Here is a 72,089-nt window from a genome sequence, read left to right on the forward strand (position 1 = left end):
ATACCTGTACGCTATCTGAAACTAAGTAGAACTAGAACTTAGACTAAGATGTGATCTAAATCAAATAGAATTTAAGGAATAATTGTGGAATAATTATCTAAAACTTTAAATAATTCAGGAAAGGAAAACTAGGGATTCAGTGGATCCACTTGTAGAGATCAGGGAGATCTTATGCCTACATTAAGAATCATGGAAATTAAACTGAACATCTTTTGATATAATTTTAAAGAGATGAAAGGTATATGAAGTAGAATGGATTCCATCACCAAACCATGCCCAGGAGACAAAGTCAACAAAAGAATTAAACTAATTACCAACCAATTAGATGATTATGAAGATTAGGAATGGTACCGACATCCAACCATGCCCAGGAGACGATGGTGAATAACAGGGCTTCCTGATGTCATAATCAAAATATGGAAAAAGAAATACTCAAAGCCATTACAAACCCATTGTAATTTCAGTCACAACAGGCCATTAAAAACTAAAAGTATTCCCATAATAAAATTAACTCAGAAACCCCTTCAATCTAAACAAAAGGCATAAACAACATCTCTCCCATCAGACTACAAGCTTCACCTCTTAGCCCTAGCTAAGAGGTTTAGCCGATCACAGGCATGATGCGGCTGGATCCTTTAAACAAAGCAAAATAAAATAAAAAGAAAAAGAAATAAATAAAAAAATACTAAACTCCAGCTACTCTCTCTTGTGCAATCGTCCAAGCCAAACCGATCCATCCTTGAATCCCCCTTTTTTCATCTTGAATCCCCTCTCCTTTATAGAAGACCCCATGGCAATGGCTTCTGTCTTTGTATAACTTCAGTCAGGAGTCTTTTTCCCGCAGTAGAATTCGCATGCGAAGCAAAAACACAAAATGTCTTGCGTTTGGAGTGTATTTGCGGCGTGATATCAACTTATCTGTTGATTCTGAAATCTTGGCTAGGTTATTGGCATCCCTGTGGACACATTGGACGGTCTGGATCACTCAAAATATTCATGATCGTGACCCACTACTCCCCGCAAATCCCGGACTCGTCCGGACGTGGAAAACAGGGCCTGCGAAAAGAGGAGTTCGCTGACGAGTTGGTGGGGCCCCACAGAGGTATTTTTGGGGAAATTCACCCCATCCATTGGATTCAGGATGAAATTTCGGTCAAGAATGGGTGGTTTTGAACGTCCATTCACGAGGCCCAGAGAAGAAATCATGCCAAAATTCATTTTGAACGTCGCAGGATAGCCTATTTGTGGCCTTTGTATTACGCACATGTGCACGCATGGGTGTAAAATTTTAGCAAGGTTTTATAGTATTCGAGGCCCTCTACATGATGGATGGCTTGGATCATCCGAAAAATTACACTGTGGGGCCCACTACCATCCGCAAAACGGACGTCGTCCGTCTGTCACACAGCGCGAAACTGCTACTGCCGTTTTTAGAAACAGGCGTAGATCAGCGCCTGCTAACCCGTTGACTCGGTTCGGTGCGCGGCGGGAGCGTGTGTACGTTTTGTACACACGCTGTACATATGGGGCCAATTGTGATGTATATGTAAGATTCGATCCATCCATTTGTTTTGTCAGCTCATTTAATGAGTTGAGCCCAAGATTGAAGCATTTTCAGATACCAGGCGAGCCCCAAATCACTGATTTATGGGCTGATCTATCCGTTGGGCCACTTCCAGAGGGATCCAATAGCTGAAATTTGACGTGTACGGTTAGTTTTTGGTCCTCGAGCCATGTATAAAGTTTCGAGCCAATCGGATGGTGAGAACCCCGTGATCTTGTATTCTGCGCCAGTTTCGGGCCTCTTTAACGTGAACGACTTTATTTCCTCGGATCCCTGGTGTGTAATTCCGTCGATCTTGGTCCCCTAGAGTCCGTTCCTTGCCTTGGTGCATTCTGAACGTTAAATCCATACTTTTAGCATCCTGATCCAGTCCAAGCTCGCAATTACACCTTGCAAAACAAACATGATTAATTCAGGCCATTAAGTAATATCATAATCGTAAATCCATGCAATCAATGGGGTCTAATATGCAATATTTGACCCTCAACACTTGCTTCAACGATGGGTAGTGACTCATCACATGTGGATTGTGTGGCCCACCTAGTGTTTAGATCTACTTCATACTTTGATTTATGGGCTTACATATAACTTAGAAGAGGATGAATGGGATAGATCTCCGAAAATGTCATCAGAAGTGGGCCCCACCTATTTTTTGTATAAAACACTCAAATAGTGCCAAAAACGTCCAGTGACGGACGTGTTTTGGATTGGGTTTTGATAATGGGCCCCATTCATCATCCTTTTTCACGATCCGGACCGTCCATCAAAGTCCTACAGGCCCATTGAATAGGACCTAGGTGGACAATTTCTAAGAAGCAACGAGCATCCGGTTTTCAGCCGTTCAAACATGGAACGAACGGCAGCAAGGAAAGTTATGCGGGCCACACCGAAACGGATCTAAATCACCTATATCCAACTAGTTTTTCGAGGGAAATCCAGTGGACGAACTGGATTTTCTATGTGACACTGACCATGGGTCCCACCAAACATAGCAGAGCATGCTTGTGCAAGCTCTGTTGCGCGAGCCTTGTTTCACAGACCGGATTTGACAATCTAGGTGGGCCACCATCACGGTCCATATGATAAATCTAAACCGTACATTGTGTGGGCCGTCAAAAACTTTCCCATGGGATGTTTGTTCTTTAGAAGGAAAGCATGGGAAAAGGGGTTGTCTGAATTACGTTTCGCTGCGTAAAGAAGTCCCGCATCAACTCAACTGCATAGGTCCTTCACCACTGTGAAGACTCTCTACCTTTCGCACTCCTAGCCGACTTGCTGCGGTGATAAAAGGGATTCAATCTGGAGAGCTTGGGGGGCGGACGTGGAGAACAGGTGGCCTAAATGATGTATATGATCAGACTTGATGAGGAGTTGTGCAGGTGCCATGGACGCACGACCATGTTACTAAGAGGAGCTGCGTGGTCATGCGGCTTACATTTATATGCTTTCTGTTAGTTCTTATATATGCAAATCTTGTAATCGTTAATGTTGAGACATTGGGTTGTATAAGTCATTATGGGCTACTTGCATAATTGAATGATAATGAAATTTCTCTTATATTGATTTATTCACTCTACGCTCATTTGCTTACTCTGATAAAGAAAAAAAATATACGTGAATTTGACCATCCTTTAAGGTTAACACTCGTGTTTTTGGGAAACGAGTCATATACTCGGGTCCTGAAAATACGGGGTGTTACAATTCCAGAAATCACGGGAAAGGATTCTCGATCCCGAGGATCTCGGGACCGGGAAGCATCCATAGGAAGGTTACAGCTAAAGTTAAATCAAATCTCCTAGAAATCAGGGAGAAAATCCTCGTATGGCAGAATCATCCCTCTCCTATAAATGAGAAACACTTGAAGGGTGAAAGGTACGCAAAAACTCTCTCCCAAATCCCCTCAATACGATAAGACCCAGATTCTTAGCCTGACTTTGGCATCGGAGGGTCCCCTGCTCTAGCCAGGGTCTCCTTTGTTTTCTTCCTGTGTAGGTACACGAAGGTCTAAAGAGGGTGAACTTGATTTTTGCACCAACAGTTTGGCACCGTCTGTTAGAATCGATACAAAAAGTCGTGTTCCAAGCTCTATTCAGAAGTGTCAAGCGAGCATTAATGGTGAGAACCAGAAAAACTGGTCTTACCGAACTGAATGAAGTTGATGACGCTGGACCATCAGTTCCAGACAGGACCCAAGGAGCTCAGGACCAACCTGACAATCAACAAGGTTCCGCAGCTCGTCCTACAGCGTCTGCCGTAACTAGGAATACCCAGCGGAATCGAGGAAATGGATGGTTGGATCAGGAAGTCCAGGAACTCAGAGCTGATATAAACATTATGAAACAAATGTTGGAGCAGATGCACAGTCAACAGACTCAGTAGCCTCAACGAGAACAGGCGATGAATGTTCCGCAACAAGTTGCCGACCTTCATCCCACTGCCCCGAGGTCACTGGCACAGCCGAGTTAGCCCCATGGGCCGCCCGAGCCAGCGCCCGCTCATTTCACAACTGTAATGCTACATCCACTAATCTTCGAGACAAAACAGATCGAAGAAGACGCAGCCGACATCCAGCCGAAAGGATAACAGAAAGTAACGAGCCTTTGAAAGCTAACCTTCAGGACTTTAAAAAGAAAGTGTTAGAGATGTCGGATATGAAGCATAGTTGGGATGCATATTCAATCAGGACAGAAACAAAAGCGTCCCTGTTAGTCGATGAAGTGATGCAAGCTCGGCTACCGGAAAGGTTTCGCCTCCCGCAGATTACACATTTCACAGGGAAAACCGACCCAACTGAACACATCGAATATTTTCGAACATACATGGAACTGCATGATGGCTCAGATGCCGTAATGTGTCGGGCTTTCTCCCTCACCTTAGCCGACGTGGCCCGACTTTAGTTCAAGCAGCTAAAACCAAAGTCTGTCAGCACGTTCATAGAACTCAGCGATGCCTTTCTCACCAATTTCATTGACGAAAAGAAGAAGTTGAAGCCATCTGCGCATCTGAACAACATAGTTCAGAAAAAGGGAGAGCTACTGAAAGACTACATCAAATGTTTCAACTTTGAATTACTCCAAGTTTGAAAATATTCAGAGGAGACAACACTCAATTTCATCATGCAAGGCGTCAGGGATAAGCCGTTTCTGGCATCCCTGGACAAAAATCTGCCTGAAACTTTGGATATATTCATGACTCAGTCAGATAAATACGTGGATGCCGAGGAAACAAGAATTTGCGTGAGGCTGCCCAGAACGCGAAAATTCAAGCCAAAGAGTCAGCCAAGAAAGAAGTTGACTCGACCGGAGGAAAGAAGCGTAAGGATGACCGAACACGCGATGAATGAAAGTTGGGTAAGCGACTTGACCGAAGGTTTTCTACATACACCCCGCTTAATAAACCTCAAGAGCAAGTGCTGATGGAAATCAAGAGTGAAGGATTTGTCAGCTGGTCGAATAAACTTCGAAGTAATTCGAACCAGCGGGATAAGAATAAATATTGCCACTACCATCGCGATCATGGCCACAGTACAAGTGAATGTTACCACTTGAAGGAAGAGATCGAAAGGCTTATCCGAGAAGGTCGGCTCAGAGAACACGTCGAGAGAACGTGGACAGTGGAAGAATGCCGGGGGATAACCGACCCACGGAGGAGATCCAAAATATCATCGGTGGTCCCCGCGGCGAAGGGGACTCAAATAATGCTCGAAAGAGTTATGCCAGGAGCATTAGTTGACCCGAATCCGAGATCCTGATCATAGCTCGACCTTCAAAGGAAAAGAAGAGAGAAAAATATTACATCTCGTTCATTGATGAAGATGCTCGAGGCATCCATCATCCTCATGATGACGCATTAGTTATCACTCTTACTATCGCAAACCGAAGGGTGTTCCGTATACTCGTCGACACAGGATCATCTGCTGACGTACTATTCACTCAGGCATTCGACAAAATGGGTATTGAACGATTGACCTTGCGGCCGATGCGTACCTCATTGATCGGATTCTCTGGAGGACAAATACTCCCAGAAGGTATCATCTCGCTACCACTAACTGCTGAAAACCCTCCGCATTAGGCGACAGTAATGGTCGACTTTCTGATAGTCGACCAGCTGTCCGTTTATAATGTGATACTTGGCTGACCCTCTCTGAGTCTCCTTCAAGCCGTGGTATTTATATACCATCTCTCTATAAAATTCCCGATTGAGTCGGTAGTAAGAATCGTTAAAGGATATCATCAGGATGTAAGACGCTGCTATGCAATAGCCGTAAAAGTTCCGACCGAAGTATCAGTGATCGAGTCTTTAGATCCCCAAGCCGAAACTCACGAGCGAGGGCAATCGGTCGAAGACCTTGTTTCGGTACCTTTAGTCGAGACCGACGAATCTAAAACGGTATAAATTGGCTCATCTCTGCGGTCGCCGATGAAAAACAATCTGATAGCCCTGCTCCAGCGATACGTCGACGTATTTGTGTGAAACCATGAGGACATGCCAGGAATCGACCCATCTGTTATCACACATCGACTTAACATCGATCCGACCTACGAGCTGATCCGACAGAAGTGACGTTTGCTCGGTCCTGAAAGGTACACAATCATTGAAGAAGATGTTAGCAAGCTCCTCAAGGCCAAATTCATAGAAGAGAATACTGCCCAGAATGGGTAGCTAACGTCGTACTTGTGAAAAAGTCAATGGGAAGTGGCGTGTCTGTATTGACTATACCAACCTGAATAAAGCCTGCCCAAAGGATAGTTTCTCTCTTCCGAGGATCGATTAGTTGGTGGATAGCACTGCGAGGCATGAACTTCTTAGTTTTATAGATGCTTATTCAGGGTACAACTAAATTGTAATGCATCAGTCTGATAAATCTAAGATACCTTTGTCACCGACAAAGAACTTTATTGTTACCGAGTGATGCCATTTGGTTTGAAAAATGTTGGAGCGACTTATCAAAGATTAGTGAACAAAATCTTAGCTCAGTTAATCGGCCGAACCATGGAAGTGTACATTGACGATATGCTCGTCAAAAGTGTACACGCCACCGACCATATAACCAACTTAGAAGAAATATTCCTGATCTTGCGTAAGTTTCAAATGAAGTTGATCCCGAGCAAGTGTGCCTTTGGTGTGAGTTTTGAAAAGTTCCTCAGATTCCTGGTCAGCCAGTGAGGAATCGAGGAAAATCTGGAGAAAATCAAGGCATTGCTTGACATGGAGTCTCCAAAAACTAGAAAAGATATACAAAGATTGACTGGACGAGTAGCGGCACTCAACCGCTTCCTCTCTCGAGTCACCGATAAATGTCTCCTGTTTTTTCAATAATTGAAGGGACGACAAGCGGTGGATTGGATGAAAGAGTGCGAAGCAGTGTTCCAGTAATTAAAGTCTTACCTCTGGTCTTGCCCCTCTTATCGAAACCTGAGCCAGGAGAAGCCTTGTTATTATATCTTGCGATGTCCGAGATAGCGGTTAGCTCGACACTGATACAGGAGCACGAAGGAAAACAACTGCCGATTTATTACGTCAGCAAAGCACTACTACCAACAGAGACGAGATACCCACTCTTGGAAAAAGTGGCCCTAGTGTTGATCATCTCCTTGCGATGACTTCGGCCATATTTTCAAGTTCATACAATTATCATCATGACTGATCTCCCACTACATCAGATCTTACAGAAACCAGAAGCTTCAGGCTGGCTCACTAAGTGGGCAATTAACTCAGCGAATTCAATATCCAATTTAAGCCGAGGATAGCGGTTAAGGGGCAAGCCGTGGCCGATTTCATTGCTGAAGTAACACTACGAGCAGATTCAATAGCTTGGAATACCGAGCCTGTGGAAGAATTGACCACCGCCCCTGCCGAGTCAGCGCCTGACCCAATCCCTTAGAAGCGTATGTCAATGGCTCCTCCAACTCTAAGGCAAGTGGGGCAGGAGTAGTGTTGGAAACCGCTGATAAAACCTACATGCAGTATGCCTTAAGACTTGGATTTCAAGCCTCACACAACACAGCAGAATATGAAGCTTTATTGCTCGGCCTCCAACTCATGGCCAGTTTGGGCGTTACGCATCTCAATATTTTCAACGATTTACAATTGGTTGTCAATCAAGTCGCTGGTGTGTATCAAACACGTAAAAAGCAATTGAAAGCATACGTGGAAAAAGCCAAAGAGTTAATCGATGGATTCCAATAATGTGTGGTTACTTGGATCCCTCGGATAGAGAACGCCAAAGCCGATCTGTTAGCGAGACTTACCTCAGCTGACGAGGACGACATACCGAGGTCCATTCTAATTGAGTACATCGCCAAACCGAGTATCAATGAACCAGTTAGCTTAGCCGTACACACGATCGATTCGGAGCCCACTTGGCTCGACTCGATTATCCGATATCTAGACAATAGAGAGTTACCCGAAGATCACGCCAAGGCTTGATGATTAAAAATTTGAGCTTCTCGCTACACCATACTCAACGGGGTGCTGTACAAGAAAGGTAATTACGCTCCATTACTGCGATGCCTAAACCCCAGTGAAGCCGACTACGTACTGCGAGAAATACATGAAGTAATATGTGAAAATCATTCAGGAGGACGATCACTCGCGCATAAGGTTTTACGTCAGGGGTACTATTAGCCGACCATCCAGCACGACACTCGTAAACTCATCCAAAGATGCGACAAATGTCAACGGTTCGCAGCCATTCCGAGGCAACCCCCGGAGGAACTGTCCCCAATGGTCGATCCTTAGCCCTTCGCGTAGTGGGAAATTGATATTATCAGGTCACTACCCATGGAAAAAGGGCAGACCAAATTTGTCATCGTAGCAGTGGACTACTTCACAAAATGGGTCGAGGCTGAGCCACTGGCAACAATAACCGAGTAGAAGATCACAAACTTCGTATGGAAGAACATTGTCTACCATTTCAGTGTACCCCAGACCATTGTTACCGATAATGGGAAGCAGTTTGACAATAAGAGCTTTCATGAAATGTGTCATAATCTTGGAATCAGAAATGTATACGCATCACCTCGTCATCCTCAGACGAACAGACAAGTTGAGGCGGTCAATAAGATCATCAAACGGCATCTCCGAACTAAGCTTGACCGAGCCAAAGGAGTGTGGGCCGAAGAACTCCCAAAGATACTGTAGGCATACCGAACCATGAATCGAACCGCTACAAGAAAAACCCCATTCTCCCTCGCTTATGGCTCGGAAGTCGTTACCCCGGTCAAAATCGGGCTGCCCTCAGCCTGAATCAGTTCGTTTAATGAAGAGGATAATGAAGAACTCTTGGCCCTCGGACTTGACCTTGTGGACGAACAAAGAGAAAAAGCTTGGTTACGAACTATGGCTCAATAGCAACAAGTAGCTCATTTTTATAATGCCCGAGTTAAAGTCAGGCGATTTCGAGTCGAAGACATGGTTCTACGAAAAACGTTCCTCAACACTAAGGAAGTTGGTGCGGGCACACTGGGACCCAACTGGGAAGGACCTTATGTCATCTCAAGCACCATCCGACCAAGAACATATCGATTGGAAGACTTAACTGGACAATTGCTGACCCATCCATGGAATGCCGAGCATCTAAAAATCTACTATCCCTGGATCAGCCCAGCGAAGCATTTTGAAAGATTCAAAACTAACAAGCATGTAAACTGAATTAAGATGAATAAAAAAAACTGAGTATATTCATTTGTCAGTATGTTTGTTACATTGAGCTACACCTTGTTGCAGCATTATATTGATAAAGCAAAAGGCTTAAAAGCAAAAGGAAAGGTCGACTGTGACACGCAAGCATCTTCCTTGGTCGTGGATACTCTCGAGCCTGCCCCGAAGCTTGGTCTGTTTGAAGAGCTGGTGTGAGTGCCAAAAATGGAGCTGATGATGGTACCAAAAGAAGTGGTTCGGACTCAGCTGCCACCACTGGGAGCAGCCTCACCAACTTCAGGAGCTACCTCGGCCTCGACCTTAACACCAGCCGCAGCATCAATAGACTCAGCGGCCTCGGCCTCCACGCCTTTAGGACCAGAGACATCATCGTCGAATCCCGACAGATCAATGTTAGGAAAAGATTCCTTCATCACCTTGATACAAGCCGTGTATCCGCTTTGATACAAGCGATCCCTGTTGAGGTTCAAATATTGCATATTAGACCCCAGTTATTGCTTGGATTTACGAACATGATACCGTTTAATGGCCCGCTTTAATCATGTTTGTGATGCAGAGTGTATTTACGAGCATGGACGGAAAAGGAAGCTTAAAACATGGATTTAACGCTCTTATGACACTAAAGGCAACGGACAGACTCCAGGGGACCAAGATCGACGGAATTACATGCCAGGGATCCACGAAAATCGAGAAACTGAAGCTCAAGCGGCCCGAAAGACATCCAGAATGCAAGATCACAGGGTTCTCACCATCCGTTCAGATCGAAACTTCATACATGGCCTGAGGACCATAAATTAACCGTACATGCCGAATTTCATCCGTTCGATCCCTGTAGAAATGGCCCAACGGACAGATCAACCCCTAAAACTCTGATTTTGGGCCCACTTGTTATCTGGATATGCTTCAATTTTGGTCTCAATCCTTTAAATTATATGAAAAACAGGTTGGATGGAGCAGATTTTCTGAATACATCTCAGTGGACCCATGCTTGAAGCTCGTGTACACAGTGCACGCAGTCCTGCTGTGCACCAAATTTCATAAAGTCGGTCAGCGCAAGCTGACCGACTCAAATCTTCTTCCTGTGCAAAAACACCAGCGGACGGACCGGGTTTTGATTATGGGCCCCACCCATCATGTATTTTGATAATCTGGACCATCCAGTCGTTCAATAGATGGGGTGTAACCCTCACTTAGGTGTCCTCCTATTCCCACTACGCACACACGTGTAAATCGCGATCAAACGCAAGATGGACGGCGGAAGTAAAACATCAAAGGGCCGCATCAAAAGCAATCCAAAAGCAGTCATTTTTGACGAAATTTTGAGAGGAATCCGGTGGACGGAATGGATTTCTCAAAATAAAATCGAAGTGGGCCCCACCATCTTCAACAGTGAACCCGTCCTTGCACAGGCCCTGTTTTTTGCGTCCGGGAAAACCGGGACTTCCAGGCCGTTCCACGATCAAGATCATGATCGGTTCGTTGATCTGAACCGTTTAAAGTCTTCCTATGGGGCCACCTTCCGTCACCAAGGAGTCTGAACGGCTCAGATCTCGAAATCAGCTACTCCATCGTCCCAAGATTCAGGCTAAACGTAAGTGAGTTGCGTTTCCTTTTGCATGCAAATTCCTCTGCGTAAAAGAGGCCACTGACTCCAGTCTCTTGGGACGCACTCCATTCCACCGCCCCTGGCATGTATAAAATACAAGAGAGAAGAGAGAGGGAGGGGATTCAATTGGCAGGGATTCCAAGGGGAAGCTTGGCTTGGTTGGACGTGAAGCAAAAGAGCAGAGAGAGAGAGTTGTTGAATTTTTATTTGTTTAATTCTTTTTTTTTCCATGATTATTTTTGAGAGATTTAACCCCATCATGTTGGGCTAAACCTCTTAACTAGGGCTAAGAGGTGAAGCTTGTAGCATGATGGGGAGACTTGTTGTTTATGCCTTTTTATTTAAATTAAATTGAACTTGATACTAGTTTAATTAAGGAAATGTTTTCAGTTTTTAATGGTTTGTTGTGACTAAAATTACAATAGGTCTGCGATAGCTTTGAGCATATTCCCTTCCTTCTTTTAATTATGATGTCAGGAAGCCCTATTGTTCACCATCGTCTCCTGGGCATGGTTTGGTGATGGAATCTATTCTAATTCATATACCTTTCATCTCTTGAAAACTATATTAAAGGAATTTCAGTTGATTTTCATGGTTACACCCTTCACTGGATAAAGATGAGACTCTAAGTCCAGTTGAGTTCTTGAAACAGGCATAAGATCCCCCTGATATCTACAAGTGGATCCTCTGAATCCCTAGTTTCCTACCTTTGAATTCTTTAAAGTTTTAGATCAGTATTTCACCATTATTCCTCAAATTACTGTTGATTTAGATTCCATCTTAGTCTAGTTCTAGTTCTACTTAGTTTCAGATTACGTGCAGGTATCAGTCCCTTGAGATTCGACCTCGGTCTCACCGAGTTTATTACTACATCACAACCCTATACTTGGGGAGTGAACAATCCCTATCCTCCTCAAATTCTTAGGATTTGAGAAAGGCTTGCACAGCTTGATCCTTGACTTTCTTGGCCTCCTTAGCCTCGTCGATGGCCTTTTCGATGGTTGCCTTAGCCTCACCCTTGGTCCGAGCCAACTTATCCGCGTAAGAGGTATGACCTTGACGGATTCGCCAACTCTCTTCTTGAGCTTCCGTCAGTAGCGAAGCCAATCGAGCGCACTCGGTTTTGGCGTTAGCAGTGGCCTTCCGAGCAAGTCCCAACTCGCCCTATAGAATTTCAACCCGAGCCAAGGAAGCCTTGACTTTTTCTCCCGCCTCAGCCGCCTACTTTTGAGTGGCAATCAGATTCGAGCAAGCCTTAACCAAACAAAGGGCCAACTGCAGAAGGAAAATGCGAAGCTAGACTGAGTCACCAATAGACGAAATCACAAACAAAAAGAGAGAGAGAGAGAGATTACCGACATTACCTCAAGAAGTATCTTCACCGCATGACCAAGAGTTTACAGCGAAGAGGCATTGTAGAGACTAGCGAAGTCTCTTTCACTCTCATGAGCGATGGCCTAAGGGATCATTCCTGATACTACCTGCTGGAAAGGCGAAGGCTCCTGTTGAGTCATCCCCCTCCTGAAGTCTCCCCTCTCTGCTCCTCTCTTAGTTCTGAGACTCGCTCTGGGACGGGCCTCGGCTCAAAAGCCACTTGAGACTCTGCGGGAGCTCCTATCTCTTCCGCCCTCTCTTTGGGGTCAGAAAGTACGACGACGGTCAGGACGACCGAAACAGAGGCGACTGGGGCGGATAGCTCCGTAGCCTTCGGAGCCATCTTCACCTTCTTTGAAGGCCGAGGCTCTGACAGAAGCACCGATCTCAGAGGTGCCTTCATTTTTTATACCGGTTTGAGAAAGGGTCAAGCCTCAGCCATCTCTATATCAAGGTAAAGAGTTAGATAAAATTCAAGAGAAACGCGTCAGAATAAGTCAAGGATACCTATCACGGCAGAGTCTAAGCCCGAGAGAAGGAGACGCTCTGGTTGAAGAAGAGTCTTCCAAGACCGATCTTCCGGACTTAGTCCCCTCAGATCCTTGATCCGAGCTAAAGCACCGGCTCCTAGCTTTAGCCTTCTCTTGAGGATATCTGCAAAACGCGTTCAGTCAGACTCAAGAATGTCAAGATAAAAAAGATATGGAGAAAGGAAATGTCGAGTCACCTGCTTCAGAAAACGTCTAGGGAATACGAGATTGGAAGAGCCTAGGCTCGGCAGTCTCCCAGCGACCGCATGCCCAAAACCACCTCTCTCTCCAGTATTTGTTGGAGATAGGAGGGTCGGTTATCAAAGGACCGCCCTTGTTCCACCAAGCGCACAAGAAGTACCAGCCGGGTTGTTGAAGGTTTGCCGTATTTGTTATAAATAAAGGAACTCGTCCATAGTCAGTGGGGGTTGCTCTGTCTCGGCCCACAACACTGAACATTCGAACAAGTTCCTCCACCCGTTCGACACTATCTACCCAGGAGCAATTCGGAGTCAAGACAGAAAATCCTGAGTAACGGGTTGGAGGGGCAGACGTAAGCCACATTGCATTGCGACTTGAAAAATTGTGACCATCCCAGCAGGGGGATGGTCAGGCAATTCACTTAGAAGGAGAAGACAGATAATAACCGAGTCAAGGACATGATACCCGACTCAGATTGTCTAAATCCGCTTAGTTAAGACTAATGGGATTAGACCCTTCAGATCGTCTCTAACTTCTCCCTCGGCAGCATCTCTCTCTTCGTCTGCCGACTCAACGGCCTTGGCCAACCTTCTTAGGGGAACCGAGTCAGTGGTTTCCTCTAACTTCTCATCCTCTTCTTCTAAGTCATCCTTAGGAAAACAGGGGTTGGGTCTCCCAGGGGAGGTCACCAGAGACGCCCCTCCTTCAGAAGGACCCGCCGAAGCAGGACGTTCCAATGAAGTTTCAGACGTTCTTTCAAAGAACTGGAAAGCTTCATCGGTGCTAATCGCCATCTTCGCCAGCAATGAGGGCGATTCTGTGACATTCCAAAGATGTCCCGTTTTCTCCTCATCACCGAAAATCCCTTCCCAGGGACTTGAAGAATGCGCTGCCATTAAAGAGCCGAAAAAAGAAAGGAAGAAAAGAAAACTCACTGGAAAGGTGAAAAGCGCACAGTTGGGGAAGTAAAAAGGGAAAGAAAGACGGAAATAATAGAAAAAGTAGAAAAATGCGAAGACAAGCAGGGAGGAGAAGAAAGCAAGAAGAGAAAACGGGAAAGGAAAGCTCGGGCGAAAATGAGAAACAAATTCCGCTCTTCCTTTTTATACCTGAATCATGTGACAACGACATTTAAGGAGGAGTCAAATCGACGCATACTTCGACTACCCCGCCCGACACGTGGCGCGTGCCGACTTACGCAGGTAGCACCCTAGCCACGCATTCGATGCTCATAAGCGGACGAAACATTCTGACGGCTGTCCGCTCGTGCGACCTTGAGGACTGAACTAACGCCAGTTAAGAACGATACATGAAGCATTAATGTCTCATCATAACCTCGGTCTCCAGGGCACACCGACTTAAAAAACTCGTTACTCCTTAGTATTGACCTAACTAACACACGGAGTAGGGGGCTTACTATTGGGGAAAAAACACCAAGTCCGAAGAGCCGGTTATGGAATGGACCAACTCTATCGGCACCGCCCGAGAATCCGAGGCAACGTGTTGGATTGAGACAAGCCTAGAGAAGAGACTTAGCTCAGATTTCTGGAAAAACGGATCCCGGCCGAGACCTTAAGAGTTAGGAGCCATAGGTAAAGTAAGACGCATAAAGTTGGCTCGGTTAACGAAGCAGCAATGTCTAAAGAGACCGATTGAGGCCCTGAAGCTAAAAGCAACCTGACCGACTATAAAACCAACCTATACGAGGCCGGATATAGTGTCAGGTATCGGATTAAAGAAGAACGTCGGCCATAAGCCAATCTTGTTCCGTCCGACAGGGGGCAGAAAGCTTTATCCTTGCAGTCAGCCAAGACTCGTCTGTTACTTGAGTCAGTCAAGGCCGAGCCGAGCGAGGAAGAAATAGTGTAAGCTTAAATACCGTTCTAGAAATCACGGGAAAGGATTCTCGATCATGAGGATCTCGGGATCAGGAAGCATTCATAAGAAGGTTACAGCTAAAGGTAAATCAAATCTCCTAGAAATCAGGGAGAGAATCCTCATATGGCGGGATCATCCCTCTCCTATAAATGAGAGACACTTGAAGGGCGAAAGGTATGCAAAAACTCTCTCCCAAATCCCCTCAATACGATAAGATCCAGATTCCTAGCCTGACTTTGGCATTAGAGGGTCCCCTGCTCTAACCAGGGTCTTCTTTGTTTTCTTCCTGTGTAGGTACACGAAGGTTTAAAGAGGGTGAACCTGATTTTTGCACCAACAGTAGCTATGCATAATATATTTATGGGGTTTTGAATTTAATTACTATATCAATTTTAATATTTCTAATTAGTGACATATGTAATGTTTGACATAATGATTATAATGAGCCCGTTGAAATATATGCTTTGCCTGAAAATGATGAAATTCCAGTCTTGGATGGGCCACAAGCATAAGATGATGTGCGAGTAACTAACTAACAATTTTTAGCTGTTGATTTACATGGACAATGTTTGGACGGTGTTTATCATCATATTAAAGTAAATATAGTGATGCAATTCATAATCTAATTGTTTTTAGATATCATTGGTGGACCATGTGCCCAATAGAATAATAGTATGGTGACATACATGTTACACATGCAACTATTGAAAGAATTTTAGGTGTCATCCAAGCTCTCACCATAGATTTGATACTCCTTTGAGGGGATTTGAAAACCCTTGGATTTGAAACCCCTTTTACTTTATGCTGCCAAACAACCAGGGAATTGAAATCCCCCTAAATCCATGGTGCCAAACAACCTCCTAGACTTCTCCAAACATGGACCAACAATTAGCTAAAATAACTAAAGATTAGAATGAGATGATCTGGCATCCAGCTCAAGAGTCAAAAGCACCTTTCCTTCCCTAGACATAAGACCTAGGATGAGTTCTGTTGATCTTAGGGCCTGTTTGGTTTTAAGAATTACATGTAAATAATTTTAAATGAATGTAAATAAGTCATAATTACTTTTACATCATGTTTGAAAAAGGGGGAAATACCTCTCTTAAATGTGTCTCGAAAATCCTACATATATGCATGAAATCAGACAGAAATGCATGGTGGTAAAATTTTTGAGTCCCACAATCATATATATGTCTAATCCACGCCATCCAAATGTTTTACCATATCATTTTAGGGCATTGACCAAAAATTGAAGCAGATTGTAAGCTTAATTGGACCACACTAGAGGAAGCAAGGGGATAATGACTTGCGTCATTCAAAACCGAAACCTTCCTAAGGCCCATAGGGTTGTGGGACTGTCATCCAACCTGTTCATAACATCACATATATATGAATGAAGGATAAACATAAATATCAGCTTGGTTCAAAATTTTCATGACCCACGATAAGTTTTCAACGGAAACCGTTCAATTCCCTTTGTTTCCTCTGTGTGGTCAACTTTAGCTTCACACTTGCCTCACTCTTGGGGTCATACCATAAAATGAGCAAGTAAAATAGATGGACGGCATGGATTAGACATATACATATCAATTGGCCCCATAATTTTTAATGCATTCATTGTAGCTTTTTTCCTATCTCAGAGTTATACCTTCCAAACATGAACAGCTGTCACTTTAAGGTAAAGTAAACGACGGCAACGGCAACCATCACTTCGAGGGAAAGAAGAAGAGAATTACTGATGTAAATAATAAATGCCAATTTACAGTCTATTTACGTTGTAATCCAAAAACCAAACAGGACCTCATGGTTACATTAGTGAACTTTGGAGAAAAGAAGAAAAAAAGGAAAAGAGAAACCATCGTTCTCATCCTAGTCATGGTAGCCTTGTCCCAGCCATTTGAAACCAGGTAGTATGAACCTGTTTTACTAACAAACACTCTGCCGAAGGCCTCAATGAATAACTAAAATAGGAATGTTCACATACAACCATTTCTTTACTGCCAACCTGTCACATGTGTAGAATATATGAGCTATGCAAATGGTGGGCCACACCATAATGAATACATGGTATGAAATGTGCTAATCAACTTGTTTGGTGGGCCACAACCAACTCATAGTATTGGCTGTCCATTAATATTGGCATCATAGCCCAACCAAAGAATTGATCAGCCTTTTTTCATGTGGGGGTGATCATCATGGGGTGACCCATTTTGGAACTGAACAACCGGATAATCCATGGATGTGACGCGTTAATGGGAAAGAAATGTTGTATGTGAAAGTCTACATACAACTGCTGTAAATGAACGTTTCTCTAACAAAATTCAGGAGCATGTTTGGTAGACCCAATTTTGATTTTGTCAAAAATTAGAAGGTTTTGACTCTCTCTCTCTCTCTCTCTCTCTCTCTCTCTCTCTCTCTCTCTCTCTCTCTCTCTCTCTCTAATTTTACTTCAAAAATGGGTTTTTCTGTCATATGGTCTGATAATTATAGTTCTGATACCATGGTTTTAAATAATTGAGAAACATGTATGGTAAGTATATTGCACTTGGACTAGTGAGCAATCCAATCAATTGACCTAATGGAATCGATCATTTATCACAAGGGGAGAAGTCCACTCATCAATCAAAGCCATTCATTCGGTAGGCTGCATCTTTGATTGCTTATGGTCTTTAGGAATCGCTTACACAAGAAGGTCCTATTCCATTATTGACTTGGAAAATGAATGATTATAAAACAAGGCTGTTAAGATGGTAACACTAAAATCATTATGATTTTAATCACTTTTTAAGTTTATATAAGTCATGTTATACATGAGCAAACAATATCCAAATATTTGTGAACACTCAGATGGGTATTTTTTATATTTTACTTACAAAAAGAGGCTTCTAGATAAGTTATATTGAGAAAGATGTAGCATTACGAATTCGAGAAGATAGAGTTTCAAGAGGGAGTTTTCTTTGTAAATGCAAGATTTAAAGTTTCAAGGCTTTTTCAAGAGGTGTTCAAAAGTCTTCTTCTTAAGGCGTTTAGGGTGATAAGATTTGTTGCTAACATATACAGCAATAAAGAAATTTCATTTTTAAATTTAAATTCAAAGGGTTTTTGTTGTATTTTTAGAGAAAGTATTCTATATCTTGTTCTTTGTGATTTATTTTTACTATAAATGATTATTTATTTGTCGAATTGCCCATAAATGTAGCTAGCTCAAGTGGTAAATCACGTATATATCGTGTTCTTGTGTAGCTTGTGGTTGATTTTTTCTTCATTATCTTCTTTCTATATATTGTACATCATCATTACATGTATCGTTAGAATCAAATAATATCTAATTTTTGTGGCAGATTGACTGAGAGGTGGTTCTAATCGTATCGAAGGAAAACCACGAGGATGATAGGATCTCCAAGCATTATAACTTTTTCACCCTGGCCAGTGAAGGATGTGTAGGAAAACTAACCTGCCTTTCTTAGGCATTGTATTCATCTTAAATAAGAATTATAAGTGTGAGTAACGGTTATGTACAACTAACATCATGGCTGTTTATTGTGCTATACATAGAAATGTAATCACTGCCTATTATGCTATACATGAAAAATAATAACGTATACAAAACAAAGGAAAGAATTAATTATGAGAGGAAGTCATAGGAGAGAAAATCATGATTGATAGGTCGTATCTCTTCAGGATAGACTTAGATGTATGGTCAAGCTTGATTGATTGACTTGTCCACATGTCAATTGTAACTCTATGCACCTTTTTGTCCACGCTGGTAAAATAATGTTACGATTTTGACGCGTTCCTTCAGTCCTGAGGCTTTTGATGTATTAGTTAGGTTATCAACATTGGTATTAGAGACAATACCACGTCATATATTTGAGTCATGGAACGACCTATAGAAATGACAACTTGGATAACCAAAGTGCAATTGTCATGCTTTGAAAAGGGCTACTTGTAAGACTCCTATTAGGTGGGCCACACATGATGATCGATTTTGATTTGACCATTGAATTATTCAGATTAACAATTTAATGAGCCCCACTACAGTTATGATCGATGCATGTAAGTTTGGGGGACGTTTAAACCGTGGTCCCTATGCATGATTATTAAGTTGGATATGAAAACCTATGATATGGAAACTTAAGAAAGAAGAATTGTGATAGATAAGTTTCTCCAGCCCTTTATAAATATGTCTTCGTCCCCTCACTCACACATGAAGAAAATCCTAAGGGGTCATTTCCGTGGATTGGAGGGGATTGGAGAGCATTTGAGGGGGTTTCAAATCCCTTGGTTATTTGGCAGCATAAAGTAACCGGGGGTTTCCAATCCCCTCTTTGAGGGGGTTTATAATCCCCGGTGAGAGCTTGGATTACACCTAAAATCATTTCAATAGTTTTAGGTGTAAAATGTGCGTCACTATACACTATCATTCTATTGGGTACATAGCCCACTAATGATGATCAGCACCGTCCAAACATTGTCAATGTAATTCAGCACTGCCCCAACATTGTCCAGCACCGTCCAAACATTGTCCATGTAAATCAATGATTAAAAATCGCTGGTTAGCCACTCAAACATGATCTTGTGCTTGTGGCCCATCCGAGACTTGGAAATTCATCATTTTCAGGCAAAGCATATATTTCAGCGAGCTTATCACAACCATTGTATCAAAAATTACATATCTGATTAATTAGAGATATTAAAGTTATAGTAATTAAATTCAAACCTTTATAAATATACCATGAATAGGTACTTTTGGATTAAAGTTGATTCACACTCCTAGGTGCCAAACACACTGGGAGGATAGCAAATCCAGGGGGTTTTTAATCCTAGAGGTTTTAAATCTAGGGGGTTCCAAATCCACGCTCCCAAACAGGCCCTAATATCATTAAGAGGTTCTTCTAAAGGTGTAAAGTATGAAAGACCAAGTATCCCTCTCATGAACATCATAGCATCATAAATGTCTTCCCAATCATATACACATTTAAGATTTCAATGTACAATCTTCATTATTGATGCATAAAGATCCATTTACTCCACAATATTAAGATTACACTACTTAGAATGGAAGCCAGACTGAGTGGCACCATAGAATGGGTTGTTATGGACATTCATGGTGGAATGTTACGATCCCAATGATTTAAAAAGCCTAACCTAATGCATTTCATTAGTCCTGTAGCTTTTGGCACATTTTTTAGGTTCATAAGAAATAGAAACGTGACTTACATCGATTGTAAGTGTAATCTTAATAATGAACGAAACCTGCCTAATTCTCTAGACAAAACATTAACATAGTGTGGCCCTCCTAATACAGCGATTAAATATGGGCATCATCATTTGCTGGTGGAAAAGGCAAAACACTAGATGGATATCACACTATGCACTTACCCTTGCTTAAAAATCAGGGCAGTCCAAATGTTTTTGCACATACCATTTTATTTCGTATACCACCTGACCAATGGACTCGGCCCATTTTGGAAGGCCAAGAGCGGCTAACAAATCATTTGATGCATTGGATCTCATACACGTGACACGTTTTATTCAAAAGTTTTACACAGTAACTTCTTCTTCTTTTTTCTTTTTTCTTCTTTCTTCTTCTTCTTCTTCTTTTTTTTTTTTTTTTTTTTTTAAAGTTTTGCACTGTAACTTAATAGAAATGTACAGTTTTACACTGTAACTTTATAGAAATGTTTTCCTTATGAAATAGTATGAGATAGCAATGGTTGGGAGGGCATTTAAGTATTTTTAATGGGAGATCGTTCCCTAAGTAGAAAGAAGATACAGCGTGGAGTGCATTTAAGGATGTTTTGGTAGCAATTGAATTCTATACAAAGCTAGCAAAAACGTTGAGAACACTACTAATTCGAAAATGACAGGTCCTTTGGCAGCAACAACGGCTATTTTTGGCGCGAAAAGTTCTAGTACAGTGACAAACACGCACTTCTGGAGCCTTCTCAGGAAATTAGATACTTCTTTGAATTCCTTTCCTTCGCATCTCTGCTTTAAATTTAAAGGCATGCAAGCTGGCAGATATCTAATCAAGACTAATTAGATCTTAAATGGATACCTTCTTTTTTTTTTTTTTTTCCATTTCTCAGAGATCTGCAGGCTCATTGCATTGAAATTTAAATCACCCCTTTCATAGATGGAGTGGAAACTTTCTGGATCTTTTGATTTTCTTATTGAAGATTTTCCAGCCCCAAAACCCAGCTGGGAATTTGAACAGAGCTGCTGGAATTTGCCGCTTCTGGAAATGGTTTCGACTTATCTGGGGAATTCATTGATTATGGTGACGGCCCATGTCAGAAAATTTTTCAGCAGAAAGGCTGGGATTATGTTGATTTTGTCTGGAAAAAAAAAAGGAATAAAATGAGGTGGGCCATGTGAGAATGACTGAAAAAGGAGTTGGGCTTTACAGATTCTGTTGATTTGAATCAGAAGAAGAGTCAGATTCTGTTGATTTTCTGTGGAAAAATTGGAAGGAATGAGATGAAGAATGAATGTTGGGTCTATTCAAGTAGCGACAATCCATGTCAGGACATCACATCTGATCATCAGATGACTGATATTCTATTGATTATTTATTTATTTATTTTGTGGAGATAAAAAGGGATGAAATGAGGTGGTTTTGTAGCAAGGATTGGAGAAATAGTAGATTTTAGAGATATGGTAATGGCCCATGCGGGTTGGTTTGGCAATGGGTTGGGGACAGCCCAAGCCTACTTTAAACAGGCCACGAACTTTGGCCCAAAAAAGCCAACACATGGCCAATTACTCCGCGCCCAACCCAACCCACTTAAAATTCATCCACCCTGACCCAACCAGACCACATCCATTTACTAATGATCCAGTCGGACTCCACCTAGCTCATGGCCCAACTCATGTTAAATTTCAGTAAGTGTACACAGACATATGTGGATGTACGTTTATTTCGCGTTCTGGGCGGAATTGGTTATCTAACCGAACCTGCTGATGACCTATATGGATGGCAATGGGTGAGTAGCCTGTCTGACCTGACCAGCACAACCCTGCTTTAGGCCGGGCTTGTACCTAATTTATTTTAGCCCAACCTAGCTTGGTTCGACTTTACATGTAAATGTGATATATCCTACAAATATGTCTTTCCAATCCTAAGTTAGGCAACCCATCCATGTTGAATGTAGACCACTGGTTTCATTTCTCTAAAATCTCTATTTCTTTGTGCGTGTACGGCCCACTAGATCAACGGATGGACATTCAAGCGAGGAATATGGATTTTATCAATTTTTGCAGGGCTCCTGGTCGGGCCTGGCATAACCAAATTTTCAGGCTTGGACTTGAGCGTGTTGTGTTAGGCCCATGCCAGGCTCAGGCCTTGGGTCTTAAGTGTCAGGCTGAGCCTGGGCATTACCTGACCCATCCCATTGCCACCCCTACAGAAAAGATCTTGTTGAGAAACAAGATAGAGATGATGAGCAGAAAACAAGGATATCCCATGTATGACTGACTATCTAGATTGTTCATAAATGTAACTGTCTTTTAGAAATATAGTGTTTTCCACCTTTTCAGTTGAACTTTTCCATTTTTAACTAACTATTGATTGATTGATTAATCAAATTTAGGTGGTTACGGTAAATCATAGATGCCCATTAAGAATCTTCAACTGATAAGAAAATATTCAAATGTCTCTATACATTTAGGTAATTAATTACCAACTTACATTGGTCCACTTTTCATAGTGATATATGTATTCATGTGAATCATATCCTTATTCATGAACAGCAAGTGAGGAAAGGCATATCCTCTATAAATTCAACTACCCAATTCATATGTTTTTGCATATAGGCATTAGCGGAGGAGTGGGAAAGTATGTGTTGTCAGATAGGTCTTTACCAAGGGTTGTGGTTGAAAGGCAAGATACCAGGGAATGGTTGATTTTCTTGGGGGTGTTAATACAGTAGCTGGAGAGAACTATGAATGAGAAACATGGATCATGAGATGTATGTGAAGGTTGGTGGAGAAGGGGGGGCTCTATGTGATCATGGGATATATGAATAGAGTAGTAGGGAGCTGTATGTTGTGCCACAGAGAAGAAGGTTGACATGGGGTGAGGGTATTTTGATGTGGGTGTCAGATTTTAAGTGCTTTGGATAATTTTTAATGGATTAAAGCATGGTGGTCATGTCCTACCATTCTTAGATGAAGTAATTTGTGGAGATGTAGAACTGAAATTGACTCTTATCATGTTATCTGACTTGTGTCCATGATCAATGTTGATCTAATCGGCTGTTCTTTTCTGTCTTTGATGACTTGGGCTACATATGGAAAACAAACACTTTTTTGGGTTAAGTCCAAGAACCATGTCGGTGAATCAGGATTTTCAAACAATAGAATTTTGCAGGAACCATGCCTGCCTTATTAGATTGCCATTTTTCAGGAGAGCTCCCGCAAAATAAACTAGTAACAATAAACGACAAACCATTGCTTATGCGGCAGGTGTTCCGCCTGCTAAATTATGGCTATCTCAAGATCTGGATTTCCAAAGGTTTTCTGTCCAAATGTAGCCTTAAGGATTGTCAGTTCAATTACAAGTACTGATAGACTTACCTTTTTCAGCATTTCTTTAGTAATTAAACACTATTGTTTCGAAGGATAAATGATGATAATATTGCCATTATCTACACAAAGAGTTCCTATATGATGACCAGATATTTGGTAGTTGTTGAAATGAGCACCCTCAGGCTTGTATGTTTGTTTCCTGGCAATCATATCCTAATTGATTTTTATTTTTGTTTTTTTACTTTTCCGAAATGTGATAGTTTCTTGTGCAACTTCAAGAGCTTGACAAGATTGATGCAGCCGACCTTAAGAGAACTAACTTCACTGGGAAAACACAGCTTTGGGCTATTTTTATCCAATGATGATAGGTTCGTGATAAAGGCCATGTGCAACTCTCAAACCAAGGTATTGATCTTAAGGGATTAATTAGTCGTAGAACATTCATCAGCTGTCCTCCTTAGTCATTTTGTAGACTAGAAGAACTCAACATTAATCCAAGCGTAGTCTTTGTTTCAAGGAATTTGGGATTTGGGTTTAAGCATTCTCAGTCCACATGGAGTCCTCTACTAATCAATCAGAATGACATTGTCCATCCACTAATCAAAACAAGGCTTTCTACCGCAGTAAGGATGAAGTATTCTCAGATTCTCCTAAGAAAAATAAAGGGTGTGGATCGTCCATTCCACTCTAGCTTATCATATCCATACAGTGGACAGGCCATGGACCTGAACCATACTAATGATGATTATTTAGATATTTTGTTAGTGTATTTGTAAATAATCTCTTACAATTTTTTGTATTTGTAAATAAATCCCTGTATTATGACCATATCTGTGTTGACACCCTTGCGCAAGCCCTCCGTTGTTCTTCATGACAGAATGGCGTAATAACACTGTTTATGTGTTTCAGAAGACGTTTTTTTCTCTCCAAGGAAAAGCCATTTTTGCTCTTTCCATATTTATGAAGAGTGAAAATATGATCTGAACTGGAGATAGGTTAACACTCAGTGCCCACCAGATCATCTTAGTCGTTCATTGGATAATCTCAGATCTCCCATCTAATAGGAGCTAGCAAGTGATTTGAACCTCTCATTCAAAATGAACCATCAGATTATTAGAATCAGCCCATTAATGAGTTAATTTAGTATAATCATTACTTTAATTTGGTGTGTGTGTGTGTGTGTGTGTGTGTGTGTGTGTGTGTGTGTGTGTGTGTGTGTGTATATATATATATATATATATATATTGGTTAGCACATAAGTACGCACACCCCACTGTTAGCCACACCCCACTTGGGAATCCATACCAAGACTTCCATGCTAAAATGAGGTTATCTTCATTCAGTTTACCACTTGAGCTATGGATCGGTGTGTCAATTTAATTTGGCTATGCATGTGTCATCTCATAGTTTATGTGTGCCCATGTATCATCTATCACAACATGCAAGAATATAAAATAGGGCTGAAAGTCAGGTGATTTCAAACCGAGCGACCTGTGATCGGCCCAACATTGGGTTGGATTCGGGCATGATGTATCAGTTCAAGTTGGGCTTGGGCTATGCAAACACCAACCCGATAAAACTAGGGTCAGGCTTAGGTTGAGGCCTTGGGTTGCCTGACCTAACCCGAAACCAATCGATACATAAGTTACTTATAAATTATAATTGAGTGCGGCTCATCTGTGTTGAATGCACAGGGAATTCTAATGTTGTTGGGTTTCTTTAGTCTACATCATTTCCAATGACTCAAGCTAACAAGATATGCTGAATTTCTCTCCCCAAAATAGATTGTTTTACACAATGCACCTTTGAAAGTAGTAATTGTCCTATATTTTAGCTTGTTTGTTTAGGAAAAAATAAAAAATTGAAGTTTTTTATGATTAATAACTACATATATAATTAATAAAATTATAAGTATAAAAAATAAGATATATATTGAAAATATAATAAACTAATATAATTACGAAAATATTAGAATGTATCCACCCGACCAACCCGACCGAGTCTACTTGGGTTAGGTTAGGGTTGAAGTATAGGAACCTTGGGTTGGGCTACAGTTGAGCACCAACCCACTGGACTTTCAGTGTATAAAATCTTTCCTTTAATGTGATGGGAAGTGTTTTACATGAGCTGCAAAATGCATATTTTCACCATATAACAAATGTGATGAAATAGAGGGTTGTGCAGAATTTGGATGGAGGGTGTTATTTACAAATACATAAAAGAAATAGTGTTTTATCCTGTACTGAAAAAGGGTAAGGGACGAAATGGAAAAAGATTCTTTTTTTTTTTTTTTTTTTTTTTTTTTTTTTTTTGTAAATCTAAATTCAATGGTATTAGTTTACCTTTTCCTGGAGCGTTTGTTGGCCTTCCTCGAGAAGTCCGTCAAACTACCAGTCACCTTGGCCAGTCTATTTGATTTTCGGGCTCTGGCCCATCTAATGTAAGGCATGTCAACAGAACGGCTTGGAACTAGTACAAATGCGCCACGCGTGCAAAGTTAGTAACTGAGAAATTACTTAGATATATTCATTGAAAACCGTAGTCCGTCATAGCCACGGTACAAGCGTTCATAACATTCCGACACACATTCCCACCTAACATTTGCACGGGACATCCAAACCATTGTCAGTTGGACCACATGGTTGCAAATGGAAAATCAAGTGGGACCACTCATCAGTTAGGACATAACATATAATCATCAAAGCTTCCAAAATCATTGTCAGTTGGACCACATGGTTGCAAACCAAAATTCAAGTGGGATCACTCATCAGGTGGGACATACATATAAACATCAACACTTTTGTTTTCGTTTCTTTTCTTTTCTCAGTTGTCGATGGATTTCTAATATCTTAATCATGTCTACTTATTAAATGAACCTGATAAAGCCATAAACTGCCGAAAATCCCATTTGGGTTTGATTCGAATGCACGTGCCAGTTGATCTAGATCATTTAACCAGTGGGCCACTAGCTTAAATTTGGTCCAATCAAATGTTGCTATATATGACAGATTTCAGAAGTTATAGCTAGGCATTGCTGTGCTCAAGAATCCGTGATGGGACCATCTAGCAGAGATGTATGGAATGAACGGTCTACATCGGCGTCCACGTACACGTGTTCAGTCACATGACTATGTCGCATTGCACACTGCAATGATTTGGTGGACAGAGGTTTTAGCATTGGATTCACCCAATCCGAAGTGGGAGAAAGAAAAAGAAATCTTGGGACGACCAAAAGCCCACCAAAGGAAGGGCGTAGCAGTGATAGAACCGACTAGTGTGGTCCCCAACGAACGGTCCCTGTACGCTAACCGATGATACCGCCGACTGTCAAACAGGACTTCATTCCTAGCACAACTGTAAGTGGTAAGCGGTCTAGATGAAAGAATGGGATAAGGAAGAGCCATCTATTCATGTACACCCCACAGCGGATGGAAAATGATCCAAGATAGACGTGGATAGAATGATCCTAACCGTGAGATCTTTGGCCTTCAAAAGCAACGGTAGGTAGTTAACTTTCAAATATTCCGAAGGGGAATTGAAGAAAGTGGTGGATGTGATTGTGTCCATGATTAATGAGTCATCCTGTGCCACGTGTAGGGTGGAGAGATAGCTCTACCCTAACCTGGTTGTTTGTCTCACCAATCTTGGATCACAAGCAACAGAGACTTCTCTTGTACCTGAATTGAGTCCAGCGAATTGCTGGACAAAACCAACCGTCATAAGATTCTATAGCGGCCCACTAACATTCACTTCAAAATTGAGTAAGATAAAAAACTAAGAGCAGAAACATTAGGACAAAATGCCTTCCATTGAAATATTAGTGAGACCCGCCTTATTGTTTCTTTTACCATGCAACCCATTTATAAGGTGATATTCTTATTAGGAAAAAGGGAAGACACATGTATAATGTTTGATACAGGGTAACATGAGTTAGAGAAACTGATTTACATATTTGGGAGGGAAACACCCACCCTTGAAACCTTCTTGTGGCCTCCTCTAATGTTTAGATGCCTTGCAAGGTGAGGTGATCTCCCTCATGTGGCTTAATGTTTATTTTTATTTTCTACACACACTATCTAAGTTACATAACAGTAGAATTTCACCACAATGAGTAATCAAACTCACGACCTTGTATTGAAATTCTTATGAGTCTACTAATGAGGCATGAATAATGAACCCTCACGTGTCTTACTTGAGCTTTTCATCTCGCTTATGTTTGGGTTCCAGGGAGCCATGTAACTTTGCGGTGACCGGCAAGTGAATCTACTATGTAGAGTTCTGCCCATCCAGACCCGGGTGGAGCCAGGCGTCCTGGTTTTTACAGGTCAGGCAAATGTTCCTAAAATGAAGACTACTTAGATAAACGCTATCCACCATGCTATCTCAGTTTTCATTTGTTAGTATTTTATTATCCTTCATTCGCAGCCAATTGCATGTGCCCAGGCACATGAGTATACCTGTGCCAGGGCTGTGTAGGTCCACAGAGATATCCGTGATAAATTTATTCTGTCCATGTGTTTTTAAACACCAAAATACAATAGGAATTTAAAAATCAGGTATATAAAAAAATAAGTGGACCATATCACATGAAAAAGTGAGAATTGAATACCCAAAGGTGATAAAAGTTTTATATCAGCATGATATTTGTTATTACAGTTTATCTAAGAGGTAATAATCTTATAACTGGTTTGAATGGCCTATAAACATCAGTCAATTCAAAGAAGGTTTCAATTGAAAACGTTTCTGTTCCCACTGTTTGTTTGCAATAGCTCACATGAATTTTGGGGACCCAAACTGCCCCGGCACGGGAATATCTCTGTGCGCGGGGCACATGTAATCCGCTGTTCTTTTGATGGCAGAGAATTACTTGATACTCTGCAGTATAATGACAGTTGATACTCAGGCAATCCGAAATCGTAGGCGTGGTGCTTTAGCTCAAATTAAGCGGAATAAACTGCGGAATCTACGTTAGTCCAGAGTCTCGAAATCTGAATACATGAGCAATCCTAACCTCTGATTCTTAGATACAAAGACCGATCCATGTTTTTCACTTTTAACCGTCCAATTAATGTCCACCGAACTGATAATTAGACATATGTATAACTTTTGGTGCTTTGTGCATTTAAACTGGAACCCACATTCGCTTGTGTGGCACGCACGCAATTTCCAAGTGAATTAAAATTGCCTGTGTATCATTAATCACATTCGGCGAAAGTACCATAGTTTTTACCTCTGCCCATGAGGTGAGAAAAACAGGTGAACTCGAGCGAGTACATTTTTATGGAACTAGCCTTCATCTACAAGATCTGAGCCGTTCATTAAATGAATCCACCAATTATATGCCTTTTCTCTTAAGACTGAGGCCGATTTAATCACTAGCTGAGTCATACATTTACGTCGGATTTGAACCGTTAATCATCCATATAATCCATACAGTCCAATACCACCTGATGATCATATTGATTTGATTCTTTTCTCAACGTACCTAGATGTGGATCCCTTCTAATGAGCGGCTAAATCTCCCACACCTGTGTGATTGTCCAGAATGGTGTGTACCCGACACGTGTGTAACAGGGTACGGGAGAGAGCCGTCGGGCACTCCCACATAGCATCGGGACGAATATCACCGAGATTTTGAAATTAGACGATGTTATCGCGATATTAACAAAATCTCGGTGCCTGAAGTTTTAAAATTTCTCATTTTATTGCGAAATTGTATCCATTTTATCGAAATAATTTGTTCTTACTCCATTTTGAAATTTTCGGTTATTTATTACTTTCTATATTTTACCGATAATATCGCGAGAAATACGTCAAAATCTGAAAATCTCCCGAGAAATACAAGCACTTGGCTGCCGAGTACAGAGAGAGAGAAGCGGTCGGGCATTCCTGTGTAATTCTCTTCCAGCAAAAAGGAAGTCAGAAGTTCAACCCCGCTAGAAATTTTCACAAAAAACCCATCTGCACAAGAAGAAAGAAAAACAGCAAAAGCAGCTGCAGAAATCCCAGAGAAAGAGAGAGAGAGAGAGATCATGGGTCGAAAAAGAAGTGGATTTTGGAGAGGAAAGTTGGGTTGAAGAGAGAGGGATAGCGCATGGAAGAAGGAGAAAAAGGCAGTGGCATTTTGGGAGAAAAGAGAGAATTCCTGGGCATAAAGTTGAGGCGTGGGATCTTGGTAGGGAAAAAGGGGGGCCCTTGCACTCCAGTTCCCACATGGCGTTTTGGGGGTGCGCACGATAACAAACATGGGTTAATTATCCCCCCTCTCTCTTCAAGGAAGCTCGCTGCCAACCTCTGGGACTATCATCAACTCCCCCCTCCTGCTAAAATGAGCCGCGGTGTCAGGATCCGCCACCACAAGGACAAGGGCCTTCACCTCCCCACCACCCATCCCGACGATTCGCCTCACAGCCCCCCTGATAAGGTTAGATGAAAGTCCCCGACTTCTTTTCCTTGCCATTGCATGCTGATTTTTTTTGGATCTGGACCGTCCAGTTAGTGGATCCTCTCTTGGATGGGCCTTCACACAATCATCCCGCTGATTGGAACTTGGCAGCTGTCCCGATCCATCGCCTATTTTTAAACGGGCAAGAATGTTTGCTTGATTTGGAAAAAAACTAGGTTCTATGGATAGAATGGTGACGAGTAGCCAACCGCTGCAAGTCTCTACCATGACCCATCCATGAGTTGTCCTGTCTATTGGTTGGTTCAGATCAATCGATGCATATGCCAAGCTTCTATGGATTAAATATTTCGCACATTTCTATACCAGCCAGCGAGTGCCGGTAGTTTGAGGAGGCATGTCGCAGCATCACTGATGCAACACCATAAATCAATCGAGAGGAGCCGTAGAGTTCTGCAGCCGTTTTCTCCAGCTAGCTACGGTAGCTCGATGGAGGTAGTGTCATCTTATCTTGCCGCCTTTTATTTGTTTGATCGTTTCGTCACTGTCTCGTCGATTCAAAAATTAGGCACTGAGGCTTGTTGGTGGGAAATTCCGGTCAGCCAATGATGTCCCATTGCATTTCAATTCCTGAAGTATGTTTTGATTTCACCACATTTTAACTTGAAAAGCTCAAAGGTGCGGTTATGGTTTGATCATTTTACCCTGATGGTGTGTTTCAATGTAAACTTGATTGGTGATACAACAGAGCGGCAAATGGGGGAACATGGAAAACCAGAGCCACATTGGCCAGGATATGGTTTTTCCACCTTTTCCACCACAAACCAGTATGCTCGCAAAACACAGTTTTTTATTTTTTATTTTGGGTGGAAAAGCTTCCCCATTGCCTGACTTTCTAGTTTCACCTAAATACACATGAATGTTGGATTGAATTGCAAATCAGTAGTCAAATAAAGCGTGAATTACTGAATTCTGATTTACTTAGCATTCATACTGAGGATCTCCATTCCAAATTGCAATTTTTGAACTTAGAGAGACATGTTTGCAATTTAAGGGCTACATCTTCATTATAATGACTGGGAGACATCATGTGGAAACACCATCCATAAGGTCACTCATCTGAGAAAGTGCATCAAGCCAGCTTGAAATGGCAAGTGAGCGACATGTGGGTTGCAGCTTGATTCATACAATGTCCATTCCACTCCATGCAAATATAGCAACTTCCAAAATGCACCCTAAGTGACCTTTTCAAACCAACAAACCAATGTTCGTTCCTTTTGCCCTTTTGGTGAAATGAAGTTGGTTATTCATCGGAAGGGGGAAAAAGAAAAATGGAAACAAATTGTTGTTCCTGGTTATTGTGAATCAAAGATGGCCCATTGACTGCTGTTTAGTTTACACATGTTTTTGTTCCTTGTAGATAGCAGCTTACAACCCAGCTATCACTCCCACCAGTTCTTTGGACTTTAAGGGAAGACTTGGGGAGGTGGGTTATAGCCTTAAAACATCTGCAGAGTTACTGAAAGTATTGAACCGAATCTGGACCCTAGAAGAACAGCATGCATCCAATGTATCATTGGTGAAGTCACTAAAGATGGAGCTAGCCCACTCACGGGCTCGGATTCAAGAGCTGATGCATGAACGGCAAGCAGACCGACATGAAATAGATGATCTGATGAAGCAGGTTGCTGAGGACAAGCTAATTAGGAAGAGCAAAGTCCAAGATAAGATCAAAGCAGCTGTTCAGTCTGTAAGGGACGAGCTTGAAGATGAGAGGAAATTGAGGAGACGCTCAGAGAGCTTGCATCGCAAGCTAGCTAGAGAGTTGTCTGAAGTGAAGTCTGCATTCTCAAAGGCTCTGAAAGAGCTTGAAAGGGAGAGGAAGATGCGGCTTCTGTTGGAAGACCTGTGTGATGAGTTTGCAAGGGGAGTGGGAGATTATGAAAAGGAGGTGCGGGCACTGAAACACAAGGCCGAGAAAGATCATGATAGTAAAGACGATCGGCTAATACTCCATGTTTCCGAAGCATGGCTGGATGAACGGGCACAGATGAAGCATGCAGAAGCTAGGTCCGATCTGGCTAAGAAGGATACAATAGTAGATAGGTTGAGAAGCGAAATCGAGACCTTTCTTCGAGCAAAAAGATCCAAGGTTTCGAAGAACGACGCCGTGTACCCGGAAGATGCTGCTAGGAAGGATGTTCTGCGTCGCCAATCTCTTGAGTCTGTCCACTTCAATGGAGCTGGAAGTGCACCCCAAGGAGATGATGATTCCATGGCTAGTGACTTGCACGGCTTTGCACTAAACAAGAATATTGGGGACAATGAAAGCAACAATCGTTCTAAACTGCATGGAGACAGGGGTGCAGAAGATCTGGAAGAAATGAAAAAATCTTATTCTGGGAAGAAAAGGCTGGGATCCTGTGAAAAGATTAGAGGCCGTAGCTTATCTAGCTTGCAGGTACAGTTTGAAGAACACATGGAGAGGGCTGAGTCATGTAAGCAGAACAAGACACAGACTATGGATAGAGCACAAGGAAGCCACTCTGATATCATAGTTGAAGCTGGTGGAGATAAATCAAACCAAATTGAAATCAACATCTCCCACAGGCCGGAAAACTATGAGGCGCAAGAAGGCATCCATGAAAGGAAAGGTAAACCAAACCACATACATGATAACTTGATCAGAACCCAGTCATCGTTTTCTGAAGATAGTAAGGTTCGACCTGAAAATGATCATAGGGATGATTCCTGTAGCCACTTCTCATGTAGGGGTCATTCTGTTACGGGTCCCAAGGACAATGCTTCGGGTGACAGCCTTGGTCTGTCGAGTCCGGTACAACAGTGGAATTTCCGACACACCTCACCTGATCTTGAGATATCAGAAAGTTCTTTGAAATGGCCACGGGGCTTAAAGGAGAATACTTTGAAGGCTAAATTACTTGAAGCAAGATTAGAGGGGCAGCATGCCCGATTAAAAACTTCAAAGGGTCCCTAGTCAATGCAATAGGAGGTTGAGAAGAGATGCACTGTTGCCATTTGAATGCATGGCTTCATGGTGAACCACGGCACTTGTATAATACGGGAGTTGTAAAGCCGTGTTTCTTTCTTTCTTGTGGTTCTTTTATCTGTACTCTTGGAATTTTCTTTTTGTATATGGGCGTTATGCAATCATAAAAACGTTTACGTCCAACTTTCTTGATTGTTATTACATGGGTACACAAGTAATATAGAAATCAACTACAACAAAAATCTCGATTGCTTCTTATCATGTCTTCTATCTCTTTTGGAGAAAGTGGTTTCCATCAATATCTCGTTGATATTAAAAACTGTATTCTGATCGAACACTATGGTTCTAAGTTTTTGTATTTTGATCGAACACTATGGTTCTAAGTTTTTGTATTTTGATCGAACACTACGTAATGCAGGGGGCATTTCACACCGGGCTCAAGTGGGGTAGCCCATGGGATGTGGGGACACACTAGGGGTAGGCGGCCCATGTGATTTGGGGCCCACGAGCCAAGGAGGGGGATTCGGCCAAGGTCCTAACCCATGAGATGTGGGGCCTGGGCTATGAGAGAAAGGGATTAATTCACCATGCTTTAATAGTTCGAGCTTTTAGAGCAAGTGGTTAATTGTCTTGCATCAAATTGGTATCAGAGCGAGAGGTCTCGTGTTCGAGACTCCTCACCGGGGGTGGTTAATGCAGGGGGCATTTTTCAACCATATTTAGTGCATTCTTCAATTTATTTAGAAAGGCAATTGCTTAGGTGAGTGATTACTTTTATTTGTTATTTAAAGAAATTGCGGTTTTTATTTTCCCATTTTATAGTTATTGGAACTTCATTTAGCATACAACCTTGAATTCAACTGTGACATCAAATTACTTCTTGAACCCTAATCTTTTTAATTTTATCTATTGCCTTAAACCCACATACTCCTTTTTTCACTTCTTCCATTTTTGGCTATTCATTCCTTTTTATTTTATCTTTTTATTATCCATTCTTTAACTAGCTTTTTTCTGTATATCGTTTTGGATGCAATCCAGAATATGGTAACTGGATAGGGGAGGATCAGAGTGGATGCTTACTTCTTCTTCTTTAATCTTCCTGCCCATCAACCACAGATTGCTTTCCACTAATTTGCTCAACAACCTGAAAGTTGAATAATGCAACCCTTGTAGAGCATGATTGCAGTTGAGGATTCATCTGTCTTCTAGAGAAAGCTTATGATATTACAAGAAGTTTAGAAGAACCTATGTTGTAATTGTTGCTTGAATTCGGAAAATTGTTGCCAAATTGGATGGGTTTGTGTTTTCAGTGAAGCTGTTTTGGTGACATCAGAAACGATTATTTTGAACCATATATTTGTTGGAAATTTGATATTTCTCCGAATTACAATGATTTTCAGAATGCCACAAGATTTCTCTAGATGATCTCAAAATGAGATTGGCCAACACAGATTTCTCAAAATCAGGTTAGATTTCTTACCAATTAGAATTGCACTGTTCTTTTTTGTGTGAACCTGCAGCTCAGCCTTGGGATGTTTACATCTGAACTGCAAGAACATGATGCCCTCACCACTTCAATTAGTACTTCTATCATTGTTGTTGCTTTAGAAAAGCCCAATGATGTTAATAGTCATTCATTATGGATCTCCATTCTTTGGCTGGTAAGATTAAACCAATAGCAGTATCAAAAGAATTAATGTGAGAAATAGCAGGTGTAGGTGAAGCCATCATGGATAGAAATGTGTGCTCGATTGATTGCATGGTAGCAGGTATGGTTCCATTCTCAAGAACCATGCGTAAGCCCCTAGACTCATTTCGGTGGATCCCCACGATGATTTGTTCAGAGTGCATTTGCCTTTTTCTGTTATCTGCTGCTGACGTTATGTGTTTATTCCAAATTGATCTTGAGGTAAGAAAATGTACCCTGGAATGATGGGGAAATGGAGTCCTGCTATCTGTCATTTTGATTTTCTGTACTGCCCAGATGAATTGCAGATGGGTTAAAGTGCAAGACGCAACCTGAATTGGCATGCAGCCAGATGGGCTGGCAACTAATGGCAAGTCTAGCTATTTAGCTTCACTTTTATCAAGGAAATCAAGTGGCTGGACCCATCAAATGATGTTTGTTTTTGCTCTTGAACATGTTTGGAATTGCATTGCCCCTGCATTTGCTTTAGAATGCTATAAAAATTTCAGACTGCATTTGTATCCTATTTATGCATCTTTTTCTGTCCACAGCGACCTTTCCGCACATTTTTCTTGCTTTGGGTTTTGTTGGAATTAGTTTCCTTGGTCCTCCCATTGCTTATTAGTTACTATTACTAATTTCATTGTTCTTAGTATTGCTTATTCCAAGAAGAAAGCAGGGGAATCCTCCTACTTTAGAGGGCGTTTGGCTGCCACCTAGCATTGGTTGGCAGGGTTCGAAATCGTTCTTAGTCATACTGATGATGTTCGGGGCTGCATGGAAAATGGAAGCAGCATTTGACAGGCTACAGTTTTCCTGGTTTTCGTGTCCCAAAACACTCTTTTGTTGAGAACAGGAGGGATCCCTTTGCATCTCAGCTATGGCTGTGGGAACTGGTAGCACCCATCTACCCTTTCAGCCAAACAGCCTTCAAATGCAGTCCTGTCAGTGAGTTCCCAGACCCGCAGGTATTCGATGGACCCTATCCAATTTTATTTGGTCGGTTATAAATCGACCGGGTGCATGTCATGAGGACCTGCTTGAAGTCTGGTCGGTCTAGTCAGGTCCGGTTAGTTTTTTATAGTGTGTGTGTAGAGAGAGAGAGAGAGAGAGAGAGAGAGAGAGATGATTTTAGCAACAAAACAAGGTTTCCTAAGCCACACGCATGTATGGGAACCCATTTAGAAACCACACATCCATCAAAGTGGTACGTGTGTGCATTGTAATCCATGCATTGGGCAGGTCAAAACTATGTAAATGCTCTTAAGACTTGAAATCTAGATCTAAAGACCCGCTGGGTAACTGACGGGTACCCTAACCCAATGATATCTGGATCTAGGTATTCAAGAACTAGGCACTATAGGAGCTGGCCTGAACCCAACCCGTTGACAGCCGTATTCAAAAATTAAAAAATGCAAGTCAAAAAGATCCGTTACCACCGAATGATTATAGAAAAAGGTTTGCTAGCCCCAAAAGCACCTTTACATGCAACACGTATGCCAACCTGGAAAGTGTGTGGGACATCTACGGGATGCATTATGTGGCCCGTACCATGAAGATGACTACACGTATTAGTCAGGCTGTGCCACGTATGAGGTTGGCTATCCTATAAGAAAAGTATGGGCGGTGGTTTGAAGAACTTGCCAATGGTCAACGGTCAACATGCGTCTGATGAGTAGGCCATTCTGATTTTTGGGTAGGTTCATCTTCACGGTGGAGATCACCTTACGCATGCTCGGTGTCTGCGCACTCACCGTTTGGTACATGTGATTTGGTGGTGGGGGTATGCATGGGGCTAGCAAACATATGATAGCAACGGTAGAAGTTTATTCGACAGATTTTCTACTGAGGCCTGGTCCGAGCATGGGTGCAGCCGTGCGAGCCCGTCTATGGTTCGGGTCTAACCTTCAACCTATTGGGTCTGTGACAGTCTATCTACAATCTTCCCACTTGATAGTGTTGTTGACAGAATCTGGATTACTCTCCACTCAGATTTCTGAACTCCGAGTTGCTTCGGAGTCCTGAAATTGCACAACAATGGTGAGCAAAGAAGACACTGGCTCAAGCAAGAGACCCTTCGATGCCTAAGTCAGGTCAAAGGAATCTAGGTCTAAGTTATAGAGGGAGAGTGTATAATGTTGCATACCTGTTTCCTCCTCACAAGATGCTATATATATCCTCATGCTTAAGATGAGCATGTCCACATAACTCGGCGCATCTTAAGGCATTTACCTCATCATACGGGTGATTCGGCCACCCAGTCGTTATATAGTCGTGCGGACGTGGGCGGTTGAGTAACTGCAGCTAATCGTGCGATAATGAGACAACTCATGACCCTCCTCATAAGTAGACTTTGACCCAGGTCCCAAACCGACTACCTCGGCGTCGAATCACTCCGAGCCTAATACATCAACCTCGGATCATTTCGAGATCCCGCCCTGAATCCTAAGTCAACGGTTTCCGTTCGGAAGCTCGGAGTAAGTGCACAACAACAATCGGATTGGGGGTCCAAGCCTAGCCTACACTCGATTCCAAGCTGTCTTATGCTCTGAGTCGGCTCTGGATTACTCTCCGCTGGAGCTGCGTCATCTCTGATCTTCCCATAACAGGATGGTCCCTATCATGTGCCATGTGTCCACTGGCTATCCAAAATTCCTTGAATGGAAGCATGTGGGCCCACTAATTCAACAGTCCCACAGATTTCCAGAGAGAATAGGTGTTTAGTTGCCCCAAATTCCATGAAATATCAGGGAATTTTGCACCATCTTAGATTAATTCATCATGAAATATCATGGTATTTAGTGCAACCCAATGCAACCTTAAGAAAAACAAAAACTTGGGTAGGTCGAATATATTTCAGTTGTTCCCTACGCAAAGGAGAATGCTTATCAGGCAGCTGGCAAAACACATGCTGATGATCGGAGCGTTGATCATGGTGTGGCTATATTCAAAAGCAAGAGGAGTACTAATGGCCCGGGTGCACCCCATGATTTCCTGAGCCCGGGTCATAAATGGGCCGGGTTTGGGTATATCCCATCCCGTACCCTAATCCCACTAAAAACCAATTATATATTAATAAAAAATGCAAATGCGTATATTAGCGTACTGTTTATAGTAATTGATGTGCAATATTGGGTTGGGATTGGGCCAATGTTGAAAATTGTGGGCCAGGCTTGGACAAAGCTTGTCATACCGCCGATTAACACCCAAAGTATCACATCTAGAGTTGGGCACGGGACGACTTCACTAGGCTGACTTGACTCGTCCGATTCATTCAAACCCAACTCGGCCCAAACTGATTGAGTGAGCCGGTTTGAATAAGCTTTGTGCAATCCGAACTCAAATCAAGCCGAGTCTGATTTACCCAGTAACTCAACAACCCGAAACTCAATCCGATGAGACTTAGCTAACGTGTACGTGTGTTGAGAAAGAAAGAAGGAAATGGTACTACGAGGTTGATCTCATGGGAACTTTCCATGAGGTCAAGATGTGTGGGCCCCACCCTAATATATGTTGAACATCAACACCATGCATTTGATGGGTCCCATTTAGTTTATGTGATATGCCAAAAATCAGATGTGGACCATACCATCTAAAACTATATGAAGACATCCCTAAAACACATAAAAGCACTTGGTAGGGCCCACCTGAGTTTTGGAGGTGGCTGAAACTTGCTCTTACCCCTCATCCAAGTGGGACACACAACGGATGGGCTGGATTTGTGAACCACATCTCTTTGGGCCCAATAAATGATTATGAATGTTTTAATGGGAGGGTAACCCCTCTCAACTGTTTGTATGTAGTGTCCCACCCAAGTCATGAATTCACTTGATTAAAAAGCCTGTGGCCCACCATGAAATGGTGCATCTGACTGATGAAGTAGATGTTCGACACACATCACGGTCGGGCCCACACATCTCGACCTAATGAAAAGTTCTAATTATCTATAACCCTACCCGCACCCAACTCCAACCGGATCCCAAACTCTCTCTCTCCCTCCCTCATCCTCCTTCTCTTTGAAGCTCGACAGCCACCCACCACCTCCCTCCTCCTCCTCTCTCTCTCTCTCTCTCATCTTTCGATCCGACTTGGTGCCAACTCGACCCAACTCGGTACTTCTGACCGGGTTGGACTGTCCGGATCAGTCCAGGACAAACCCAGAGTTGGATTAGGTTAGGCATGCCGGACTTCGTACCGAGTCGGATCCAGTTCGGGCAAGGCCTATTTCAAAACTGGATCTAGTCGGGTCAACACTAACTCTGTCCGACTCGACTCGATGCCCAGCTCTAAATTCACATATAACCTGGGGTCGCTGTCGAGCCACCATATGAGTTCGGAGGTTTTTGTATTTTCACTTCATTCCTGTGTTAATAACCTTATAAACGGTTTGGATGGCAAATAAACATCAAGGTGGAGCCAGGAAGGTTTCAACGGTAGGTATTTCTTTCCCCAATTTTCCGTCTCGTGTGGCCCACTTTAGTTTTGGATCCACTTCGTTTTTGGTCGCTTTTCCTAAAATGAGCTCACCAAACGGATGAACGGAGTACATTTCCCAAAAACATGGTGGTGGCCCCACACAGCATCCTTGCGCAGGAACTTCCTGCGAAAGGCTTTCGCAGGAAATCCGCCTCCAAAACGGAGAAAGGAAGGAGGGAAGAAAGTAGAAAAGCGCCCTTCGCATTTGGTTGGAACGCAGTATCTGCGAAAATGTTTGCTTCCTATTCATTCCTAAGGAGATAAATACAATCAGGATTCCGTTGTCCGATGAAAACGATACAAGGGATTTGAATGTCCAAGACAGATTTCGCTATTGGTGCGTGCGGGCGTAGCACAACTCTGAGAAGTGCAGTTCTGCAGTAAGATGGCCTCTTTCAGATGGGTTCTTCAACTCCACAAAGATGTCCCGAGAGCCGCTCGTTTCTACTCGGAAGGCCTCGATTTCAGCGTCAACGTTTGTACCCTTAGGTGGGCTGAGCTTCAATCCGGTCCGTTGAAGCTGGCCCTTATGCAATCAAGCAGGTGCCTTCCCTTCTCTACTCGTTTTCTTTTTAATTTATTCTCTCTTATTCTTTCATTATCTGTGTTTGAGGAAGATAATCTATTTACATATGATTGAGAGAGAGAGATAGATGTGATTTCTGTTTGGAGGAATGATTTATCGTATATATGAACTGAACCCCATTTGGTACAGATTGGAATTTGAGATGGGTCTTTCATTTTCCTGAACTCACTCTCTTACTTTTGGTGCGTTTCGATTGTTAGCCGTTCTATGTTTTTTGTCGAAGATGTTTATTGGCATTTTTTTTTTTTTTTTTGGGGGGGGGGGGGGGTGGGGGTTGTTGTGTTGATTATTAACTTATTTGTAGTTTAATTTTCATTTAGCACCCTTAATCTTAGCACATGATTCTTTGCAGATAGTTCTGATTCCCACATCATTCCAATGCTTACTTTTAGCCTTGTAATTCTTGTAACTGCATTGAACACATCACATTGCTGAGTGAATTCATAATGATGCATTTCATATACCATGCAATATCTTCTGGCACAATGAATTTGCATTGGAATATATTAACATACAAGGATCTGAATACTGGTATTTGAAATGAACTCATTTTGTAGCGGCAACCAAATAGGGACAAGTCTGTGTTTGGATGCACAAGTAAATTAAATTTCCGGCAGCCAGTTTAAACAAGTGGAAATGACCAAGTTGTTGCAATCTCTTTTCCTAGTAATGATAATGAGGAAAGCAGTCGACCTTTCAACTCCAACTTGTAAGTAATGTAATCAATTTTGAACTCAGTCCTTTGATATTAGTGCTAAGGTTATGACAACTTCGTTGTTTCAACTTTGTTAGGTTAGTTGTCACAATTCAATTCGATAGTGCATCCAAATACAGAGAGCGTATTATGTGGTACGTTGCGATAAAGTTCCCATTTATTATGTGAAGAAGGATTACTTTGTATTGCTAGCTGGTTTAGTGTAAATAGGGTGCAACTAAATGATAACTAATAGGAAATTTCTCAACAAAAATGAAAAGTGCTACCTGTCAAGAAAAGGGAAAATTTGAAAAATATTGTCACAAGGTTGCATCATCTCTTGGGCTTTGGTGTTTAAAGAGTTTCGTGTTCATTAGTAGCTTAGGGTGGTCCTTGGAAGTGTTTATCGTTTACTTGCACTTTGCTGATGAATTCGGGTTCAGGATTGGGGAAGCATCAGTTAGAGCATATAAACATCTAAGAAGAGGGAGTGAGAGCGCAAGTTGAAGGAGGAGCGACACCTGGTTAGAAGGATCGTGTAATTAAGTCTGTCAATAGGAGTCAGCCTACCACTTATGCAAGGTGGCTTCTCCTTCTCCTCTTAGGATATCAAACTTAACTCCAACGGTAATTCTATTGGTAACTCATGCCCAACGCATGTGGCTTGTCGTTCATGGTGATGAGGGCATTGTGCGTCAAAGCTACACAAAGATTAGTGCTTTATGGACCATGATACACACACACACACACACACACACACACACACACATCTGATAGGACTCGGTATCTTGCGTTGATTTCAGCCAAAGATGATACAAAGATTGGCACTGTATGGACCATGATTTAAAAAAATTCATCCGATAGGACTTGGTATCTTGATGAGGCAAAGATTAGCGCTTTATGGACAATGATTTTTTTAAAATTTTTTTAAAATCATCTGATAGGACTCGGTATCTTGTGTTTACTTCAGTCAGAAAAGATACGAGTCACCAGACTGAAACTGGGCGGAAACCAATTGAAATAGAATGATACAAATTGATATGCGGTGAGTCACACTAGTTCCAGTCCCTTGGCGAGTCGCACTCTGTAACCACTGTTTAAATTTATGCTACAGACGGATGTTAAGGAGATTTTCTGTATTTTCTCAAGGCCTGTCATGACTTATGGGGATTCCTCTACATTGTGAGTTTTATAGGGGATTATTCATGGAGATCAACTAATTAGATTGAGGATTTTCGAGATTTTTCTTGCATCTTAAATTGTAGTTGGGATTTGAGGATAACCCTTCGACGTTATGTTGAGCATTCCTCATTTTCATCAATAATTTGTCTTACACTAAAATAATTATAACAGCACTGGTTAGGAGTGAGTTGATGCAAGTAGAGGGCTCTAAAAGGGCCAAGGGAAGACCTAAATTGACGTGGATAGAGGTAGTAAGAAAAGACTTGATGAGCTGTGTTCTAACTGAAGCTATGACCCTTGCTAGAGTGGAATGAAGGAACAGGATTTCTGGAGCCAACCCCAATTAATTGGGATAAGGCATATATGATGATGAATAAAATAATTATAACAAGGTCGAAATGATGTTTAAATTGGAGGATTCTCCGTGAAATTTGGGCTTGGATTCTTCAAATAGTGAAACTCTAGATGGTGCAGAGATGGACGCAAACAATATTCTATATCAAGCCATGTAACTAGCTAATTGGTCCTAATTTAAGATCTTGGGGCGATGTTTGGGAACATAACCGTGAAAACAAACTCAATTTCCAAGGATCCTCAGATTTCCATCCTTCGATTTAAAAAGTATTCCTTAATATCATGTTGATTGGTTGTTTTTGGTGCCTGCTTTGAGAAGGATGGGATTTGAAGAGAAATGAATAGGGTGGATTCCATAATGCATTTTCATGGGTTATTTCTCGATTTTGGTGAAATGGGGGGTTTTTTTTTTTTTTCCGGGTGCATGTTTTAGACAGGGAGATCCATTTCAGCCTTCTCTTCTCCATAGTGGTAGAACATTTAAGTCTGCCTATGAATTGGGTATCAGCCATTGGATTAATTAAACAGTTTAAGATTGGAAATTCCACACTTTCAGTTTATAGATGACAGTGTTTTGTTATTGGAGGTGTCGATGGAATAGGTCAATAATCTAAAAAGCATCCTTATATGTTTTGAAGTAGGATTGTGCCTTCGGTTGAAACTTAGAAAATGTGCTCTAACAGGGATGGTTGTAGAGAAATGAAAGTTTTTGACAAGCAGGATGGGGTGCAAGCATATGGAGCTTTCATGTACATATTTGGGGCCACCTGTTAGAGGCAAACCGAACACTGCCTATTTTTGGAATCCAATTATTGAAAGAACACCCAGTCAAGGGTTCGAGCATCCATAGGTTGTGAAATCTCACTATGGCATGAGTGCGTGGGGCGTGTGTGTGCGTGTATTAAAATAAAAAAATAAAATAAAAATTTGAAAGAACACAAAGAAAGTTAATATGAATCCAATTATTGAAAGAACACAAAGAAAGTTAGTAGGAATCCAATTATTGAAAGAACACAAAAGAAGTTAGCTAGATGAAAAAGGCCTTACCTTTTGTTTGTGGGAAGAATTACTCTCATTAAGGCCACACTCCCAAACTTTACGGTCTATTTCCTCTCTTGCGGCTGTAGCTTGCAAAATTGAGCGGCTTTAAAGGAATTTCTTATCAAAAGAGAGGAAAGAACTCGAATATTGTCTGTCTTCAGGAAACTAAAGTTCCTCAATTCTCTGATAGACTTTTGGCGTCGATTTGGAGAGATAAAGATGTCCGTCGTGTGACCCTGAATGCTGTGGGATCTTCGGGAGGAATTATCGTCACCTGGAAATCCTCCAATTGGGACTTGCAGTCCTCTTTCACTGGGGAATTCTCGGTTGCTGTTATTCTTCAAGATAAATCTTCTAACTTTTGCTGTAACATTGTTACTGTCTATGGTCCTAATGAAGACTCTTTCAGGCCTTCCTTTTGGAATGAACTGACTAATGCTAGACAGTCATTTCCAAGACCTTACTGTATTGTGGGAGACTTCAATGTCATTCGTTTCCCTGAGGAACATTCTTGCCCTAGGAGAACTTCCTCTCCTATGGAAGCTTTCTCTAACTGGATCCAAGCGCAGGAGCTCGTTGATCTGCCATTGTCTGGAGCCTCTTTCACATGGTCTAACGGTCGCAGATCACCTATTAAATCGAGATTAGATAGGTTTCTTCTATCTACTGAGTGGTTGGAGGTGTTCCTCTCGATTTGCCAGATTGCCCTCCCCAGAACAACATTTGATCATTGTCCTATCATGCTCTCTATGGAAGAAGTTAATTGGGGTCTAAGCCATTTAAATTTAATCCTGCTTGGCTCAAAATTGAAGGATTCCAGCATTAAGTCGTGGAGTGGTGGGGTTCGTTTTAGGTGGAAGGCTTTGCTGGTCATAGGCTGATGTGTAAACTTAGGCTCCTCAAAGATAAATTAAAAGGTTGGAGGGAGAAAGATCTCCTGGAAAGAGAGAAGGAATCAGAGGCCCTTTTCGAAGAATTGCAGCAGATCGATGTGTCTAGTGCCGGTGAAGTGATTCCGTTAGGAACTTTGTCTAGGTGGATTCAAATTATCCAGTCTTTATCGTCCAGAGCCTTGGAAGACGAAATATCATGGAAGGTTAAATCAGGAGTGAAGTGGTTAGCAGAGGGTGATAGAAATACTAAATACTTTCATAACATTGCTAATATGAAAGCTCGTGTCAAAGCCATCCGTAGCATCATAGTAGAGGGAAGACTGATCGAAGATAAAGGTGAGATCGCTGATTGTGCGATTGAACATTTTAGGACCATTCTCTCTTTTGAAGGATGGGCTAGACCTCGTCTCGACGGGATTGCCTTCTCAGCCATTGTAAGATCGGAGGCTGATCTGCTGGAGGCTCCATTCTCTGAAGAAGAAACTAAAGCTGCTATATTCGCTCTGACGGGAGACAAGTCTCCAGGTCCTGATGGATTTCCAATGATATTCTTTCAAGTTTTCTGGGAAACGATTAGATCAGACATCATGAACTTCCTTTTCGAGTTTCATGATAGGGGAAAACTATCGAAAAGTCTCAAAGCCTCCTTCGTTACTCTGATCCCCAAAGTTGCTGGTGCTTCATCTCTATCAGACTTCAGGCCTATTAGTCTCGTTGGAGGCCCTTAAAAAATTCTGGCTAAAATCCTGTCTATTAGACTGTTGTCAGTCATGGGGAAGCTTATTTCTAAATATCAGAATGCATTCATAAAGGGTAGGTAGATTATCGACGGTGCTTTGATTGCCAACGAATGCCTTCACTCTTGCCACAGGTCTGGAAAGTAATCCATCTTCTACAAGCTGGATATTGAAAAGGCGTACGATCATGTTGATTGGTTCTGCAATATATGCTACTTCGCTTGGGTTTTGGAGACAGATGGAGAAGATGGATCAAGTTGTGTGTGGAATCGACTCACTTTTCTATCCTCCTAAATGGTGTTCCCAAAGGCTTCTTTCTTGGCTCAAGAGGATTATGTTAAGGTGATCCCCTATCCCCTCTCCGCTTCCTCCTGATTGGAGAAACCCTATCTCAGATGATTCTTAGGGGGCAGAGTGCAGGTTTTTTCAAAGGCATATCGATACCTAGTGTGGTCACTCCTATAGTCCTATTTCCCATTGTTGTCAAATGCGATCGCATATGCGCATACTATGGATCGAATCGCATATGCCATGATGACATATGGGATCCTGGTAAGCATGCCATGGCATACTTTTATATGCGATAAATATGCGATCGCATATTTCCTAATAATCAGAGTGGAAGCAATTTTTTTATTTTTTATTTTTTCAATTTGGAGAACTTTTACCTATAAATTGGCACTCATATCCCCTCCATTTTCACTATTCTCTACTCCAAAGCTCTAAATCTATTACTCTCTCTCTTACTGTAATCTCTCTACAATTACTTCAAGTATGTTTATTTTTTGTATTTTATAAGTTGTGCTTACTTTTGTAAATTAAGTTGTAAGTTATAACTTGTAAGTTGTTTCAAGTTATCCATTTATCAGTAAAATTTCTTTGCTCGAAGTTTATAATAATTAGTTCTCTTTTAATGTAGCTTGATTGTTTTGTTAAAATTTATATAATATAATATAAGTAATTAAATATATAACTTAATGAAACACTCAAACTATAATGAAATAAGTAAAATAACTCAATCCAATCATGTGTACTAATTAGTCAAGTTTTTTCTTTTTTTTTTATAGATTTTTTTCATTTTTATTATTTTATAAAAAATATGCCATGGCATATGCGATTTGACAACATTGCTATTTCTCATATTCAATTTGCTGATGATACTCTCATCATGGTTGAAGTTGACTCTGAGTCCATTCATAACCTGCACACCACTTTAATATGCTTTGAGGCATGTTGGGCTTGAAAATCAACATGGCCAAATCCAAAGTATATAGGGTGAATGTGTTGGATCCGGATCTCTCTGCCTACAATGATATCCTTGGCTCCTCCGCGGCTTCCTTTCCCACGAGTTTCGTCGGTCTCCCTCTTGCAATAGGACCTCCTCCGATTATGATGTGGGAAAAAATTGTGGAAAAAATCCAAAAGAAACTTACAAGATGGAAATGTTGATATCTTTCAATTGGGGGCAGGATCACCCTCATAAAAGTTGCGCTGTCTAACCTTCCAGTTTACTTCATGTCCCTATATCGATGCCCGGCCTCAATCCTAAAACGTATTGATAATCTCAGACGAAACTTCCTTTGGTGTGGGAAGGACAATCATAAGAAATTTCATCTTATGGATTGGAAGGAGGTGTGTCGTCACTATCAGAATGGGGGTGCTAGTATAAAAAACCTAAATATTATGAATTCGGCTCTTTTAGGTAAGTGGTCCTAGAGGTTGGGTAAGGAATCAGAAGCATTGTGGAGCATCATCGTCAAAGGCAAATATGGTTTGTCTCCTGGTAGATGATGGACCAAGGACAATTCCGTCTGTAGGGCCTCATATGTATGGAGAGGAATTCTCCTTTTTAAAATGGCTGTCATTGATAATATAGGCTTTGATCCTAGAAATGGGTTGAAGGTTAGATTATGGGAAGATCATTGGTTGGGAGATCACACCCTGAGAGCTAGATTTCCTAATATCTACTGTATTGCAGCGGATAAAGACAGTATGATAGCTAGCTACTACTCTCAAACAGTTGCTGGGGGTATTTGGGAAATTAATTGTGTCAGAAATCTTCACGATCAGGAGGTTGAGAAATATGTGGATCTGCTTCATTGTTTATCTGATGTGGCCCTGGTTCAATCTTCCCCAGACAAGCTAATTTGGAAAAGAGATAAGTCTTGCACCTTTTCTGTCAAATCGTTATACTTTGTTCTTGTCCCCTCTCCTATCTCATCGATGCAGGCTTTTCCGTTCGTTTGGAAATATGCTGCCCCCCCTAAATTCATCTCCTTTGGATGGCTGACAGCTATGAACCGAATCCTTATGATCGATAATCTCAGGAAGAGAGGGATGCAGCTTGTTAACATTTGTCTCTGCTGCATGAGAAGTGAGGAGTCTATGGATCACTTGTTCGTCCAATGCCCCTTTATTAATCAGATTTGGTGGGATTTTTTGTCTAGATTCAACATCTTCGGTTGCTTCCCGGACTCTACTTCGTCTTTGCTAGCAGCTTGGCATGGTTTTAATATGGGTAAAGTCAAAACCCGTATATGGAGAATGGCTATTTGGTGGGCGGTTTGGAAGGAAAGGAATGAAAGATGCTTTAACGACTCTCAGTCCACGGCTAAATCAGTGGGGTCATTTGCTAAAAAATTGATTTTCGAATGGGTGGTTAATGTATTGGGGTTAAAAGATTATAATCTTTCTTTCTTAGATCTGTAGGTTGCTCGGTTCTACTATCTCAGCAGTCTTGTGTTTTTTGTTCCTTTTCTCTTTAATATATTATCGACCAAGTTCCATCTAGTTAATTGGAATAAGGTTCAAAAACCTGTAAGGGAGGGTCTTCTCGAGATTGGGAATGTGAGAGAAAAGGCATTGGGCATTGTTGGGGAAGTGGTAGTGGAGACTCGGGGAAGAGCCAAAGGCATTATAGAGGGACATCATAGTAGAAGAGTATATGACTCGTTGGTGGTAGGATGGTTTCCAGGCTCGTTGTTTGGTAGAAGAGTATGCCCCAATTATCATTCTCATCGTCGGTGGTAGGATGGTTTCCAGACATATTAGCAAGGCAGAGAAGTGACAAGAGAATGAGAATGAGGGCATACCAAACATCATAGGGAAGTAGTTTGAAAAGGGCATATGGTTTCTAGTTTTAGTTTTTTTCCTTTTTTTTTTTTTTTTTTTTTTTGAGAGGTAGCAACACTGTACTAGAAAGCTCGTGAAAGCGAGAAAAGAATACAATCAAAAGCTAGCACCCAGAGAAAGGACAGCTGAAACTAAAAAAAAAAAAAAAAACTAAACATTTCCCACCCAATCAGATAGAAGACAATCAAATTTACTTATAACCTCACCCACTCCTTCCTGCCGATTACGAAAACACCGCCCATTCCTTGCCCCCCAAATGACCCAAAACACTGCCATAATAAGCATCCTCCAAGAGACCTTGTCCCTCCCTCCAACTCCTACACCCGTGCCATGCCCATACCAATGAGTTTACAGATTGAGGCATGACCCAAGCCATATGGTTTCTAGTTCTTAAAGCCAACATAATTTGATCTAGAAGGACGCTTGGTTAGATGATGAACCTTTAGTGGCATCTTCCCAGGAATTATGACCTAGCTATTGACATTTTATTTTATTTTGAATGATGCAAAGATTCAAGATTGCATCGAGGTCGGGGGGGGGGGGGAGCTATTGTGTGGAATATCAGGATGAGGATAAAGATTTTCAATGGGTAATTGGTCTTTTCACTAATCTTCTAAGAAAGTTGCAAGACAAGGATATCAATCTTCATCAATGGCAAGGAAGTACGGAGTTTTGGTCTGCTAATGGCATCTTCTTGGACAAGTACTTTTTTCTTGGTGTTGACGGCAAGGGGATGGTACAGGTCCACCATGTGCTTGGGTGTGGAAAGCCCCTATCCCCTAAGGTCAAAGCGTTTGGCAAATGTGATTCTTACTCTATATAATCTAAAGAAACAGAGGATGGTCTTTCCCAATATGTGCGTCATGTGTAGGATTGGCGAAGACTTGGTCAGTCGGGTTCGTTGACCTGAACGGAAGTTGCAGCCCTACTGGTGGTGCATCGATGATTAGTTTTCCTTCTAATGGTCAGTCTATCATCTGTTATTCCTTGCCTTTCTCATGTCATTGTAGATGTGGCTGGAAAACGTAGAAGTAGAAGGGAATGGTGGCAAAAAAAATTTTATGAAGTAATTGTAAAGTACTTTCCAAAAACTACAATTCCTTTGGGGTCAACAACAATATAATGTGATAGTTTAGCTTAGACTACTCAAATGGTTGTATCATTGGTTTTCTTCTGAAAACTGCCAAGAAAAGGGCATATTGATGATATTAAAGGCGACTGTTTGAAACTAGATATATTGGTGAGGAAGATTTTTGCAGTTTCAAAATTGACAACTGGTTCAAAGATTATGATGGTGATGATGAGCTGTGTGGTACCAACAAAAGAATAATGCAAGTAAGAAAAGACAAGATGGGTGGCTACACTAGCTTTTATGGCTTTCCTGACCTTGAAACTGATTGTTGGCATCACTACCAGTGCCAAAGGCTTAGGTAGACGAGATATAATCACATAGTATATTTATGATTTTCGTTAATGAAAAACAGTATTTTTTTTTTCTATAATTTGTTTTTGTCGGTCTGTTTAGTCTGTCCTTTTTCTTCCTACTTTGAAATTTTTGAAAAAATGCTAATTGTGTTTTTAAATTTTATAATGCTAATTGTATTTCATTCAAGAAAACAGTAATTGAAATTGTCTGCAGGCCATTGTTCAAGTCAGAACTCTTTGTAGTTTGTAGCTAGCTTTCTGGCTTATATAATGTATTTTTAGAGGTTTGATAAACTTTCACACACCTGTACATGGAACCATGCCATCCTGGCATATGGCGGACATCTGAGCAATGCATAAGTTTGGCCCCACTGCGGATGATGTGGCCTGTAAAACAGGTCGATCAACTCATCAGGTGGGCTATGAACCCAAACAATGGACGGTTTAAACAAATTGCCAATGGCCCACGTTTTGCATACACATCTTACCTGCCTGATTATCTTTGACCACGGCAGCTATGGGCCCACCTAACGCACACAACTTAGAGGCCCCGCACGTACTAGGATGGCTTTCTCTACTTTTCAATTTTAATTTCCATGCATTGAGTTTCTTCATAAAAATATTTCTCTGTTTTAGTTGGGATGTTTCTATAGGCTACAGAAGTAACTCCATTTCCATGACCTCATGAAACTGCCCACATTTAAACTAGTACGTCAGTAGAGAATAGAGATGAAGACTGTCACCTTTGGAGAAAAGCATAAATTAGATTTAAGAGTGTAAGACTGTCAATGCTTTGCTATTTATCTAGTTTGGTTTTAGAGCTCTGGTAGAAATTAACAGGAAACTTCTCTGTTGCACACAAAGTTTGCATGTGTATGGGCTTATCCAAGCCATTAATATGGCAGGCCCATCATGGATGGACCATGCCCCCAAATCTCCCAATTTGGAAGATCCTAGCCATCCAACATTTGGCCCTCCTCTCCTTGAATGTGGATCTTCTTCTTCTCGAATCATGCATTCCCATGCCAACAAACAGAAGCCTAGACATCCAGTCTCCCAAATTGGAAGATCTTAGCTTTACAATCTTTGGCTCCTTTTCCCTTGAATGTGGATCTTCTCCTTCTTAAATCACACATTCCCACGCCAACAAACAAAAGGGCTAGAGTTGTCTGATTGAGAAGAGTTTCTGAGCTTGGTCCATTGATGATGGAAGACACAGGTTCACTGATCTGGATCACCAAACCATGGGTCCCACATTTACAAACTCTGTGCACAGCATGAAGTTCCCTGTTAATCACTAACGGAGAACTTGGACTCTTGGATTTAATGTCGCTAGGTGTTAACCAGATCATTCAATGCTTATTCATGGTCCACTGGTTCATTTCAATGGAAACACAAGTCAACGAACTTTGGAAAATACTTCATGAGACTTTTGAGATGAACATTTAGGTAGCTTGGCATACTGCCAAAAATTGCAGTTGGCGGGGCTTCTGTCCTGGATGCTGTCTGCATGGAATTTGGTCAGAGTGTGACAATGGATTGAAATCTGACTTTGCAATCCAGATTTTGATTCCATCAAAGATCTGCATTTGAGCTCTTCAGGTTTTGCCCAAATTCATGGTTCAGAAAGCTCGGAGCCAGCAGCAATAAATTTTCTCCATGATATATGCTTGAAATATCATCCGAAATCGATATGTATCCATTTTGGTGCTGACCAATATGGCTGAGTTTCACCAATGACCTTTTGATTCACTTGTTTAAAGCCCATATTTGAGAAATGTTGATTAACATGCTTCATTACATTTGGTGGGGTTTTTTTCACTGTTTTCGTCCAAAAATTGGACATATTGTCAGGGACGTATCGGCATCAGTCATTGATTACATGACACCTGATATGGCGATTTTACCCTTAGGTGGGCACCAAAAAGACCCTTGTATCAATATCTGAAGTTTTGACTTTGGAAATGATTAAACTCAAATGCTAATTCCGGCGTGGCAGTGACATTGTCATGCAGAAAGGGTACTCTTCGCTCCTATCTTTCACAGTGACTGACATTAATAGCACTGTAACGAAGCTAATGGAGTTAGGTGCCGAGCTGGATGGTTCCATCAAACATGAAGTTCATGGAAAGGTAGGCCATTTCTCATCAGCATCTCTTCAATAAATATCCATCATTGCCACCTACCAAAAATGATAGCTGATGCTCTAGATGGCTCGAACAAGCTTGCAGGTTGCAGCCATCCGTTGCCTCGATGGGCACATGTTGGGTCTCTACGAACCTGCATGAAAACACCCCAAGACATGCACAGAGACAATTGGCCGGCTTTAATTAAAAGCATCAGAACGTGGGTTGGAACAGAACTTTCAGAATTCCACTGCAGTTGGGTGGGTTCCATTCTCCCACACAAGGGGCCGCATATGAGAATTCCACTTATCAAATGATCCCAACCATCCTACCCAATGGACTTGGCCCGGTTAGTTGTGGACTTCTTTTCCCATCTTTATTTTACCCGTCCTTTTTTCCCCTCTATCAGGCCATTAGGATAATCCACTTGGTATCATTCATGTGGCCCATTTAAGCTAGTTGTCTCTTGATAGATGTCTGAGATTACGTACCAATGTGGCTATTTAAAACTGGCCCATTAAGTTTCTATGTGAAAGTAGTGTCTGGTGTCATTTAAGGATTTTACTGAAAAGAATGTCAACTGAAGAAGAAAAACTAATGTTTGGTCGATCCTAGCCTTCAATGGGGCATTTAGATGAAAATCAGTAACAGCTCTCATTCGGTGGGAAAAGATCTGTTATCAGATGGTTGAAGTAGTCCAATCAAAGTGGTTCTTGGTTAGGCCCAAATTCCTCGTTGGGATAATCATGCATGTGCCACAAGTATGTTACACAATGGGGAGGGCTGAAAACACTGGAGATGGTTTATCTGCTCCAATCAGCCATTAAAATTGGAGATGAATTACATGCAATCCTCCCATTTGCACCGTTACCATCTTGTGAGGCCCACATCTGATCAATGGAGAGATACTTGTGAGAAACTGACCAAGCTGCCATAATTTGAAGTGTTCCAAACTCCATGTCAGCTAACTATTTGAAAACTGCTCTGAGTTTGGGACTAGCCAGTTTTCAACAGATGGGCTTGTTCGACCTTTTGCCTACTAACAAAATTCTCTTGATGGTCACATGGAGTTTACTTCTGGAGTTGTATGATATTCATATGCAGGCACTCAGAAATTGTACACCTAGCATATGTTAACTCGAATAAAACTGATTTAATTGTGGAGCCCTTGTTTGGACAATCCTAACCTCTGATTTTTGGGCACTTGTTTGTGGAAATAGGATCGTTGAATATTTTCATTTTTAGCGGGCCAATACATGTCCACCAATCTGATACTCAGATTGTCTACTAAGCTTAATTTTTTGTTGATGATACATCAACATTTGCTACCATAAAATTTTGGACAGTTTATTTTCACTTGTATGGCACCTCCGCACAAAGTAATTTCGTGTGTGCGTATGATCCATCACTCTGCCAGAGCATTAAGGTTTTTTTTTTTTTTTTTTTTCTTTAGTTGTGATGTTTGTCACAAAAGCCCATCTCGTGAGAGGTGGTGGCACGCAGGTTAGAGATCCAGGTTATTCACTGAAAATAATGTTGGTCTGCAGACCAGGCAGGTCAAGCTTGGGCGGTTATAAAATAAATAAATAAAAATCCAACGGTCTAAATTCAACAAGCATATGCAGCTCGCTTGATGAATCAACTACTCTGATCTTTGTAATGTGGCATCTTCATAGCGCGCACTACCTAATGAATGGCTCAGATCTCTGACATGTATGCTGTCCCTTTGGATCTCTCATACACGTGTTCCGGTTGGCTAGTCTGATTGACGATCTTGAAATAAAGAATCACACAAATGCACACGAATGCACGAACGTAAAATTGTTCGTGCCGGCCTACTTAAAATTTTGATTAGGCCTGGCCATTGACAGCCCTACTTCCAAATCTCTCTCTCTCTCTCTCTCTCTCTCTCTCTCTCTCGGTAGGGCCTCTGCAGGGCTCACATTGATGTATGTATTAGTCCATGCTGTGCATCCATTTTAAGGAATGACCCCAAATAGGAGCCAGGTCCAAGGCTGAAGTGGGCCACACCACAAGAAGCAGCCGTGATAATGACATCACTGTTAAAACCTTCCTAAGACCCACTGTAATGTTTATTTGCCATCCAAACTGTTCATAATGTCATGGACCTAGATGAAGGGAAAACACAAATATTATCTTGATTAAAAACTTTTGTGCCCGCACCCCCCCCCTGTTGTGTGGTCCACCTGAGCTTCGGATCTGTATTGTTTTTGGGATCATAAGCCTAACCTGATCCAGAAAAATAGATGGACGGTATGGATGCACCAAAATTGGACCAGGCTTGGATGTATTATATTTGCCCTACTCCTAAACTTGGACCTTGGGTCCTACCTAATGGATAGGACCGATTTTTATTTTTATCATCACATCATCATGGTGGGGTCCACTTAACTCACATTTTATATAGCACTGGAAGAACATGGTTGGCAGCACATGGGCAACAGTTTTAAGCAGGTGAATAACCATTTACCCATGGGTAAGTAACTTGTCCAATAATCCTATTGGAGGGACTTGTAAAGCAATCTGCTGCCACTTTTAACCCATTAAACTCTATTAACCAATGAAAGAATCCCTCTCTAACCTTTTGACACTTTTGTATTTATGACTAATATTTTTAACTGTACCTTTTTGAGTCGACGCAGTACAATTCTCAAAATTTTGTCACGTGAATCGCTAACCGTGCCACTATTGGACCAAAATAACGTACAACACTTGTTTTATGCGCAGTTACCATGTGAAATCACCGGGGTTATATTGACGCGGGAAGGACGTGAGGTTGAGCACTGATTCCTCACAAAGTCTTCTCAAATCCACAAGGAAAAGAACAAGAAAATAGAAAATAAATTCTATAAAATTCAAAATTAATTGATAAATGAAATAAATGAGTTGACAACCCTTTAAATAGGGATACTAAGTAATGGAAGAAATTTCAAAACCAAACTACAACTAAAACTCTTAGAATTCACAACTTACTATAAATAGTAAACTTACTATTTATACACCATTGTGATGTCTAACCAATGCAAAAGGTTTTTGGCCAAAAAAATTAAGTGTACTATTTAGCTTCACCATGTTGTTCTCTAAATTATTCTAAGCACTTCTCATGTTGGGCGCACTTTTCATCTCTGAAATAGTAAGTCTATCTCTAAAATCTAGCTTGCGCAACCCAGTGTAGTGGGGTTGGGTGGCCAAAGTAGCTCAATCTATACCAAAATCATATATTTTACGTTCAATAACTAATTCTGGTTTGTGAGGTATGTCTATTTTAAGTTCTAACAGCCCGGATCATCTCTGTCTCCAATCAAGCCTTTTCTGGTCCATCCTACCCATGAAATTATTCGTGACCCACTGTACATCATAAATCAATCCTTTTTATTTATTTATTTATTTTTAAGTACTCAAATCAACCATGATATACCACCACTGACTTGGATGGTGACAACTCAAATCAGCTATGGCCCACATCCTGATCCATAGCTCAAGCGGTAGACTGAGTGAAAGATACCTTCCCTAGTGGGGGTGGCTAACAATGAAGTGTGAACTGACAGTGGGGTGTACTAACAAGATAACAATAAAAATAAAATAATAATAATAATAATAAATAAATCAGCTATGGCCCACCTAACTTACCAGAGCATGAACTAGGTGAGAAAGCCATCCGCAGGCAATCCGCAAGAAAGCAATAACTTTTGTTTCTTAAAGATGGTACACTACATCAATCATGATATTGGGGAGGGCCCTTGTATTACAAGGGTGGAAAAAGACTCAGTTCAAAATGCTCTCACCCGTAGAAAGAGAAGACAAGAGAGAGAGAATGAAAAGGTCGGTGACATGGTTTTAAGACTCCTTGAGTGGGCCTGACCTGCTCAGTTCCGAGTCACCCATATTTTAAGTGCTGACTTGTGACGACACATCAAACTACACCAGGCCCTAGTCAACCTGGACGAGTCGTGGCCGGTGGCTTACCCCACTGCAAGACAGCATGCTGTAGCATATCATTTCCCATGTACCGATGGGCTAATTAGAACACTTCTGATATATATATATATATATATATATATATATATATATATAGGGAAAAGGTACTATGTGACTCGACCTCACAAGACTGTCCCATGAGGTCGAGTTGTGTGGGCCCCACCGTGATGCGTTTTGAACATCTACCCCATCAGTCAGATGCACCATTCCATCGTGGGCCTAGGTCAGTGCCGAGTCGACTTGCAACTGGGCCACACCACATACAGAAGTGGGGAGGGGCCGTGCACCATTAAAACATTCATAATCATTTTTTGGGCCCACCGAGATGTGGTTTGCAAATCCAGCCCATCCATTATGTGTGTCCCACTTGGATGAGGGTTCAGACCAAGTTTTAGCAGCATTCAAGACTCATGTAAGCCCCACCAAGTGCTTTTATATGTTTTTGGCATGTCTTCACATGATTTCAGATGGTATGGCCCACCTGAGTTGCGCATACGGCTGATTTTTGGGATATCCCATAATTTAGAGGGGACCTATCAAATGCACAGTGTTGATGGTCGACACACATCAAAGTGGGGCCCACACAGCTCGACCTCATGAGAGCTTATTGTGAAGTCGAGCGCATAGTACCTTTTCCCATATATATATATATATATATATATATATATATATATATATATATATATATATATATATATATAGAAATGGTCTCCTGCGCACAAGGCCGCATGGATATTTTATGCGAGCTTTTCATATGAGTTGTTAGATTATACTCACGGCTGGGATTCAGCATCTGTGAGAACGAGAGAGCCTCCAAAATAGTGACTCGCGGCGATACTTTCGTACTCTCATGGGATTGCACGTTGTACGGCTCAAAAACTATTGGATGGTGCTCTTTGGTTTGATCATGATGTACCTATTTTATCCATGCGGTTCATCTAATTTTTCAGATCATTTTCAATCATGAGCCCCAAAACAAAGTAGATTCAAATCTCAAATGGACCTCACCATAGGAAAACAGTTGTGATTGAACACCCATCGTCAAAAACTTCCTAGGGCCCACTATAATGTTTATTTGCAATCCAACCTGTTCGTTAGGTCACACAGACATGGATGATGAGAAAATAAAAATATCCAATTCATCCAAATTAAACTTGTGGCCCTCAAAAAGTTTTTGATAGTGGGCCAATGATTCTCATCGTTAAAACATTCGTAGGGCCGACTCTAACGTTTGCTTTCCATCCAATCTGTTCATCAGGTCACACAGACCTGGATGAAGAGAAGAAAAAATATCATTCTAAGTAGATTCTTTTGGGACTACCGTAAATGTATGTGGCTTATCCATGCCATCCATTTGTTTTTTCATCTCATTTCAAGGGTTGAGCCCAAAATTGAAGCATATTCAAAGCTCAAGTGGACCATACCACAGGAAACAATGGAAATAATGATTTCCACCGTTGAAACTTTTCTTGCGCCCACAATAATATTTACTTGTCATCCAACCTGTTCATAAGATCACACAGATATGGATGAAGAGAAAAATACAAATATTAGCTTGATACATAACTTCTATGTCCCCCAAGTATTTTTCAATGGTATTCTTTTAATTTGCACTGTTTCTGTGATGTGGTCCACTTGAGGTTTAGACATACTTTATTTTTGGTCTCAAGCCCTAAAATTATCTGTTAAAATAGTTGTACGAAGTGGATAGAGCACATAGATCACAGTGGGCCCCACTGCAGGCAACGACAATGATGGTGGAGCGGTTGGTGTGATCCAACTACTTTTATTCAAATGCGAATAAATGTTGCATGCGTTCATGCTTCATGTGGTGTGGTCCACTTGAGCATCAGATGTGCCTCATTTTTGGGCTCATGCACTAAAATAATCTATCCAAAAATATGGATGGGGTGGATAAAACATATAGATCACAGTGGGCCCCAAAGAGGCACCACTAGAACCGTCCGTTTCTAGCTGCATCCGGTGAAATCAAATTGCATACTGAGTTACAGAGTAGGCTTTTATCATGTTGAGCAAAACTATGTTGGGCCCACCATCAATGTGTTTGGTTTATCCACGCTGTCCATCCATTTTTCCAGTTCATTTTATGGGTTGAACTCAAAATTGAAGCATATCTAAAGCTCAAGTGGAGCACACCACAGGAAACAATGTAAATTGAATGTTCGCTTTGAAAACTTCTTCTGGGCAGATAAGTTTTGGCTCAAGCCGATATTTAAGTTCATCCATGTCTGTGTAATCTTATCTAGTAAATTGGATGAACGAAGTGGATAAAATAGGTAAATTATAGTGGGCCCGACAGAGTTTACTCAGTACGGTAAGCCTACTTGGTTACTCACTACGAAATGAGCTTCCGTCCTGATGAGGGTGGTACCCATGCATCTAGGGGACACGGATTGCCTTTTGAGGCGGCGTCACCAGATGACTACTACAGGGTACTCTGGCCTCACCATGATGTACGTGTTTAATCCATGCCGTCCATTCATTTTGAATGTTTATTTTAATGCATAACCTAAAAACGAGGTATATCCAAATCTCAAATGGACCACACCACAAGAAACAATGGTGATTCAACACTCACTGTTAAAAACTTCTTTAAGGGCCACAAGTTTTGGATAAAATTGATTTTTTTTTTCCTCATCATCCAAGACTTTGTGACCTAACGAACAGATTGGATGGAAAATAAACCCTAGAATGGACCCTAGGAAGTTTTTAACGATGGGTGTTTAATTAGCACCATTTTCCTATGGTGTGGTCCATTTGAGATTTGGATCTACCTTTTTTTTATACTAATGTTCAAAAATAATCTGAAAAATTAGATGAATGGCATGGATAAAACAAATACATCATGATCGGCCCATAAAGTACCATCCAATAGTTACCTAATTCCTTATATCATGCCATTCCTGTGAGCGCGAGAGTCTCGGCGCGAGTCATAATTTTCGAGACTCTCTTATTCTCAATGCCGTTGAATCTCAGCCCTGGTTGTAATCCGAGAGCTCACATGAATGCTCGCATGAAAGCTCCGTGCGGCCTTGAGCGCAGGAGACCGGGACTCTCTCCCTATATATATATATATATATCATTTCAAATTATAAAAAGGGTGATTTTCAAGCGTGTAGAGCTCCTTTGCACTGTTTAAAAAATGGTGATGACTCTTCAACAGTTCATGTAGCAATGTTATCTTTCAATCTTGATTGTGAAAAAACCAAAAAAAAAATAAAATAACATCTTTTAGTGTAACCAGAACCACGTATATTAGGTAAAAAGTTACCTTAAATGCATAACCACAATAGTTTTTTTCACTACAGGTAGCATACACAGAGGAAGGAAAACCCATTAAAAATATAAATTCATAAACACAAGAAAAAAAAAAACACCATCTTTCAATTTGATTTTTCTAGAAGGGAAATAATTTATCTAAAGCTAAGGCTAGAAAGAAAAGTATCTAAAACCACAATCCTACATTTATATTTATAAATATCTATATGGGAGAAATCTAGATTAGAGACTAATTCCCGCATCTCTTATATTATGATAGTAATGAGATGTATTAAATTGTCATACTCCTTTTTAATAAAAAGAAATCAATCTACACAATCCAATTAAGTGGATTCAAGGGTTGTTTGATAAAACTTATTTTCAATACTTCTCTTATTTTCAATACTGATAGGATTCAAATCGTTTGGAAAATTATAATTATTAAGTGCTTTAATTATTTTTTACTAAAAATATAGGACTATTTTTCAACTCTCACCTTTCACTCAATACCAGGTGCTGAATGTTGAATGCTAAAAGTGGTGGTACATTAGAATTTCTTTTCACTTTTGACTAAAATTCTTAAATCGAAATTACAATTCAACACTTTTAAGTTAAAAACACTTAACTTAATTTTTAGAACTTATTTTTTAGTTTATTAAATGGCACTTGAATGTGAGACCTTTAAAAGACTATAATCCTCTTTAAGGGATGGCATTGTACTAAATTCATAAGTGAACCAGAAATAATTTGTCTCGATCTTTAATCACTTGTCTTGTATGGTTGATTTGATTATACCCAATCAGGTGCACTTGATTCCATATGTTCATGCACAAATCCCAATGTAGTAATCATGATGCAAACTTATCTATTTTTTATAAAATCTGTATCTATTTCATTTGCAGCTACTATTATATATTGATACCGATTTCTATTATCTTTATTACATCCTCTACTCTGGTTGACCATTTCCTTCTTAACATTCAATGTATTCCTTTGAATGTCGGTTCGACATCAAGTGATGGATTTTCCAACCTTCAATTTCAGGTGGAAATTGTTCGTGAGGTTTTTCCACCTCGGGAACAATATCCCAACTGGCTTTTACATGTCCCAACAAGAGAGCAATCAACGAGTTATCAGTATATCAAAACTAACGAAGGTGAAGTATGCTTTCTTGAACCTCCATCATTAAAGAAAGATTGGATTGGTGTAAATATATGTTCATCATCTACTTTTGATATCCAACAAATTTTATCTTAGCAAACTTAATAGAACAACATATAATTATTCTTTCAAAAATTGTTCCTAATAAAATCCGACAAACTATCTGCACCTTAGATAAGTTTGTTGTACATCACCACTATTGTGCAATGATTAACGGTCTTCCATCCCTTGTCTGTGACCCAATCTTTGACTCGGTTACTTTCCTGGTGTGCATTTAACCCAACTGATAAGAGTGCATAGCTTCGAGAATGCACACTATGGTGTTATCTCATTGAAACATTACCATGTAGCATAGAGTAATAAAGACATAAAAGCCACTTATCAAATTAAGGTACTTGCACAACGACTGGATTAGAATTGACCCGTCACACACACATGCGCGCGCGCGCGCAAATAATTGGTCTTAAAGCACATGTGGCTCAATTTACACATTGTGAATGATTAAGTGTTTGATATCTACATGATCATCACATAGAATCCATTTGATCAACCACTTATCCATTTCTACTACAATATATAGGTTTACATGATCTAACTGGATATAAAGCTGATCATGCTGATCTGTGTTAGATCTCATCCTAATCATCTCATAAATTAGGGCAAAAAATCCCATATGTGCATGCTTCTAATCAATATGCATCGATCTCTCTTGCAAACTTAAAACATTCAAAAGTATTATCATAAAATATTCGCATCCATAAATTATAAACTTAAAACATTCAAAAATATTAATATAATCTAATGAATAAATATATACAAATATCAATAACGATCTGATATTGAACCATATAAAGTCTGACACATAATACAAAAGTTACACTAAGAAGATAATATTAACCATTGGATTTTTCCCTATTATTTTTTATAATTCATTAGAATGCCATCAATTAGATGGCTAGTATTTCTTAATCAAAGTGATTCTAGAGATACGGTCTGTCCACAAGGTTTGGGAAGCTGTATAGTAGTGCCACCGATGAGGAGGATGAGTCACAACCGATTTTTCCAATGCTGTGAAAGTAACATGGGAGTCCAGCCCTATGCCTAGAGCTGTGCACGAACTGAGTAAGCTCAGTTAACTCACTCAATTCAACTCAAAAAAGCTCGACTCAAATCTAGGTTCAATTCAAGTTAAGTTGATTTTTTAAGCTCCAAAAAATTTCCAACAGAGTTTGAGCTTGACTCAACCCGGCTCAGAAGTTGACTTGAGCTCAACTTGGTTTGAATCGATTCGACTTGGATCACTTAATATAAATATTTTGCAAATATTTATATATTTAAATGAATTATATATATATATATATATATATATATATATATATATATATATATATATATATATATATATATATATATATATATATTAAAAACACTAATAGCTCATAGGCTTGAACTTATACTCAACTCAAAAGATAGAGCTAGTCTGAGCTACTAATCAAGCCGAGCTAGCTGGCCAAGCTTGACTTAGTTCAGCTCATGTATAACTGTAGACGTGCGAAATGTAATTGAATAGTGGGGTGTTAACTTTTTGTACAAAAACAAATATATCTTATATTATATTATATTATATTATATTAAATACCCTTAAACTTAAACCGAACACATAGGCTCGAATTCAAACTCAGCTCAAAAGATCAAGCTTGAGCTCAGTTCAACATGGTCCAAGCTACTGACCATGCCGAGCCAAGCTAGCCAATAATCTCAGAGATCAAGTGAGCTGAGTTCGAGCTGGGATAGCTTGTTGGTCGAGCCGAGCCAAGTTCGAGCTGGGCCAAGATAGGCCAAGCTCAACTCGGTTCGACTCGTGTACAGCTCTACACATGCCAAAGGTGATAATTTAAGTTAGTCGGGCTCAATTGTCATTTCTCATGTGACTTTTATGTACAAAGTAAATATTCAGTGATGGCAGTTGAACATTACAAAATTTTTAAGTGGTTGAACTTGGCTCAATCAACGGTCCGCATTGTGTGGCCCATTTATGCTATTTTCTTATGGTGGATGCCCACCATGCATCACGGATGCACTGCACTACAGTACAGGCCTGGCTCACCCAAAACTCAAACTCACATTAACTGCCACTATTTTTATCATTATTCTATGATGCAAAATGCTGCATTGATTCTCAGGTTAACCCCTCAAACCCGCTAGACCCATCCGAATTGCAAACCTAGTAAGATACGCCTGATCCAGATGAAAACAAGTTAGAGTTCTGTACAAACCTAATCTGTTTTCTTTTCTTTCTTTCTTTCTTTCTTTATTCCTCCTATGTTTTGAGATTTTTATGGCCTAAGTGGTCGTTTGGTTAATGGTAAACAGTAGTAATAGGCAATAAATGGATGCATATGGGCAAAAAGAGTTGTTTGGTTGATGGTAAACAGCAGCGACTGAAATCAATTGAAAATGAAATGCAGCAAAATCATGGAATGGAAATCCTTTCCAAAGGCTGAGAATCAGATTCAAACGCCATAAACAGTGGATTTTTGAAAATAGGCTGCCAGACGCTCGCCAATGTATATATTTGTATAGGCTTACTATAATTATTATGTCAAATGTCATCACGTGAAATAATTTGGAACATGAAAACTTATTTACTTCATGCATTACAATTACAAAATTCCAATTACAGGCATCAGAACATAATTTTTGGATTCCAATATATTTTAATTACAGGCATCCAAACACAACCAAGGACCATTTACCGTGTGATTTTGGATTCCATTGTATTCCAATTACAAGCATCCAAATGAGCCAAAGAAAAAAATTCACAAGCTGATCCAAGCCATCAGAAAACAGCAGCAACAACGACAACAGAACTGCCCAACAGATGAATAGATATGAAATTACTGTTTTGCCATCGTGTACACACATGGAGCCGCCTGAAGGCAAAGCCCTAGGGCCTGTTTGGGATCTCCATTTACAGGCCACCCAAACACAGTCAATCATTTACCTGTATAAATCAATTACAGCTTAAACCAATCACTTACAGCTAAAATAATTTACAGGTGTAAATCATTTACAAATTAAACCATTTATATGCATCCAAACAAGAAAAGAATACTAAGTAGGCAATGCATTAACACAATAATAACAGAGACCGATACAAGCAAGTTTCCCACCAGACAACTGATCAGCTACATTCCACCTGGACTACAACAGCAGTGCAAGTCATCTTGAGCCAGATAACTGATCAACCTGCAGCATTGTTGTGGTGCAGTTTGCCTGTAGTTGATCACTTTTCTTATAAACGTTGCACATTCTCAATGTACGTAGCTTATCAATATGACACAAAGCATTGGACATTCTTAATTTCTGAGTAGCTTCCAAGTTTCCTTATCCAAGTAGAAGTGAAAAGGATTCCACATTGAAATGGAACTGTTGAGGATTGTAAATGAGGTCAGGTTGACTGAAGAATCAAAGCACATCCCCAGCTGACAAGTTACAATCAAAGAGAATAAATAGGATATACATTTGCATTTGAGTAAGAAAGAACAATCCCTACAACCAATCTTCGAAGAAAAACAACCCCTGCAACTAGTTGTGTCCAGCCATACATTGCTCAGTGTCAGTGGTGTGCTTCGTAGATGGTGCTTTGGTCATTTTCGTCCTCCTTGGGACTTGCACTGGAGAAAGCATGCCCCAAGAAGTTATTATTGAAGACTGAGATGCCAGAGTCCTCTGATGTGTTTACCTGTGAGATGTATATAACAAGAAAGAACACATGCATTGCCAACCATGGCTTTTTATCTTTATTTCACAGAGGAATCAAAGAGACGAAAATGTCTGGTTTAAATTAATAATAAACAAATGAGAGATGAAAGATTATGAAAAATCGCAATCTCTCTCTCTCTCTCTCTCTCTCTCTCTCTCTCGCTCTCTACATGCTTTGATTTATTAATGTTTTGTGGTTCTCTCACAAAAAAGAAGCAAAAATAGAAAATTTATTATTTCTTGTTCGACATAAACCCATGATGGCGCAAGAACCAAAATGAAGAAAACATGGCTAGGATGCATCCAGTCTGAGCACAAAGAGAAAAAATAATTCAAGCCCGTTGAAATTTTTGGTAAAAGAATATCATACGCTATCTTCTTCACTGAAAACCATCATACGGATATGGGTAGATACATGGCTAACAACTTAAGACTGAGAAATATATTAGAGAACTATACAAGTTAATTCACGTAAAGGAAGCCTATCATATGCCTACATAATTAGGAATAACCCATCGCTAGTGATAAGTTGATAAAGAAGGGGAAAGAAACATTTTCTCCGCGCACTATATCATATGCATCAGATGGATCTTTTCAAAGTGAAAACTATGTACCATACATCTTTCTACATGACTTTCTCCTGCAACAGCAATAATATTAAAGACCATTACTACTATACATGTGCTTAGAAAAATCTAAGTAGAAACTCAAGAGGAGAAGGGAATTTTGGATAAGCAAGTAAACAAGGGAGCTCCCTTCAGTCCAAGGATGAGGAGCATAGGATTCAACTTACCTCCCGCATCATTCACTCATTTACCGAGCTTTCATTTTTGCTTAGCATTTGGATGAATGAGTCGGCAGCTAATTCAACCCTACAAACTCCCATAAATGGACTGAAGAAAGCTCTCTTCACTCATCCAAAATAATAATAATAATAATAATAATAATAATGATAATAATAATCAAAATAAGGTTATAGAAGTAAACACGTATGAACACTTGCCGACTATAAATGTCAAGAAAAACCGTCAAGCTTGCTAATTAACAACCACCAAAACGAGAGAGAAGAGAAGGAATCCCACCAGCTGATTGAAAGCCTATCAATGTTTTTGAAAGATCCTTAAACAAGAACTTCCCCACTTGAAAAATTTATCCACTGGCATTGTCTGAGAGAGAGAGAGAGAGAGAGAGAGAGTTGGATATGACAAATCATCAAACAAGCACTTACCCGGTTAGGGTCTTCATCTGCGGGCATTGTCAGAGGGAAAAAGAACACACACACACACACACACGCAGAGAGAGATGGCTATGACAATTCATCAAACAAGCACTTACCCGGTTAGGGTATTCATCTATGGGCATTGTCAGAGGTAAAAAAGAAGAGAGAGAGAGAGAGAGAGAGAGAGAGAGAGAGAGAGAGAGAGAGAGAGATGGCTATGACAGATAATCAAAGAAGCACTTACCAGGTTAGGGTATTCATCTTTGGGTATTGTCAAAGGAAAAAAGAACACACACACACACATGGCTATGACGGATCATCAATCAAGCATTTACCCTTTCAGGGTATCCATCTATGGCCAGCGTCAAAGGGAAAAAGAAAACACACACACACACACACACAGAGACAGACAGACAGACAGAGAGAGAGAGAGAGAGAGAGAGAGAGAGAGAGAGAGAGACGGGTACGACGGATCATCGAACAAGCACTTACCCGTTGGGTATTCATCTATGGGCATGGTCAAAGGGAAAAGGCACAGAGATCGAGATCGAGATCGAGAGATTCTGTTATCGCAAACGTCGCTAAGAAACCTCATAGAACTGAGAATGGAAGGTTAGCTTTAAATAGATAAGGGAGAGTCTGAGATCAGATGATATCGAAGTTTCAAAAGAAAATTTTAAATAAAAAAATAAAATAAAAATGAAATAGAGTATTTATTCATATTCCTTCTTTCTTGGATGCACCCCTTTTCCAATTCCAGCGTGATGGAAAGACTACCACTTTCTTCGCAGGCTCCTCTTCTAGTCTTCTTTTCACATTATTCCACAAACCCTAAATTCCCATCATGTATAATACTAAGATGTGGTTGGTGTTGTCTTACTGTTTTTTCACCCCAAAAATACTATGTACTATGTAATATTAAGCTGCGACTTTTGGATGAATATGGCTCTGGAATTGCCATTGTTATTCCATTCTAATAATTAGCCTCGTTTGGCAGTATACTTAATGGTGTTTGGTGCATCCACTTAAGTGGAATTATGTAGGATAATATTGCAATGAAGATAATAACTAAGGAGCAACAGGAATTGTTGGTGGATTAGAGTAATATACTAAATTTCGTCTCATAAGGCGGCTCCTGCATTGTAATTAGAAGTTTTTAGAAGCATGGTGTCACACACCCGTGGTGTGCTTACGTCACCAAGTTCTGTGAGCCTCACCGTGGTGTATATGTTATATATCTATACCGTCCATTCATTTGGCGACATCCATTTAGGTCATAAGCAAAAAAATGAGGCAAATCCAAAGCTAAGTGGACCATAGGACAAAATCAGTGAGAACAATGATTTCTATCGTTGAAACCTTAATAAAGCCCACCATGATATTTATTTGTCATCCAACCTGGTCATGAGGTCACATAGACCTAGAATAGGGAAAAATAAATAAATAACAGTTTGGTCCAAACCTTCTGTGGGGCCCAAGATGTTTTCAATGGTAAACGTTCAATCCCCAGTCTTTTGAGGTATGGCCCACTTGAGCATTGGATTTATCTCTTCTTCTTTTTTGTCCATGCCCTAAAATTATCTCATTAAGTGGACAGATGGTATATATATAACAAATTCATCATGATGGCACACCACCCAATACGTCACCAAAATTTTCTCCCTGCACGCCATCACAGAATGTGGTGGTGAATATTGTAAATCCAAATTAGATACACAATACTCATATTCAATCCTGGATGCATGGGCACAATTTCTAAATCTTTAAATTGTCACGGATTGACTGCCCTAATCAAACACGAGTGTGGGATTAAAACATGGTTTGGAAATTCTCTGGTTGTGTTTGGCACCCTGGATTAAAATCCATATAATCCAAAATAATCATGCAGTGCATTTGTATAGGAGTTTGAATTTAATTATTAAATTAACTTTAATATCCCTGATTAGTATACATAGGTAATATTTAATACAATGATTTTAATAATCTTATTGAAATATAGAGTTTAGCCAAAAATGATGAAATTCCAAACCACAGATGGGACACAAGCATAAGATCATGGCCAAGATTTACATGGCCAATGTTTGGAATGCTCAGTTAATTTAATGATGCGATTGATAATCCAATTGTTTTTGGATATCATTATCTCACCATATGTACAATAGATTAATAGCCTAATGATACGTATGTCATGCATGTGATTCTCTTGTCTTAAAAATTGAGCAAAAGAAAAGAGAGAATTGGTAATCTAAACAAAAGCAAGAGATTGCAAAATTCACCAAAAGGGAGGTATCGGAAATCCTTGAATTCACAATACCCTCTAAACCACCGTGTCAAATGACCAATAGATTTGAAATACCCTCAAAAACATCCAAATCCATGGTGCCAAAATGGCCACAGTTCTATTAGTAGTTCCAGTACAGCCCATTTTTTCCCTCTACCATTTCACATGTGTAAAATTTTCAATCGGTGCCAAAGGTCGGGTGCATCACCATGACAATCACCTGATGTGAAAAACAGGCCAACCCATTTAGTGGGTTGGCTATGCCTTCACATGAATTCATACCAATGGCCCTATATTGATTTTTCTGATGTTGAGTCCTATTCCACTAGTGGATCAGACTGATTTTCACATCGAGTAATTATCATGATGTGGCCCACCTTATGTTCGGATTGGCTATTCTACAAATCTGACATTTTTTGGAAGGAAAATGGCACCTCATTTTTAGCTAAGCTTCTCCTCCTTTGCTTTCTCTCTTTGCATGTGTATTGCATGTTTTTAATCTACTAGTTATAAGATGCACTAATAAGGTACCACACTTCCTACTAATGTACTTAAAAATTGTTCATATGACATATATTAACTTGAATTAAAGGCACTGATTTGTAGAACAAATTGTGGCGAAATCACGGTCTCAAAATCACATTGGTTAGACAATTTTAACATCCCTTGGTGGAAGCTTAATTCTTGAAAAAAGAAGATTTGAAATTATCAATTTTAACTCTCGAACATCCATCAATCCAACGGTCATATAATCAAATAAGCCTAATCTGGGCTCACTACACATCTAAACAAGATCACATAACTTGAATAGTTTAAATGAAAAGATCGAAAATCCCATGTATATATATATATATATATATATATATATATATATATATATATATATATATATATATATATATATATATATATATATATATATATATGCAATTTCAAATAAATTTTGATTTTTTCTACAACTCTTGTCCTTTACGTCTCTTATTCTGATCCAACTCTCTAAACTTCATTTCAACACTGAGGTATTACTATTGATTCCCCAGTAGGTGTGGCTAACAGTGAAGTGTGAACTGACACTGGGTGTATTAACAAGCTAGGAGTGGTCTGCAGTTTTTCGTTTGGACCCTCCGAAACCTTGCAAAGGTCTCAGTTCAATGAATTCAAGGGGCTCATGCCCACCTTTAAATAAATAAATTTAAAAAAAAAAAAAAAAAAACAAAAGCTCGGCAGTTATGCATGAACTACAATAATGTATTGTAGATCTAATCTAATTCTAGTACTATCTGACCGATCGCTAAGTATATATGATATAAATCTATCAAACAAGATTATTATTTTATGAAGTATGTGATTAAATTAATATACTAAGCTCCACTTGCTTGAAAAAGAGGAAAAAGAAGTCAGGCCCATCAAATCTTCTTTAAGTTAAAATCAGTAACAGTTCATCAATGCATTAAACAAAAACAAGTCATGTCCAGTCATCACCGTCATACAGTTTGAATTACGAAGATAACTGATCAGATACAGTGTCCGCAGCACAAGCTAGGAAACGATTTTTTTACCACGAAAATGTGACATGTAGAATATCCCATCCATTCAAAACATGGGTCGAACAATGATGTCTACCTGGTATGAAAATTAGGCTATTCCACTCATAGATCAGGACACAAAGTTAATATCAATGGACAGCCAGTGGTAGGGTTTAGTTTTCTGGTGTGGCCCACCTAATGAGTGGATTGTCCTTATTTTCCTACCAGTGATCATCATGATATGTCCCACCCATTAGGACGGATAAGATATTCTACATATGCGATATATTGGCAAGAAAAAAAAAAAAAAGGCTGTATCATAACTTATGATACAGGTAGTATGTCCGATCATTACTCCTTATATTGTATAGAAGATCTAAAGGGGAATGGGAGAGAACGTGAATCATGTTCCAGTCAAAAAGATCTGCGCCGTTGTTTGACAGTATTTAGTAATATTATATGCCTTACTGATGGCTAAGAAGGGTATATGCATGCGGTAATGGAAATTAGATTTGAAGAAGACCAAACTAAGGGCCCTTTGGATGTATCGTCGATTGCCGACCGTAGTACAATCATCTTTTTATCTAAAACCAATGCGGGTCTCTGCCCACTTCAGATGCGGATTGCCTGGGGACAGGGTCATGTGATGAGATCTATGTGCCAGTGTTATAGATGGGTCCTATGGACAACATACTCTTTCAAACATGTGCTGCATGGCCCATTACTGATAGCAGCATATATCTGGCCCAATCAAATTCCACCGCCTTTGGTCACTAGATACAACTCAACCATGATTTGGACGTTGTGTCCAAGTGGGCCCCTAACCATTTAACGTTAGAACTAATTTTGAATTTCTAAGCAATATCATCAATGATCTAATTCCTCAATGCGGACCGATAAAGCTAGTTTGTTAGGTAAAATGTCATTAACCTATGAAATGTTGCAAGTGCCACAAAAAAAATAAAAATAAATAAATAAATAAATAAATCAAAATTTTAAATAGTTAAATTTTTTGGAATTTTACCGCCAAAATGATTTTTTGAAATTTCAAGTGGAAAACTACGATGAGTGCTTTTATCCCACATCAGAAATGATATGAGAAGATTTGGGGTTTATATGTAGATGTGTGTATAGTATTCTTACTTGGAGCTTTAGATATTGAAATGCTTAGGTTGTGTGTTAGCACTGGAATGCACGCGGTTGGGTGAGAGCGTGGGCAGTGTATCTGTAGTAACACTAGTTGACACACTTCGCACGTGCGCATCGTATCGTAGAGTGGTAGCTCCCTCACAACCATACACGAAACATCACGAGACAGTGCGAGATGATCTACTAGGAGCTTAGGTGTTATGGATCTGAAATGAGCCAAACTTTCTTAGACAACTAAGAACAGTCGAATTTTTAATCTGAAATGATCAGCCGTTTCTGAAAACGACTAGCTGCCTTGAAAGCCACAACGGTACAAAAACGGACGGACCATGATGATCCAATGGTTAGATCTTCTAGTCCAACAACTAAAAACGGCTGAAATTAATGATCAATGGTCAGAAATATTTTTCAAACGTTCTGAACCATTAATGGCCATGTAGCAACGATCCACTCCATAATGCCTATATAAATTAGACTATTCTGGTCCAAATTTCATCATCTCGAACACAAATCTCTCCATTTCCATCAGATTCTCCAAATAACATCTCATTTTATAATACTGTTAAAACACATCCATTGTTTGATTCTACTAGATGATCTGCCGCGTTGAATTGTTCTTAAGTGGACTCATCGTGATTGCTGCACACCCGATCCAAACAAGCTTATCTTATTATGAAAGCAATTCACCTGTAACCCATCAACAATTGATAAGAGTGTGAATCACATTTTAAGGACAGCATATATTTTTACGTAATTCAGCCTAGTGAAACGAAATAGTTGAATTTTATTTCATTTTATTTTTTATTTTTTTATAATAACCAACACATTTTTCCAACAAAAAATCCAAGCTTTGTGGGGCCCATCATGTTGTGCATGTATCATCCACTCCATTCATCAGTTGATACTTCTCATTATCACCACACATGGTAAAATCAACCTAATTGAAAGCTCAGATGGGCCACACCACAGGGTTATGTTAAGTTTTTTCAAAATAAGAAGAAAATAAATTTTATTTTTGGGAAAAGAATGGTTGTGGCTTTGGTGATTGTTGGTGTGAATGGTGATGTGTAACGTTTAAGAAAAATTCGTACGAAGACCCAAGTACCACCTCAGGCAGAAATCCCTAAAGATCGTATTCTGTAGGAATTAGACGAAAATTAATTAAGTACTAAACTAAATAATCGATGGATTTACCTTGAACCACTATTTATACAAATGGCAAGACCCAAAACTATCAAAAGCACTGACTTAACGCTACTTAAAAACCTAGGAGAAATCCCAAAAGTCAGTTGCTCTCGGGAGCACATTGAAACTCAATATCGGACCTGAACCGCACGTCGAAAGTCCGATGATCGTGAAACTATAGGGTTATGACCATCTTATTGGGCTTGACGACCATCGCAGGAATCAAGCCTAAATAGTATCCAGAACCGCACAACTTGAGCCCTGAGCGAAGTGTGTGAGAAACGCGAATATCTTTAGAAAACGTAACAGAACTTAAGTAAATTGGGTCTTTCGCCTGCCGTCGAAATTAAAGATTTTGGACTACCAGTTTCTGACCGAACTTTACCCATGGATTAGAAAAATTTTCCTGCACATATCTGTATACTTGTGGCCGTGATCGAGTGACAACGACCGTTGATCTAATACAAGTCCTTTACGTTCGATCGGCCTATCCAATCGTACCGAAATCATAACCTGACTTAGATTCATGGTCAAGGAATTTACCATATGACGTAGGTGAGTAATGGACCTTCCTAAGAGACCTGTTTGTCAAAAACAGACACCCTTTGGCTATAACCTAAGTATACCATGGCCCTGAGGCCATTGACACCAGTTTTGGGCCTATTTAAAGGCCTTAAATCACCCCACCCCTCTCTCATACGAATTTTGTAACGCCCCGTGTTTTCAGGACCCGAGTATATAACCCGTTTCCCAAAAACCCGAGTGTTAGCCTATAAAATCCAGTGTAAATTTGAACCGTTTGTCATGAATCAAAGTTAACAGCAACGAAACCAGAATAAACCATGCATTAAATAAAAACATTTTGATCATCACCAAATTTTCAAATGTGGCGCTCATACAGGACTTAAACAATCCCAAATACAAAGTTTATTAATAACAAAAACCAGAAACCTATCATGTAATGGTGGAACTCAATATGAGTCGCAGGGACCCCGCCTATCTCCTTAAATAACCGATCTGCTCTAGCGACCCAGTGAACATCATCAACTCGCTCTACACCTGCATCAACTGTTACGGTTTGATAGCGCCAATAGCTATTGCAGTGAGGAACACCCTCTAAGATTGCACGCTCATCATTCATAATTGAATATAGATTGCAAGTCATGAAAATGGAAATATTAAACAGGGTACTTCATAATCATTAACATATACTTAAAAACTTAGCAAATCAACAGAATCTCATCATAAGCAGAATATAATAGCAATCACAATATAAAGGAATACATCTACAAAATCAAACACTCAATCATACGACCTTCTATTGCATCTGAAATCACATTGTACGTGAACTCCACAAGATGGCTAAAAAATCGATAAGCGAACTTCATCTCCACTCGAAAATTATGGTACAAGTGAAATTCGTAAGGTGAAT

At 40.4% G+C, this 72,089-nt stretch overlaps 2 protein-coding genes across 3 annotated transcripts; both read left to right on the top strand.

Annotated features, from left to right (window-relative positions):
* Positions 1–29,207: 29,207 nt before the first annotated feature.
* LOC131241274 (uncharacterized protein At5g41620-like) lies at positions 29,208–33,021 on the top strand. Its single transcript, XM_058240039.1, has 3 exons — positions 29,208–29,771; positions 30,120–30,245; positions 31,171–33,021. The coding sequence occupies exons 1-3, from the start codon at positions 29,442–29,444 to the stop codon at positions 32,746–32,748; spliced, it is 2,034 nt and encodes a 677-aa protein (XP_058096022.1). The 5' UTR covers positions 29,208–29,441; the 3' UTR covers positions 32,749–33,021.
* A 5,416-nt stretch (positions 33,022–38,437) lies between these two features.
* On the top strand, positions 38,438–51,648 carry LOC131241275 (uncharacterized). Of its 2 annotated transcripts, none has more exons than XM_058240040.1 (3): positions 38,438–39,466; positions 50,967–51,099; positions 51,192–51,648. In XM_058240040.1, the coding sequence occupies exons 1-3, from the start codon at positions 39,309–39,311 to the stop codon at positions 51,408–51,410; spliced, it is 510 nt and encodes a 169-aa protein (XP_058096023.1). In that variant the 5' UTR covers positions 38,438–39,308; the 3' UTR covers positions 51,411–51,648. The 2 variants fall into 2 exon arrangements, with proteins under 2 accessions (XP_058096023.1, XP_058096024.1); XM_058240041.1 differs by having other exon boundaries at positions 51,199–51,648.
* Positions 51,649–72,089: the final 20,441 nt, after the last annotated feature.

Source organism: Magnolia sinica, chromosome 3, assembly GCF_029962835.1.
Source record: "Magnolia sinica isolate HGM2019 chromosome 3, MsV1, whole genome shotgun sequence".
NCBI classification, from domain to species: domain Eukaryota; kingdom Viridiplantae; phylum Streptophyta; class Magnoliopsida; order Magnoliales; family Magnoliaceae; genus Magnolia; species Magnolia sinica.

Excerpts from the sequence above, each read along its gene's own strand:
- LOC131241275 (XM_058240040.1), top strand. The coding sequence starts at position 39,309 with ATGGCCTCTTTCAGATGGGTTCTTCAACTCCACAAAGATGTCCCGAGA. Across the intron at positions 39,467-50,966 it reads GCCCTTATGCAATCAAGCAG|TGACATTGTCATGCAGAAAG; the intron begins GTGCCTTCCCTT and ends CCGGCGTGGCAG. Across the intron at positions 51,100-51,191 it reads AACATGAAGTTCATGGAAAG|CTTGCAGGTTGCAGCCATCC; the intron begins GTAGGCCATTTC and ends GGCTCGAACAAG.
- LOC131241274 (XM_058240039.1), top strand. The coding sequence starts at position 29,442 with ATGGAAGAAGGAGAAAAAGGCAGTGGCATTTTGGGAGAAAAGAGAGAA. Across the intron at positions 29,772-30,119 it reads CTCACAGCCCCCCTGATAAG|CCAGCGAGTGCCGGTAGTTT; the intron begins GTTAGATGAAAG and ends TTTCTATACCAG. Across the intron at positions 30,246-31,170 it reads GCTACGGTAGCTCGATGGAG|ATAGCAGCTTACAACCCAGC; the intron begins GTAGTGTCATCT and ends TGTTCCTTGTAG.